Genomic DNA, 72,089 nt, shown 5'->3' on the forward strand with positions numbered 1-72,089 from the left:
CATTTTACTCATTCACTAATTATTTAGCTATATAGAATTTCTTGAAGCTTTTTACTTTCTCTGAATTTTTGTCTGTCCCCTTGTTTTTCATCACTTGGTTATGTAAAACTACCATGTGCCTTACACTGCTCTGTTCTTTATATACAGATCATTTCTTGATCTGAGATGCCTCAAAATTGAATGAAATATGAGTGTGAATGTGCAAAGCATTTTGGTGCTTTGATCCACTTCTCTGGATAGATTATCATTTGCCATCAAAACCATATGAGAATTTGTTTTTAGTTTTATAATACTGAAGATATCAGCTAGTGAGACTGGATCGAGCAAGTGTCCCTGGTGATAACTTTGTGTCTGATCAATGGAGTAGGGGGCTGTTGCAGTGATGGTTATTGAATGCTTCACATATTTGTTTATGGCTAGAGATGACACTATCTACATTAATATTATAGAGTAAGATTTGCATTTTTTCTTAAGTGTCATTGTTAACTCGCCACATGGCTACATTCATTGCTAAAGTAGAATATGAATAGCCAGTTGCAGTTTCTTGGCTTCACAGTGTTTACTCTGCATAATGACAATAACAACAAAGCTGTTCATAGCACACAGGGACACTAGCAGCACATTTGTGATAAGTCGACTCTTGGTCTGTGGTCCACATTTTCGATTTTACAACATTGTAATGTATTCACTCTCCAAATTGGTACTAATCCAAATCAGTCCTGGTATCCGTTTCTGAACTTAGCTGTAAAACAGGTAAAGAATATCAAAAGTACAGAAATGTGTTAGACATCTATTAGTGTGTGTGTGTGTGTGTGTGTGTGTGTGTGTGTTGGATCATAATAGGTTTACACCTTTTTGATACGTTTAGTGCAATAACAAATCAGTAACACATGAAGGAAAAGTTACTGTAAAATTTACACATCTCACAACAGAAGTAGGTAAATTTTCAGCATTAACATACCAGTACAATCCCAAGGCTGCTGAAATGCCCAAACACGGCTTTAAATACAAACATTTGGTTCCTGCAAGTAAATCTACATTCAGTGTGTCATGTCAGTTGTCTGTAGGGATGGCACTGTATTTAACTATATGAAGTATTTTAAGCCAATAGCTTTTCCTTTATTTTACATTTTTGTCTTAGACAGGATGCAATAAAATTAGCTTGAGTACCGAAATTTCACACATCTACTCTGAAATATATACTACAGTGGTGCACTCATGAGTACATGATGTTTGAGATGTTGAGATTGTGAACCCATACCTGGTACTGCAGAATAGCAACTCTTTCCATGTGGACGACAATACATAGAAGACAAATACCTCCTGGTGGTTTTGTAAAGGTGCAGCATCCCTACATCTTAATCTTTCACATATATCATTTTAACTACATTTTCAATCCATGTAATTCCCTTGAGGTTAGTTGGAGAATGATTAACTTTTCTCTCAATTTATAGTACCCATTCCATCCAAGATTTGTGTGACATTCATCATAGCCAGTCTACTGCCACTACATCCATTGCAGGTCAACATTTGATGCTCAACACTTCACACGACATGCAAATATTAAATTGGTAGAAAGAACTGTCCTACAACTTAAACATTAACTGGGCTCACTCATGTGAGTGTGGGATTCTCAAAGGCAATTCACTTTCAATGGTGCTACATAACATATGTGACTGATGCAAAACTATTTTTTTAACCACTTGTCAGCAACAAGGTACAGTACTACCTACCCTGCCTTATAAATGTTAAGAGGACTGTTCCATGACAAACCATGCGATTACCAGTTCTGTTAAAAAATACATTTACTTCAAAGCTTCATTCTTGTTTTGAGAAGTGCTGGAACTGAACAAATGTTACCTCACCTAAATTTTCATCTTCTAGTTACCCTTGAAAACTATTTTATTTAAAGCGTTGGAAAGGCATATAGTAACAACTATGAAGAACTATGTTTCTTGAGCCAATACATTTCAATAGCTGTTATTCAACTATTTAATTGTTAAGGTCCCCAGGCTGACGTTTTTATTGCTGTCTCCTATTACTCGAAAACCCTAAATGTTGCTTTCCTATGGAAAATAGACATGCGAATACAGATTCAAGAGATAAATAGAAGTCTCATGGCAGTTACAAGAAGTATGTTTTAACAATATTTTCTAATAGAATGATGGAAATGGAGTACCAGAATGACAAAATTATAACAGAGACTTACATTCCTTGACTCTTACGAGATTGCACATAATTCAGTATATGTTGGCTGTGCTGCAATTTGAGATAGATTGCCTAGGCCATTAAAATATAGCCTTCATATTAACAACTTCCTTTGTAGTTTACTGCAAAAGAATCCCCCAAAATTACATTTTTAAAATCTAGTTAGTAAAATATTTAAGGCGTGTACCTTCTATATCATTTTGTTTCCCATTAATTCCTCTCCATAACAATTTTTCTGGAAATAGGTGTGCTGAATTATTGTGTTATGAGACCAATGTAATACACTATTACAAAAATTATGTTTATGTATGAAATAGAGTAAAATTGTTGTATAATGGTTCAAGATCTTTATCATCAAGGTGATAAAATAAAGCCAGACTCGTGGAACTGCCCTAGATTCAAAAGTGATGCCCAGGCATTGTGTGCACATAGTACCCACCTAGGAAACAAGACAAAAAATGTGCAGGAACACTTGCTAAACATCTTCATTTAGCTGAACAGCAATTGTCAATCTGAATATTGTTTTGGATACAACTATACTACACTTGGCATGGTAATGTTTGTGACATGCCATTGCCTTCCTCCAACATCTGAACAGACAAGAGGCCTTACAGTTTACAATGGACTGGGGACTGAACCTGAGACCTTTGGAATTTTAATCTGGCCAAAATACTTTTCTACTTCGCAGTATCAATCCTCAAGAGTCAACTGTCAACCAAAAAACAAATTTACAGCAAATATAAAGCTTCACTTCGGTCGTCAAGTGCCGAAAGTTTGTCATTTGGCAGGTGTGGTATCTAGAGTTTGGTTGGGTACAAGTTGCAGTCTGATCAGTTACACTCCTTATATGGTCCAAACAAGTTGCACACTACTTTTCAGAAAATGTTTAACTGACTGTCAAACCAGGAAAACAAATGCAAATAAGCATTTAACATTGATTTGTAAAATATACTGATTATAAGCATAAAATGAGGTCACTGAGTGGTGGTAAATGACAGGAATTAAAAAAGCTGAGTTTCTTTTTTTAACACTTTAATTGTTCCAATATTATAAATAAGCATACAAAGGGTATTGGAACAACTGCCATGGACTTAGGGACCCATCCTGGCATTCGCCTGACACTATCTGGGGAAACCATGGAAGACCCAGATCAGGATGGCAGAGGAGGGTGGGATGTTACAATATACAATTAAAATTTATAATATACTCAAATGCACAGTTCCCAATTACAATTTAACTACAAACACAAAGACAAGTCACAATTACACTGACACTATAATCACCAAATGCACAGTTCAAAATTACAGTTTATAATCACTACTCCTCCGTTGCTCTTCACAGACGCGACATCTGATGCCCCCAGCTTCAACCTGTAAAAACAATGAGCCAACACCCTATCATTTGCATGACAAGATGTTGAGCTCATAAGGACTTTAGTAAGGAAACAGGACAAAGCATGCAATTTGAAGAAATGATTAACACAATATGGCATATGTGGTTCGTAAAATCATTTATAATAAACTCAAACAACTACTGCATCAACTAATTTTGGTGTGAGTAAATTTAAATCCATAACAGTGTAATTAGTCATGTAAGTTAGTTTATGGGTGACATGTCCTAGGTACTTAATAATAAACATATGGAAAGATGACCAAACTGTGAGTCCCAGGCACTCTTCCTAACATTGTAGCTAATGATCACAGAGAAAATGTTGGGCAGGCAAACGAGAGACTGTATCCGATTGGCAGGACACTGAAGATTTAACAGCACCACAAAAGAGGTTGCTTACAGTACACTTGTCCATCCTCTGCTACAGAACTGCTTCACAGTATGGGATTCTTATGACTGAAGACCCCAAAAAGGTTTAAAGGCAGCTCATTTTGTATTACAAAATAGAGAGGTGTGTCATATGCAAGTTTGCGTGGCAACAATTAAAGGTACTTTGTGGTATGAGGATGTCATGAAATGACAGCATTCTCCTGTAAATGTGAAAATATGTGCAACAACACAGAAATGAAAACAATAAATCTGAACACACACAAATTGACTGAAGTTAATTTTTCCCCACTTGCTTCGAGTGGAACTAGCTGCCAGGCACTTGTTTGGGATTTGCATATTAGTCATGGAGCTGTAAATCAGTCTCATGGATTATCTGGATGGGAAGATAATGAACTTTAAATTACCTCGCATTTGCACCTAATTCTGCTGTACTATATTTAGAAATCTCTGATCAGTAACCACTGAATCCCACAGAACAATCTCTGAAAATAAAAGCTAATTTACATCGAAAACTTAATGATGGTCAAATAGGTGAAAGTTCAATTAACTCTGAAGATATTTCAATAAATTGATTAGAAAAATATCAAATTTATACACAAAATAGAACAGAATGAATGCAAAGTTAATTTTACAAGGGTTAAAACAACTGTGCTTCACTATGAATGACCTATAAATTAATGCCTAGCAGTTAATTGTAATATAACAAAACTATGAAGAAACTGCGTGACTAAAATTTCTTAGGGCCAATAACATGCAAAGCATTAAAACAAATGACAATATAATAAATGAGTAAATGAATTTTTTTTGAGTTAAACAGGACAAATGAAAACAGCCTAAGAAATTTATCTCCAGATATGTGGGAACAAATGAACAAGCAATATCTTAGCAGTTAATTATAAATGAAAGTAGCTCTCCCCCCACCCCCTGTAAGGTTTCAGATTTAGGATTCCAAACGCAGAAGCATTGATCAGTGTGAGCTGTTCTGAAGGGAAGACATGATGAGAAAATACTGGAGGAAAAATAGAGCAATGAAAGAATGACTTGCCACACAGTCCCGAACTGACCGAAGTATCTATTTGGGAACAGACATTTAAAAAAAATCAGATTTTGGTTTATTTGTAGAATACAAGGGAAATGCAATCAGTCTACAAAGAAGATTGCTTATAAATCACTTTTGCCACCATCCCTAGACTATTGCATAAGTGTGAGAGACTCATAACCAAACAAAGAGGTATATTGAATATACAGACTGAACAAATGGTCACATGGTGGATTCATGAAAGTGTCACAGATGCTTTAAATGAACTGGTAGACTAACAGTCACAGTGTCCCAAGAAAGCCTACTCACAAAGATTTAAGAAACAGCTTTAAATGACTGTACTAGTCTTCTACACATAACTCCTGTAGGGATCGAGACTAGATTAGACCAAATACAGCTCACACAGAGGCACTTCTACATGAACATAATGGGAAAATCTAATAAATGGCACACACCCTCTGCCATGCATTTTATCAGCAATAGAGCAAGTGGTAAATACCTATCAAATTCCAACACTTATCACTAACAAACCACTATTTAAAGTTTAGGTATCTAGCAGAGAGTTCAAGATATAATTAGCAATATTTGTGATACATAAATTATAAAAATTGAAAGGGCACAATATAAAGAAAAGATTTAAAAATGAAATTATGTAAGAGAACTCATCCGAGCCTCAAAATACTTCCTGAGGAGCATATTATGCTCCAACGTTGCATTCAGCAAAGAACGATTAACTTCCATCCATTCACATTTCAGTTCCAAGCTTTCCCGTTTCAACTGGAGCCTCTCTTTCTCCCTCTCGTCTCTCTTTTTCTGTCTTTCCCGCTCCATCTCAAGCCTCTCCTGTAAATAATTGCTCCTCTCTTCTTGGAAATCTCTTACTGTGCGACTCTTCAGTTTAAGCTTCTTGTGAGGAGGGGTGGATGTACTTGCAGAGTCCTTAAACATTAACATGCACCAAAATTGCTAAAATGCTCATGCACCAAAATTGCTAAAATGCTCATGCATAAGTATGGCATAGAGAAGTATTACATCATAGTAATGTTAGCACTTACCCAGCAATGAAAATAATTTAGTACAGGAAAGAAGACACTAAAAAATACAGAGTAACATCAGATTTGCTTGGATAGAGAGAATGAACACAGTCAAATAGCAATGCTTTTAGGCACAAATTTTGTTACTGAAAAAAATTTTCGTATAACTAATAAACCAGTTTAATGTAAATACCTCCAGAAGGAATAGGGGTAGATTAGAGATGTCTGCAATACTTAAAGAGGGTAACACGCATATTAAGGAATGAAAACTACAGTGCCTCTAACCAATTAAATTATTGCCATTAATAATGTACAAATCAAACTGTGGTCATATTTGCTTGGAAGATTACTAACATATAAAGAAATTTGAATGAAATTAACAACGAATGCATTGAAAACGAAAAACGTTCACACAAACATCCAGTATACTCCCACAATATTCACTGAGAGACCTGACAAACTGCATAACTTCGGACCGCGATGTTGCAAATATGAATCAAACCATTTTATATTTACAGATATTTGTAAAACAAAATTGATACCTCCAGTTACCTTGGAGGATGAATTGAAAAATTAATTACGCACATAAACCATAAATTGAAGGATACAAAAAATAGGAAGGTCATATACAACAAAAATCTATGAAACTGCAATGCTCACACCCACGTGGACTCTTAGCATTTAGTAATTAACAGCTAGTACAGTACGAATAAAACTATCAGATATCATTTGCTTGGAAAATACTCCATGCAAAGCACTTCAAGATACTTTAGTAGCTTTGTTATGAAAGTCATAAAATGCAGTCTCAGCAAGCAGTAGGCATATTTCGCTCAAAGAATTAAACTTTCCAGAGTCAGAGTGAGAATTAGGAAAAACTAACCCTCGTCGAGTATCCCGATGGACCTGGAGCAGCCTGGTCGCTTGGTTGGTTGGTGGTCGCTGCCTCCGCCACAACGTCTAAAGAAAATAAAGCACTGCGTTAATGTACATCAAAAATCGTTATAAACCAAGTCTCTTGAAGAAATTCACGTGATGACTGTACGAAGTATCGAATGTAACTTACTTGCACCATCAAGCAAAATCTCCGGGTAAATGTTGGTCTTTTTTTCGAAGATTTCATCCATTTCCTTCATATACACGAAATCTTTCCGACCTAGATCGTAGTCTGAAAATAACAAATATATAATAGAGTTTCTATATTCTCACCCATAATTAACATACACTTTTTACAACTAATTAACAAATAATCTTACTTTGCATCACCTCGTCCCCAGAAAAAACATGCTGCACATGGTCGACGGTAACAACTGAAATCGGCTACGAGCTACGTCTCACGTGAGTCCAACCAGAAATGAACAGGCGTCTAAAGCTAGCGAAATGAGGGATGCTCAACTACCGGACCTACCGATAGATGGCTGTAGCGCGTGCCGGCAAGAGATCGTTGAGTGTCCGACATAGTGATGGGCTAAACTGCGATTTTCCGATATCAGTGATTTCTGTGAATGCTACTTTTCAGTATCTGTTATTCTTAACTGTGATTTGTCGCAGTTAAGAGTCGCAGTTAAGGAACCTAAGTCGCGTATCCCTCCGCCACTGCTACTTCCGCGATTTCTGCGACTTTTGCGACTTCAGCTACTTCTGCGACGTACCACCGTATGAAAAAGTTACATCTGTCCACACAGAAAATTGCATCTCAACAAACCTGTCATTGGTAAGTATGTTTTACGTTTATTCTTCCGTTGGCTTTAATTTTGTATTAAAGAAACAACTGTGAAAATATTAATAGTGTAATTAATATGTAAGTAGCCGCACAGTACCGTAATAGTTCGTGTTTAGAAAATGAATTCTAACATATTGTTATGTTCATAGGTACCTGAAGTACATTTCAGTCACTCAGTGAAGAGATAATTCAAAATATCATTGTCAACAGATCTGAAGAAATTGCCAGTCTTTAGACCGTTTTCGCCAGACGACAGGTTAGTTTCTAAGCGTTTTGATGGACTTAATTACTTCAGTGAGATCGTTCTTGCGAATGTGATATAGCAAATATTAGCAATCATCTCTGTCAGTTATATAGCTAGTAATTAGTGACAGCAAAAATTGTTTAATAATCCTTGTGTTTTTGCAGACGCAGTTCTGACTGATTACTGGTTGCTGTACATACCTATCCACATCAAGGCTGTTGAGAGAGACTCGTGAAGATTCAAGACAGCTCTTAGAGGATTTGCAGTTTAAAAGTGAAATAATTATGAAATAAGTGTGTGACTGTTTTATTGAAGTTGTTGTGCGATTTTAAAGGAATAGTAAATGTTAAATACATTGAGTGAATAATAAAAATCTCATTTTCCACATGTTAAGCCGTCCTATACCCGTAATTTTCCGCCACTTATTTATTGGTAAACACTTGTTGGAGAGTGACATGCCGCCCCCCCCCCCCCCCCCACCTTTCTCCACAATCTTGGTGTGACACTGACCTGTAACATATCCCGAAGTCTACAATATGCATTTTGAGGCTGTTGTTATGAAAGTGGGGAAGTACAGATCTTCCAGTTAAATCAGGAATAGCTTAAGTACATTACTTGAAAGCGACACAGTAAAAGCTTACTTATGTAGGTGGTAGTAGTGTCGGCAAAAAGTTCTTGTGTGTGAAGTTGCCATGTAGAACACCAGGTGTAAAACTTTTCTCCCGAGTCTTGAACTGTGTCGGAACAAAAGTGAGGCATTCATATGACTGTTTTCATTTCTCTACACTTATACAGATGTCTGAGTTCTGCTGTGTTAACATTGCAAAGTCCTGTAGGCATGTGGAGTATTAACCAAAACTGTCATATTGGAAGCAGAATCAAATACATTTGTTACGTTACTTGATATTTTCAGGAGAAAAAGGCAATGTTGCTTCTTATTAATATAATACATTCAGAGTCACAGCAGTATTTTACCAACCATAACTGATGCTGAATGTGCATGTCGTCATATAATATGAAGGGCTTATTTCAATAGTGGTACAAGTCCATTACCTACACTTTTCTGTCTATAATGCTTCTGAAATTAGTGATCCAAACAAACATAAATAAAGGTTCATCTCTAGCAAGAAGCCATATGCTTGAATATTTCTGGTATCTCAACTGCAGATTTTTCAGCGCTCATTTAACTTTACGACTCTATATCTCAAAATTAACAAAAATGGACTTCTACCACTACTGAAATAAGCCCTTCATATGCACACACAGCACATCGATCTCGTGAGGCACAAGTCTCTCATTACGAAGTACGTACGTCGGTCAACAGATGACACTAGGAAAAGTATGTTAACTGCGCTTTTTAGTTGCTACTTGCGACTCTTAGTTGCGATTTGTCACAGAAATCGCAGTTTGACTCGGTAGCGAATAGCGTAGTATGAACTTTGCTCAACAGATGGCAGTGCTAACTGCGCTTTTTAGTTGCTACTTGCGACTCTTAGTTGCGACTTGTCACGGAAATCGGAGTTAGACTCCATAGCGTACCGCAGAGATGGGCGTAGTACGAACTTTGACCCACAGATGGCACTGTTAACCGCGCTTTCTGGTTGCTACTTGCGACTCTTAGTTGCGACTTGTCACGGAAATCGCAGTTAGACTCCATAGCGTACCGCAGAGATGGACGTAGTACGAACTTTGGCCAACAGATGCCGCTGTTATCCGCGCTTTTTAGTTGCTACTTGCGACTCAGTTGCGAGTTGTCACGGAAATCGCAGAAAGCAGTGCTAAATTCGACCAATAGATGGCTCACGTCTTTGAATGTGAAATACTATTTGCGACTGCTAACTGTGACTGAAATCGCAGTTAGATTCTGTAAAGTTGCTACTGTGATATCTGTGACTTCTCAGTCACTGTGATTTCTAACAGATACGCGATTTTCTACCCACCACAGCATTCAAGCGCTGCTCATTTTACGTTACGTGTTCAGCATGAAAATATCGAGAGTAACAAACAATTCCGTAGTTGCATCAAGTATTTATTTCTATACTGCTAATAAAATAGCAATAACCACCCACGTCTTTGGTTTGTCTGTGAAGAATATATTTCATACCCACAAAATTTCTTGGTAAGGTATTTTTTATAGGTTAAATATTGCAACTTCATTGGTTGTTATTGACCAGTTTATTTTCCCGTCTATTTAATTTTTGGAAGGGTCGGATATGTAATTCGTCCCTTGAGAGTAAATAGAAATTCTGTGTCCATGCACTGTTTTCCTTTATAATACATTCATTTTAGCGAGAGAGTATCTTCGTCTGTTTAGCACCCATGCGACTGGCTACGTATGTTTCCCACCTTCAACACTACCTCATTATAGCCGTGGTTACGTCTACTAGTGCGGACTGGTGCTTTTTTTTTTTTTTTTTTTTCAGCACCTCATACAAGGCGGGCTGGCAGCAGCTTAATACGCCTCTCTTCAGCCGTATGGGGTACAATAATATGAGATAGGTGACACAGAAAATACAAAAAATGGCGGGCAAAGAAAGTAGTTACAAAAAAACAAGAAGCCGTTCACGTTGGACGAAAAAACACTAACACTTGTTGACACGGCGCACAAAACACGGAGAGCTGCGACGGCACATGTGAACAGTGGAGTTGTAACTGCACGAAACATAAAACGAAGCACACACACTAGACACTGACGGCCCGGCGCGCGAATGTTCACCATGCGCGTGCGAGTCCGGGGACCTGCCAAGAGAGGAGGAGGAGTAAGGGGAGTGGGAGAGGGAGAGGAGAGAGCGGAGATGCCACGGGCAGGGGAGTAAGGGGGGAGGGGAAGCCCGGTGGGGAAGAGTGGTGGAGGGAGGGGTCGGGGGAAAAGGAAAGAGAAGGGGAGGGAAGGGAAGAGAAGGGAGGGAGGGAGGGTGCCTAAAGGAAAGGACACCGGAAGTGGGTGGTGGGGCAGGGTCAAAGTTGATAGGAGGGGTAGATGGAGGGGAGGAGGACATCATCAGGGAGGGGGAGCTGGCGGAAGCCACCTTGGGAGAGAGTAAGGAGTGTGGAGAGATGGAGATCGGGCGGGACGTGGGAATACAGGCGCGGCAGCGGGCGGGGAAGGGAGAGGATTGGGGAGACGAGCGGGTGAGGAGGATCGAGTTTACGGGAGGTGTACAGGATCCGTATCCTTTCAAGGAAAAGGAGGAGGTGGGGGAAGGGGATGAGATCCTGCAGGATCCGCGTGGGGGAGGGGAGACGGATGCGATAGGCGAGGCGGAGAGCATGGCGTTCAAGGATTTGGAGGGATTTATAAAAGGTAGGGGGGGCGGAGATCCAGGCTGGATGGGCATAACAAAGGATAGGGCGGATGAGGAATTTATAGGTGTGGAGGATTGTGTAAGGGTCCAGACCCCACGTACGGCCGGAAATGAGCTTGAGGAGACGGAGTCGAGAACGTGCCTTGGGTTGGATGGTATGGAGATGGGGAGTCCAGGAGAGGCGACGGTCGAGGGTGACGCCAAGGTACTTAAGGGTGGGAGTGAGGGCGATGGGACGGCCATAGACGGTGAGATAGAAATCAAGGAGGCGGAAGGAAGGGGTGGTTTTGCCTACAATGATCGCCTGGGTTTTCGAAGGATTGACCTTCAGCAACCACTGGTTACACCAAGCGGTGAATCGGTCAAGATGGGATTGGAGAAGGCGCGGACTGGTGCCTGACGCATTTCTATATATTCCCGTCTCTCCCAGTAATCCCAACAAGCAACTCCTCAAGCTAAAAGTCAAATCTGGTAGTATTTCCAAACTTCGACTTTCGAAGACGTCTGAAACTTAGTTTTAAGCCTATATCAAGTTTACAGTAAAGCACCCACCTTGCTTTTATTTTCGTGTTTATTTTACTTCTCTGCCCAACCTGTAACTTTTATCTATTTGTTCGTTGCATGATAGTTTAGTTTTTTGTATGAAATTCCTATCACACTTTCGCCTTCCCTCGCTCCAGTATTGAAATGACAGTACGCTTTTCTTTCGTCGCCGGCGGTCAGCTTTGGAAATCCAGTCAAGTAAAACAGGTGGGCATTAGGTGTAATGGCGGGCATCATGTATCCAGCCAGCTGCACGTAGTATGGATAGGTGACGCTAGAGAGCAGCAGCTGCCTACTGTGGAGAGAAGCCGGACTCGTGTAGTACAGACTGCCACCGACAGATGGAAGGCGGGAGCTCTAGAGCAGACTGGCCCCCACACTGCGCAGCGCGCGTCACAGACGAGTCTGGAGAGAAGCGATGGACCGTGTGTGTGGTTTCCCTTCCCTAGTGCGAGTGTTTCGCGGAAGCCTGTTCAGGCCCGTCCACACGAAACGATCTGTCTGCGCACATCACATCTGATACTCTTCAGTGTTCTCGAGAGTTTTAAATGAATTCATTTAAATATATAAAAACCACCGATGTTTGTGGAACCCTTCCGACGACTTTCTCCTTCACCTCACTCATCTCCTTTCCGAACAGCTTAATTCCCGTCGCTCCGCAATCTTCCTCTCCCTGGACGTCGAACGTGCATATGACCGCATATGGCATTCCGGTCTCCTCTTCAAGCTCCAAACCTTCGCCCTTCCCATCAACTACGTCCGTCTGATCGGCTCCTTTCTCTCCCGCCGTCCTTCCTATGTCACCATCCATAACACCGATTCCTACACCTTTTTCCCCTCCGCCGGTGTGCCCCAAGGCTCCGTCCCCTCCCCCCTTCTGTACCTGTTGTACACGGCGGACATGCCGCCGCCGTCACCCCCCGTCCACCTTCTTCAGTTTGCCGATGACACCGCCTTCCTTGCCCTTGCCCCCACCCTACAGCGCTCCCAACGCCTTCTCCAATCCCATCTTGACCGGTTCACCGCTTGGTGCAACCAGTGGTTGCTCAAGGTCAATCCTTCCAAAACCCAGGCGATCATTGTAGGCAAAACCACCCCTTCCTTCCTCCTCCTTGATTTCTATCTCACCGTCTATGGCCGTCCCATCGCCCTCACTCCCACCCTTAAGTACCTTGGCGTCACCCTCGACCGTCGCCTCTCCTGGACTCCCCATCTCCAGACAATCCAAGCCAAGGCACGTTCCCGACTCCGTCTCCTCAAACTCCTTTCTGGCCGTACATGGGGTCTGAACCCCTCCACCATCCTCCACACCTATAAATCCCTCATCCGCCCCATCCTTTGTTATGCCCATCCAGCATGGATCTCCGCTCCCCCTACCTTTTATAAATCCCTCCAAATCCTTGAACGCCATGCTCTCCGCCTCGCCTATCGCATCCGTCTCCCCTCCCCCACGTGGATCCTCTACGATCTCATCCCCTTCCCCCACCTCCTCCTTTTCCTTGAGAGGATACGGATCCTGTACACCTCCCGCAAACTCGATCCTCCTCACCCGCTCGTCTCCCCGATCCTCTCCCACCCCCGCCCGCTGCTGCGCCTGTATTCGCACGTCCCACCCGGTCTCCATCTCTCCACCCTTACCCTCTCCCAAGGTGGCTTCCGCCAGCTCCCCCTCCCTGATGATGCCCTCCTCCCTTCCATCTACCCCTCCTACCAACTTTGATCCTCCCGCCCTCCTCCTGTACTTATTCCTCCGGGCACCCTCCCTCCCTCCTCTCCCTTTTCCCTCCCTCCTCCTTTTCCCCCCCTCCTCCCCCGGGCCTCCCCTCCCCTGTTCCTCTCCTCCTGCCCCCGACTCCTCAGCCATTGGCATCCTTTTTCTCCCCTCACCCCCACCTCCCCCTCCTACCCCTCTTGGCAGGTCCCCGGACTCGCACACGTTACGTGGACATTCGCGCGCCGGAGGTCGCCGCCATCAGTGTTTTGTGTGTTAAGTGTTTAGTGTTTAGTGTTCACCGTCCCCTCCATCGTTCACCAGTGCCATCATCATCTTCAGTGGTTGTGCGTCGTCTCATCAGCTAGCAGTGTGGATTATCGACGAGTGTGAACGGCTCCGTGATTGTCTCTATGTGTCTCCTGTTTTATTGCCAACCGCTCTGTGACTTCTGTGTCTTCTCACTGTCTTTGCTGCTTGTGTCTTCTATGGCTGAAGAGCAGCGTAGTGTGCTGCTGACAGCCTGCTGTTGTACAGGTTTTAAAATAACAATAAAGTAAAAAAAAAAAAAAAAGTGGAACCCAGGTCGATAGCCACCCTCTCACCTACTACCACCCTGACGATGTCACCCATGCCGCCTCCTTTCTCCAGCAGACCTTGTCTGAGGCCGTGGAGGCCCACGTTCCTACTGTCGCCATCCACCCCCACAGTCCTACCTTACCCCCACAGGCCGTTCTCCTCCTCCGTGAATCCCATCGTCTCTACCGTGCCTTCCTCCGCGCGCGTGACCCGGACACACTACGACGCCAGCGGCAACTCCAGCGACACGTTCGTAATTTGCTCGCGGCTAAGAAACGCCGGGACTGGCGACAGACATGCACCTGTTTAAATGCCACCCTACCAATCAACTCGTCCAAGTTCTGGTCGGCCTTCCGTCGCCTTACCGGAACTAAACCCTCCCCCTACTATCCTCTTCTCCACGATGATCACCCCTTCCCTGACACCCTTAGTACGGCCAATCACTTTGCCTCCTACCTCTCCGATGTCTTCTCCATCCCCGACGATCCCCAGTTCGATTACTCCCTCTTCCCGGATATCCGCGATCGAACTGACCCCTCTGTCCCTCCCCTCGCTCCTGGTTTCCAGTACTTGGACAACATTACACACACGGAACTCAATGGCCCTATCACTACACAGGATCTCATTGATACACTCCGCACAAAACGCAACACCGCTCCTGGTCACGATCGTGCCACCTACCGTCACCTTCGTGAAGCTCTTTCCTCTCCACCCTGGCCAGGCTCTACAATGTAGTCCTGTTCACCGGTTACTACCCCGACCTGTGGAAAACCTCCCGTATCCTCATGTTCCTTAAACCTGGCAAACCGCTGTCTCCTCCTACCGTCCCATCAGCCTTACCTCGGTCTTCAGCAAGATCCTGGAATCTATCCTCACCCGCCGCATCCACCAGCATCTCCGCCAGCACCGCCTCCTTCCCGTCACCCAGTGTGGCTTTCGGCCATTCTTCTCTTCCGACGATCTTCTCCTTCACCTCACTCATCTCCTTTCCGAACAGCTTAATTCCCGTCGCTCCGCAATCTTCCTCTCCCTTGACCTCGAACGCGCTTATGACCGCGTCTGGCATTCCGGTCTCCTCTTCAAGCTCCAAACCTTTGCCCTTCCCATTAACTATGTCCGTCTGATCGGTTCCTTTCTCTCCCGCCGTCCTTCCTATGTCACCATCCATCACACAGATTCCTACACCTTTTTCCCCTTCGCCGGTGTGCCCCAAGGCTCCGTCCTCTCCCCCCTTCTGTACCTTTTGTACACGGCGGACATGCCACCGCCGTCGCCCCCCGTCCACCTCCTCCAGTTTGCCGATGACACCGCCTTCCTCGCCCTTGCCCCCACCCTGCAACGCTCCCAACGCCTTCTCCAATCCCATCTTGACCGGTTCACCGCTTGGTGCAACCAGTGGTTGCTCAAGGTCAATCCCTCCAAAACCCAGGCGATCATTGTAGGCAAAACCACCCCTTCCTTCCGCTTCCTTGATTTCTATCTCACCGTCTATGGCCGTCCTATCGCCCTCACTCCCACCCTTAAGTACCTTGGCGTCACCCTCGACCGTCGCCTCTCCTGGACTCCCCATCTCCAGACGATCCAAGCCAAGGCACGTTCCCGACTCCGTCTCCTCAAGCTCCTTTCCGGCCGCACGTGGGGTCTGGACCCCTCCACAATCCTCCACACCTATAAATCCCTCATCCGCCCTATCCTTTGTTACGCCCATCCAGCCTGGATCTCCGCCCCCCCTACCTTTTATAAATCCCTCCAAATCCTTGAACGCCATGCCCTCCGCCTTGCCTATCGCATCCGTCTCCCCTCCCCCACGCGGATCCTGTATGATCTCATCCCCTTCCCCCACCTCCTCCTTTTCCTTGAAAGGATACGGATCCTGTACACCTCCCGTAAACTTGATCCTCCTCACCCGCTCGTGTCCTCGATCCTCTCCCACCCCCGCCCGCTGCCACGCCTGTATTCCCACGTCCCACCCGGTCTCCATCTCTCCACCCTCCTTACCCTCTCCCAAGGTGGCTTCCGCCAGCTCCCCCTCCCTGATGATGTCCTCGTCCCCTCCATCTACCCCTCTTATCAACTTTGATCCTCCGCCCCACCTCCTGTGTCCTCTCCTTTAGGCACCCTCCCTCCCTCCCTTCCCTTCCCTCCTCTTTCCTTTCCCCCCTCCCTCCTCCCCTCTCCGCCGGGCTTCCCCTCCCCCTTCCTCCCTCCCCCTCTCTCCTTTGCCCATGGCATCTCTGCTCCCCCCTCTCCCATTCCCCTTCCCATTCCTCCTCCTCCACCTCCTCTCTTGGCAGGTCCCCGGACTCGTACACGCTCAGTGAACATTCGCGCGCCGGAGACCATCGCCGTCAGTGTTTCGTGTGTGTGCCTTCGTTTGTGTGTAGTGTTGTTCGCCGTCACGCCCCCACCGTTCACGTGCCGTCGCCATCATCCATGTTCTGTGCATCGTGTCGCCCAGTGTTAGTGATGTTTCTCGTCCAGCGTGAACGGCTCCATGTTTTTTCGATTTTTAGTGTCTACATTTTTTTGCCCACCGTTTTACTGTCTACTCTATGCCACCTTTATGTACTACTTGTTGTAACACTCAAGGCTGAAGAGCGGCGTATTGTGCTGCTGCCAGCCCGCCTTTGTATAAGGTGTTAAAATCACAATAAAGAAAAAAAAAAAAAGTTTGTGGAAGAATAAAAGTAAAGAATATAGTGATCGAGACAAAAAGACAGCAGCATACAATGCTCTAATTGAAAAATTGCGGGCAGTTGACGCCTCGGCAAACAGAGAAACAGTAATAAAAAAAAAATTCGTTGCAAACTGTTTACCGAAAAGAGTTATCCAAAGTTCAGAAATCTAGAAGATCTGGTGTAGGAGTAGATCAAGTATACCAGCCAACGTTATGGTATTTTGATCTGCTTGGCTTTCTTAGTGAACAAGAAACGCCAAGACCAAGAAGGAGTACAATTGAAGATGAAATTGGAGTGTCAATGTGCGAGGAAATGGAACACGAGGTAATGTAAAACAATATATTTCACATACGTTTATCAAAAGTTTATTCAAAAGAATATATTTGTGTGCAAACATAATAGAAAATTAACTGCTGTTATAAAAAGAACTCATCCTTCAGGACAGCGTAAATAGCTTCACATGTGTTGGGTATTATTTCACTCAACGCTTGTTTCGATATTGCAGTTGAAAATTCCAAATTCTTGTAGCTCCTTCCTGTTGCTAGGAACCTTAATGTTACCGCCAGCCGTTCATGAGGAGATATTGCCCTTCTCATACAAGTATTTTTGCTCATAATATGAGGGGTTACAAGCTTTAAGATATAATTATAAGTTTCGACATCCATCCGCAAATAATTTCGCCAGTGGTTAGGTTCGCCCTGCAACTCTCGCAGTAAATTTACGTGAGAAAACTGCTTTCGCTTTAGCATCCACTGTCTACACCATTTTGACCGCTTTCTCTGTTTCCTGCGGTTGGTCCGAATGTTTTTTGCAACACAAGTTGCGAACACAGACCACGACAGAACTTCCTCCATTTCTATATTTCAAAATAACTGAATTAAATTTTTGACGTTTACGGGGAGCGTAGTCGCTGATATTTCTTTTCTACACCGACAGATGGTGGGCGAGTAGTAGATCGGGATTTGTTTCGTGTGAACACACCACATTTGCAGTGATCTTTTGCATGTACAGACATCTGCGCCGATGTCTGCGCAGACAGATCGTTGCGTGTGGACCGGGCTTTAGGCAGAGAACAGAGCCAACCACATTGACTTTCGAAAACATCGATCATGCGAAACAGAAGTCGCTCTTTTCTCACATGACATACTGAAAGCTTTGCTACAAATGAGTCAGGTAGATGCATCATTACTTTGTTTCCTAAAAGCATTTTACTCAGTACCACACTGATGCTTATTGTCAAAAGCGCGATCATCGTTATCAAGTTAAATTTGTGACTGGATTGAGGACTTTTTGGCAGGGGCATGCTGCATGTTATCTTGGATTGATGGTCATCGTCAGATGTAGAAGTAACTTCAGGTCTGCCACAGGGGAGTGTGTTGGGGCCTTGCTGTTCATGTTGTATATTAATGACTTTGCAGACAACATTCATAGTAACTTCAGGCTTTTTGTGGACGATGCACTTATCGACAATTAAGTACCGTCTGAAAGAAGTTACATAGATATTCAGGCAGATCTTGATAAGATTTCAACGCAGTTCAAAGACTGGCAACTTGATGCAAATGTAAACTTCTGCAGTTCACAAAACGAGAAAGTTAGTTTCCTATGACTACAATATCAGTGAGTCACTGTTGGAATCGGCCAAGTCATACAAACACGTGGGTGTAACACTTTGTAGCGACATGAAATGGAATGATCACATAGGCTCAGTCGAGGGTAAAGCAGGTGGTAGACTTCAGTTTATTGGTAGAATACTGGTGAAACCTGGTAGTCAAGGGAAGCTAGGATTTGGTTACGATTGTGGATGGGGCGGTAATCAGTTACTATTGGTTGCCTTTTACAGTTACGCATTATTTATTTTAAACCAATAATTCCAGAATCAACAATAAATAAAAATACCACATGTTATAAATGAAGGAATAAACAACTGTGTAGATAATAGTGTTTTCAGCGAGTTAAAATTTAGCAAATCACCATAAAACACAAATACAGCAGATAATGTTTTAAAAGCAAGCCACTGTGATGTAGGCAGAAGGCCTTGCACGCCAGGAACGGCAATAAATTAAGAATTGCTTAAAACTCGCTGCAACCTACAGATTAATTATTCAAATATTAAAGGCAAGTCACCAGAAACACAGCAGAAGGCATCAGACGCTGGGAATGGCAGTAAATAAGGATAGCAGTTCACAAAACGAGAAAGTTAGTTTCCTATGAGTACAATATCAGTGAGTCACTGTTGGAATCGGTCAAGTCATACAAACACGTGGGTGTAACACTTTGTAGCGACATGAAATGGAATGATCACATAGCAGACGGTACTTACTGCGTAAATACAAATACCAAATTAGTAGGCAAGTGACCACAATCACAGCTGAAGGCCTTACACGCCAAGAATGGCAATAATATATATATAAGAAAAAATTGGAAATAGCAAAGGTTAATTGAGTTGAATAGGAAAGGTTAATTGAAGAAAGAAGCAACTGGTCACCAAACGGATGATATAAGATGATGGTAAACTTTGTAACACAACCCTTAACATCTACTGAACACTACACTGCTAGAATTATTCCAGTAGGCGAGCAGAACTATTAACTAGACATATATAACCTTTAATGTACTCATTACAAGGTATTGTAATAAATAATAGAATAATAAAATGCAAGGACCTGGACATAAGTTCCTTAAAGAGTACTGAGGCAGATTATACCTGCAGAAAGCGCGGACTGAAGGAGCGTTACTCTGAACTGCTGGCCATAAGACCTCCTTTTAGAACACAGATGTCTTACAAGAACCAAGGGGCCACAGACAGTGCTCCAGAAATGACCTCTGAGAAGGTCCGGCAATAAACACTTTTGTGAGCGATGAAATAGGCAGCCGAGAGTTGCATTTACTTCACAAGGTGGTAACTCAAACTAGTGGCCATGTAACGAATGACTGATGATAATCTTGCTGAAGCTACCTGACGTTCGATAAACCAAATGCAACGGTGGAATAATACGCCAAAGCCGGAACCAGCGGTCTGCACCCCCAGAATACTGTGATTAGAGCACCCAGAACGAGAAAGGACTCACTACCACCAGAGTAGAAGAATTACCAACCGGCCTACAATCAAGAAAGCTGTCAAAACTACACGCCTTACCAGACAGCAGCGGCAAAGCGAGGAAACGTACACTGCCGTTACGTACACTAACCCCCAGGGCAGGTTACTGGGACGTTAGTGCCCTCCAGGCAAGAAAAATTACCGCTGGTTTATTTATTTATTTTATCCATCTTTCAGCACCTACATGCAATCGATGTCGTCAGAAGAGATACAGCTATTTGTACAATATGTTTTACATACCAAAATATTACATAGTAAAAATATAGCAATGTTGTAAACTATTAGCTTACAACAGCCTCTACACCTAGATCCATACATAACAGTAAGCCTTAATTTATCAGCATTAACATGCAATCAATGTAGTCAGAAGTATTATAGCTATTTGTACATTATGTTTCATATAGCAAAAATATTACATGGAAAAAAAGATAGTGTTGTGCCCTATTAGCTTATAGCTAGCTACGTCTACATCCATAACTATACATAACAGTAAGCCTTAGTTTATCAATAAATTAGATCATCTTTACAACTATTCAAAAATTCTTCTACACTGTAGAAAGTATTTTTCTTCATCCACACTTTGGTTTTAGTTTTGAAAATATCCATTGAAACCAATTGAGCCTGTACAGGTAAAGTGTTGAATAATTTTATGCCTATGTATTCATAACTAGATTGGGTTTTCTTAAGCCTGGTTGTGGGTATATTTGTTTGTCGAGTATTGTGTTGATGAACTGATTTCCTTATAGTGTAGTGGTTTAAGTTTTCTTTTATGTTTAATAGGCAACAATATATGTAAAGAGATGGGACTGTGAGAATTTTTAAGTCTCTAAAATAAGGTCTACATGAGGTCTTGTTGTCAGTGATTCCGTACAAACATAACAAGTTGATGGCAGTAAACAATAATAAGTACTCGAGGAAGGCTAATCAGCTCCGCCTTCCCCAAGCACTCCACTCGCTGCTCTTCGCCTCGGCGACACTACGAGCAGCAACACGAACCCGAGTCACTGGAGAATAGCGAGACATCACACTGGTGGAGGTCTCTCTACTCGGATTTAAATGCACTCACCTTAAAGCTTCCTGTATCCGCTCTACGACGAGGTCGTGCACCCACGTGGCCGCAGCCGTTCCATCCGGCACTCCAGGTGTGCCTCCAGCGGTCCTGGCGTGTCCTGTGTCCTGGCTCTGAGTGGACCGGACTCCTCTTGAGCCCCCAGCGGAAGGAGGATGCTAAGTTCACCCAGGGGGGCGCAGAAAGCTATGCACAGAAAGCAACGTGTTTTCTCAGCTGTGCGCATGACGTAACGGTGGTAGCAGCTGTGCCAAACAGTACACAGTTCGAATTGTGTGTGATTGTTTCTCTTGTGTTGTTTTGTGTTTGAAGCAGTATTTTGATTGAGTTCTTTCTTCTGAGGTACTCGGTCAGCAGCGGAAACATTCGGAATTCGGGAGTGTTAACGGTTTTTGCTGTAATTGATATTTGATTCGGAACTGAAATAGTTAGCGATAGTGGACAGCGGGATCAACATTGTGTTCGCCAGCTCTATAGTTTATGGTTCGTCCTGTGAAATTCTTATTGGAGAATCTACAAGTGAGTGAGAAAATTAATTTTTACAATGCCAGGCTCTGCTTTTACGGGCTGTTTTTCGTACAACCGGAGCACAAAGGGAACTGACGTAATGTGATACAATTTCCCGCGTAATGAAACATTACAAAAACTATGGTTGCCGAAATGTTGTAGGAAAGACAGTGTAAATGTTGCGCATGCACGAATATGCTCTCGACATTTCGCGGAAATAGATTACTTAAGGGATTTACAGCCTGAATTGCTTAATTTGCCCCACAAAAGAATGTTCAAGCCAGATGCAGTTCCTTCGCGCAATTTGCCGTGCAGTAGTGCGACTGTCAATGTGTCACCCGCAACACAAGACAGAACCAAACGGTATAAGAAACGAGAACTGCATAAGAGATCTCTGGAAACTCTGGAAAAGCTGTCACCAAATAAGAAACATCATAATAAGAGCACATGTACAGATGACAGTTTTTTTTCAGACACAGATAAAGTTACTTTGATGAATACTATAGCGGCTTTAGAAAGAAGGAATGCTGTTCTTACAAACAAGTGTGTACAACTTCGAGCTCTTAAGTAAATTCATTTCAGTGCAATTAAATGAATAGTTTCTGATTTATTTGAGCCGAGGTTTCGAATTTCAAGTGTGTGTCAGTGTGGTTCTGATCTGATATTTTACCGATGTGTAGGGCATAATCTGCGAAAGAATATAACTCATCAGTTTTAACTGTAATATTTTAGCAGCAGAAAAGCAGTTTAGACATCTCAGTTGTGGTACAAACAAAATCTTCCGCCGAAAACTTGACGTAAACACGCATGCCGTGTCGTCTGCTTGCGAGGGCTTGCTTCCACGCTGACGTCACTAGGCCAGCCAATGGCAGAGCAGAGCGCTTACTGCCCAACCTTATTATTTAGTAACCTTGAGTTCACCCAACCTGGATATGATGTGACGTCATTATGACGTATATACGCTTTAGTCGATTAACACACCTATCGACTTTTACGAACGTTCGAGATTCTAAACTGTCGTCAGCTAGTGGTTTGTTTTGAACGTGCGATTCTGATAACAGCTCAGTGTGGCAGCGTATATGTATTTCGCCAAAATAAAAGAGCTGGACATTAATAGAAATATTCCTGATCGTGGCGTTGAAAACACCACGGACAACACGTTTCGTAAAAAAGTGAAGTCTTCTTATGTCCCGACCAGATTAGATTGTGTGATTGTTGTATTGAACGCCTACGCCGAAAATAATATTTATTTATTATCAATATTTTAGTATGGTTTCATACAATTGGTCTTGTCAGTACATATTAGATTGTAGCAGCATACTCTTGCTGACTTTTTTTTTCTTAATTTATATAGCTGAAAGAGAACGCGTGCAAGTTTGTTAGCTAAGTAATTTATATGTCCGTTCCAAGATAGTCTTTTATCAACCATAATTCCAAGTAATTTTACACTCGGACCGCAGAGACAGGTACCTTAGTGTCCAGTGATGACTGGTGTGTAGAATGATTGAATTTCGAACTTAAAAAGAAAAATATGGGGCATTGTTGAAGAAAAATCGTCGACCGGTGACGAAATACGAGGGGAAGTGGATTTCTCAATGTAATCTTAACCAAAGGTTAGTGTCTTGACGCATCTAAAGATTTTGGCTGCTGAGTGCTTCTTCTCACCGAGTACGAATAACCGACGCACTTCAGCTGGGTCAGAAGTACATTAATTTTTGCTTGAGATTCACAATAACCACGCAATTGCCCGTCGTCATCGATGCTGAACTCTTTCAGCTTTTCTCTTATTAGTCTCACGAATGCTGAACACATAATTAGAGACGAGCAAACGAAAAACAACACACAGGACACAAACACAGTACAATACACGATTTAAACGCAAGGAACGCAAAACACATCCAAACGAATGCCGCAGAGCACAGCGCTACCCTGTCACAACCTCTCGAAAGTTCACAAAAGTCGAATAGTCGATATACGGTTTCTATCGTTTTCGATGTAGCGTGTATACGTCATAATGACGTCACATCGTATCCAAGTCCGGTGAACTTAGCATCCTCCCCAACCGAACTGGCCCACTCACATGACCCAGAAAAACGACGACGTTGCTCTGAAGACATGGCCACCGTTACTACATATCGATAACCGCCGCTGCTGCCACTAGCAGACAGGCAACGCTTGCGAAACCAAGTGGCGTCAGTAAACACGAGAAGAAGACAAACAACCACAACCGTACCAACTAAATGATACCGTCTGACCTCGAACAGAGGGCGTAAACTTACAAACGGCACCAACGCAAGCCGCAGCACGGCTCAACTGGGGAAGTGCAATCAGTGTACAAAGGAGTTTGCTCACAAATCACTCCAGCGACCAGTTCCAGAATATTGTTCAAGCGTGTGGACCGTACCAGGTAAGACTAATGGAGGATACTGAATGTATACAGAGAAGGACAGTACGAATGGTCACAGATACTGAATGGTCAGAGATACTGACGGAACTGAACTGGAAGACTCTTGAAGATAGATGTAAACTATCCCGAGAATATCTGCTAACAAAGTTTCAAGAGCCGGCTTTAAATGTGAATCTAGGAATATATTACAACATCATATGTATCCCCCTCACATATGGTTCCTAAGGATAAGACTAGAATGATTACTGCATACACAGAGGCATACAATCATTCTTCCCACGCTCCATGTGTGGATGGAACGTGAAGAAAGTCTAATAACTGGTGCAATAGAAAGTACCCTCTGCCATGCACCTGATCGTGATTTGCAGAGTAAAGATCTAGATGTACATCATACACATATCTTAGCACCAAGCAACCCACAATTTCTTGTTATTCAGTTATTTTAATTTTTGACTGTAAAAAGCTGTTTGTAGATATTTTAGCTGAAGAATGGCAGCCCATCTCCCAGTAGCTATGTGTAAATAAAATAAAATAAAACAGATGTTCGGTCATGCGGGGTAAGAAACGAGGAGTTCAAGTTAGTAATTTAAGCTCCCGTTACACCGAAACGAACACAAGGGAATGTGCAACAACGAACGAGAATTCTGTCTGATACGTTCGTTTGTCGAATGTTGTTCGGTCGCGTGCGGGTCGCATTGTAACGTTGCAAGTTAACTACGGGATAACATTTATTGCAGTAAGATACGCAGACGAGGGCCCGGCCATGGCAGGATTGTGTCTTAGCTGTGACTCAGGGCGCAGCTGTCGCTACCAGCCATGAGGACGATCCCCAGTACCAGCTAGTAGAAGCGTAAACTCATACCCCTTACAAATCTAAACAAACTATAGTAATTATCATCCGATTTTGGTCAAACTTGGTACACCATTGTTTGTTATTAGGTAGAAGAGCCTCTTAAAATTTCAGGTTTTTATCTGTTATAGTTCTGGAGACTGAGAAAATTACTTAAATATCCCAAAACAGAGACTTGTGTTTCAAAACTCCGTTAGGAACAATAACCAAATGTCTTTTATTATCATCTGAATTCATAACCAAAGTTCTCACAAGGAAACCTCCCCATCCCACTCCCCTCAGATTTATTTATAAGTTGGCACAGTGGATAGGCCTTGAAAAACTGAACACAGATCAATCGAGAAAACGGGAAGAAGTGGTGTGGAACTATGAAACAAAATAAGTAAAATATACAAACTGAGTAGTCCATGCGAAGATAGGCAACATCAAGGGTAATGGGAGTTAAGGAGCGCCGTGGTCCCGTGGTTAGCGAGAGCAGCGATAGAACGGGAGGTCCTAGGTTCAAGTCTTCCCCCGAGTGAAAAGTTTAATTTTTTATTTTCAGTTTATGTGACAAACTCTTATGTTTTCATCACTTTTTTGGGAGTGATTATCACAGCCACAAGGAAACCTAAATCGGGCAAGGTAGAAGAATCTTTTCACCCATTCGCCAAGTGTACAAGTTAGGTGGGTCGACAACATATTCCTGTCATGTGACGCACATGCCGTCCCCAGTGTCGTATAGAATATATCAGATGTGTTTTCCTGTGGAGGAATCGGTTGACCTATGACCTTGCGATCAAATGTTTTCGGTTCCCATTGGAGAGGCACGTCCTTTCGTCTACTAATCGCACGGTCGCGGTCGCAAAAGACAGACACTAAACTTATTACAGTGAACAGAGACGTCAATGAACGAATGGACAGATCATAACTTTGCGAAAATAAAGAAAGTAAAAATTTGAGTCGAGGGAAGAATTGGACCAAGGACCTCTCGTTCCGCAGCTACTCACGCTAACCACGCTCCTGAGCTCACACACTCCTTCAGCTGCCTATGTTGTGCGTGGACTACTCAGTTTGTATATTTTGCTTATTTTTTTCATAGTTCCACACAACTTCTTCCTGTTTTCTCGATTGATCTGTGTTCAGTTTTTCTAGGCCTATCCACTGTGCCAACTTGTAACTAAATCTGAGCGGGGTGCGATGGGGAGGTTCCCTTGTCAGTGTATAAAATCACTTAACTGGGATTTTCATTTCAAAACTTTAATTACTATACATTACGTAATAGAAAAAACAAATCAAAATTTATATTTGCCTATTATTTTGTTGTGTGGATACATGGAAATGAATGAGAGAGCGTTTGTGGGGTGTACGTTAAAATTTAAAATTACTTTTCGTAAAACCTGATAAATTTGAAGTGTTGGAAAATAGGATTGTAACCACGAAGCTGATGACATACGTTACTGTGTGCTTGCTATTGTAGTAGAGCTGTCAGAATAACAGTCTGAATTGGAATAAGTTTCAAAATTCATTTTATTGAACATTATATTAGAAATTGGCAGTGGAATGAAGTCAGTGATTTTCTGATTAGTGACTGGCTTAGGCAAGTTTTGCTGAGAGAATGATCTGGAAGGATCATTCTGATTGGTTAATCAGACCCATCAGCAAATCAGAATTAAACTGCTCCTGCGCACAGAAAGTTAGTTATACAGGGAATGGGGTGGCATCGAGAGAGTCGCTCGCTAGCTTTCATACGCGTCACACCAAGTAAGAAGTCACTGCGCGAATTGTATGTAAAATGAAGAATTATTGAGTTCATTGAGGTTCGGAAGTGTGGTAACCAAAGCAGTTGAAGTTACGAACATTTTGAGGACAGTGTGATGTTTCTGAGTTCATTTATTGAAAAGTTATGCTCATGTGAGATTTCGGTCTTACAAGGGGAGGCAGCCAATTTTGAAATTCAGATTCGACTCATACTGCGCATAATGAAAGCTCATGGCCAGAGGTGTAATGTGGCAAAGCACCAAGATGCACTTCTCAGCCGTTGTCGAGAAAATCGACAGTTAAAAGAAACCGTTGCGGTGAAATACTCTCTACGATTAGTAATTTTCTACAGCGTGGTGGTGCAGCGGTAAGCACTCGGGTTCGTAATCCGTAGATCGCCGGATCGAATCTCGCGCCATGCAATATTTTTTTATTATTAGTTTTTTGCAATTCATATATATATATATATATATATATATATATATATATATATAAACTATTAATGAATTGCTTATGCATGTTGGTGACGGCGGATCGCTCTCCAATTGTACCGCCTCCATTTTTCCGTTTGTTTAACAGGGTGTACCAAAGCTCTCCCGTCCGCACTGATTTTCGACGATGTTATAAGTTGCGCTAGGGACCGCATCTACCTTCTTTCGAAGTTAGCACGTAACTACGCTTTTATGCGGCCGCTCGTTTCGGCCCATTCAACATCTGTGCTTCAAGTGTAACGAGCAAGTAACAGAGCTTATATTTCATACCTGCCACAGCAAATTTGTGTTCGTGGGGTTTCTATTCTAATTCGAACGTTTGACTTACGCTATACGTATTCGTTTCTACGTCTTCCGTTAACTATACGTGGTTAACATTATGAAGACAATTAATAACATTTGTGAAATACAACTTTGTTTGCGGAAAATATAATGATGTTCAAAGTCGCCAGTTTTTCCACGTCAAACAACTTTCAACAACTTATTATATGCATAATTGTTGTAACTGATTGCCGGGAATTATATATATATATATATATATATATATATATATATATATATATATATATGCAAAAAACTAATAATAAAAAAATATTGCACGGCCCGAGATTCGATCCTGCGATCTACGGATTACCAACCTGAGCGCTGTATAAAATTATTAATCTTAGAGAGTATTTCACCGCAATGGTTTCTTTTAACTGTCGATTTTCTCGACAACGGCTGAGAAGTGCATCTTGGTGTTTTGCCACATTACACCTCTGGCCATGAGCTTTTATTATGCGCAGTATGAATCGAATCTGAATTTCACAATTGGCGGCCTCCCCTTGTTAGTGAAAATTCCACGTGGCAGATTCCGGAATTCTTTATGGAATACTTAGGCGAGCACTTCTATCATTGAAGATCACTGAAAAGACCGAATGATCAGCTCGCTAATAGTAGTGGGTCAGTGACTGTTAGATAGCAAGATTAATCGGGTCGGAAGTGTGAAGATTCTGGCTACTTTTCCATGTGAAATCTGTGGTATTGACTGTGAACTTGGACTGAAATAGCAGTTATCTCAGTAAATACGGACTTGATAGCCATTTCATGAGATTTTTAAGGAATAAAAGGTCATTTTATCGAATTTTCGAACACTTAATGAGGTCAAAAAGCACTACCCTATCGACCGAAAATTGTTATGATGAACTTACAGGAAGTGATTTTGCGTCGTGAGCTACGCGGCCTCTGTGGGGTTTCATCAACGCTGCTTTACACTGCCAAGCGTGTACCTACTGCTGCAGAGTGAAGGGACGTCGGGAGAAAAAGAAAAATCAGAGGTAGGTGGACATTTAATAGAGAGAACAGAGAGGAGAGAAAGACAGACCGACCCTGCCCCGCCGCAGCATTCGCAAGTATTCACTTGTGATCTGCTGGCTGTCGGGTTTTAGAACCGAGCCCTCTTCGCTTCGGCCCTAAGCTTCGTTCATCATAAGAATAAACCTGATGTAAACAAACACGAATGACATGACTGCCCAGCAGCTGTATCTCTGGTACATTGGTGTCCGCTGTAGGAAGTAGATCCAACTTAACATATAAGATATTTTATTACTATGTCACTGTAAATCAGTGGTTTTCAAACTTTTTCTGCTTCAGGCGCATTTCAAAGACCGCAAATAATTGTGAGCGCAGTGTATGTATATTTCTGTGGAATATTTTACAACAGTCAATACAGGAAATAAATACTGTGATAAAGTAACAATTAAGTCATTTTGTTTTGAATTTCGCGTTCAGACTACAGAAAATACAAGTTATACTAATAAAAACCACACATTATCACAATGTCAACAAATAATTTTTGTATGAAGAATGTGAGAGATTGGTGAAGCACAATTGTCACCCAAATGTGACGGCCGAGTATCGTGTTGCTTCCTACCCTCCCAAGACGAAAGGCAAAAGAAACTTAAGTGAAACGTATTGAAATGAAATAATGCAATAAAAGTAACCATTAATTCAAATTATAGAGAAATGTAGTAATGCAATACAAATGAAACATACCATACGTCTACTCTTTCTAGTGTTTACGACAAACGTGAGCCTGATGTGTCCTCGCGATTTCTTCAATGTTTGGAGATGTATTTGAAAGACAGACTCTCACTTCCTGGTTAACACATTGAAGAGTTCCTCTCTTTATATGTTTAATTATGGTGAGTGCAGAAAATCCTAATTCACATAAATATAATGTAGAAAATTGATGTTAAATGTTCAAAGCCTTTTGAGATATCGGCACATACGCTATTCTTTTATAGAAATCTAAAAGGCTTCAAGAGACAATTCCTTATGCTTAATCATGAGTCCAAGGTCAGTAGATATAAATGCCGGTTCTTCTCCTTCTGTAATAACCTGACGCTTCCACGAATGGGTTTCGAATCCAGTCGTACTGTTCAGTGTTGAACAATAGAAAATATGAACTCAGTTTCTCTTCTAAACTTATTAAATGATCTACAGTATTAATATTGGAAGTATTTCATTTTTGCACATACCCCTTACCAACGGGAACGTTTCCAAGTTATCTTGAATAGCTTTTCTTTTCCATATTTGCCGTTTTCTGTGGAACTGCTTTAATTTTGTCAGTGGGTGTGAGGATATTTTCTTCTTTCCCTTGCATGCTAGTGTTCAAAATATTGATCTGTTGAAATATATCAGCCAAATACTGCAATCTGTCAAAATTCACTCTGAAGAAGGATACAAAAATGTAAATGTTTCATTTCTTCCAAAAACATGAGAAGTGCTTGTTGCAGCTCATGCACACGGTTAAGTACTTTCCCCCTGGCCAACCACCTGACTTTTGTGTGTAAAAGCAAATGGTTCAAATGGCTCTGAGCACAATGGGACTTAACTGCTGAGGTCATCAGTCCCCTAGAACTTAGAACTACTTAAACTTAGCTAACCTATGGACATCACACACATCCATGCCCGAGGCAGGATTCGAACCTGCGACCGTAGCAGTAGCGCGGTTCCAGACTGTAGCGCCTAGAACTGCTCGGCCATTTTGGCCGGCTTTGTAAAAGCATCTGTCTGTTCTAACTCCATATCGATACAAAGTTTATCCAATAAACGGATTTTGAGTGGTCTTATTTTAGTAAAATTTGGCATCTGAACAACTTGCCAAAGAGTTCTCTCAATTTTCTCGTAATATTTTTGCTATTAACTCCTACCTATGAATAAAGCAGTGACTAACGATTACATCTTCATTTTGTTTTTTACAGAAGAAATAAGGCCTTTAACGCAGCCTACAATTGAAGGCATGCCATCCGTGCAAATGCCTACACACGACTTCCATGTTAACTACCACTTTTTAAGATAATCATTTAAAATGTTGAAAACGTCCACACCTTTAGTAGACACACTTAACTCTTTGCAAAAAAGAAACTGATTTACTGTTTGATATTGATTAATGAAACAGACAAATGCTAAGAGTTGCGATTGGTTGGTAATGTCTGTTGATTCATCAGCTTGCAATGCAAAGTTTGAGTGCTTCAGTTTATTACTGCATCCATTTTTCTCAATATCAGTAGACATTTCTATAATACGCCTGTCAACTGTATCATTCGACAAAGGAATCTTTCTTGTTTACATAGCTGTTTCATTTCCTTGTAATGTCATGAACAATTTTTTGCAAGCAGGCTAAATATGTTACTTGCCTATAGTATGACATTTCATACTCTTTGCTATAAGTTCATAGAATTGGTAGGAAACGAACAGAGCTTTATCAGAGACAGACATTACTCTTTTAAAAGAATTCGCTGAACTTAGTTGCTGTTCAGATAAGCTCTTGAAAAAGCTTACAGGTTTATCTTGCAAATGTGAATGCATTCTTATAAAATGTTTGCTCAGTTTACTATAAAGCTGAGATTTATTTGCCATTCTATACATGTAGACTAAGCATAGTGGTAAAGGACAATCTTACTCCACGTCCAAGTGAAACCATAGCTAAAGTAGCTTTTATTATACTTACTAGTAAGCAGCTGTTCTGCTTTTTTATTTACACTTAGCGTTTGTTCACTTCCAGAATCGGATTCTTCAATGGCACGCTTGTTTTTCAAAAATCTGTCCATTTTATTCGTTTGTATTTTCCATATAAGATTAACTTCTAGTGCTTTGAAGATAAGCAGTACGCTGTACACAAAACACAAGACCCCCCCTCCCCCCCCCCCCCCCCCATACGCTAATAACACCTCACTGACATATCATGTTAAAGCTCTTCGCAATGTCAAGCGCACAACAATGGAAACGCATTTTCCTTCTGGGCCCGAATTATTGTCTCTCCATGAGTTACCGGTGATGCCAACGATAATTCTAAAGTTCCGTTAACTTTGGTGGAAGCTTCTGTCACGAATCCGTTGGATCGCTAAACTGCAGTGGAAATGACGCTCAGAAGTAGCAAGGCTTTATGGACTATGACGATCATGTTCACGTGCGCTATTCATCTGCAGCAAATAACGTGAAATGAAATTCATTTAGTCACGGGCAGCTCGATTTCAAACAATAAGCAACTCGCATAGATAATTTCCTTTCCCAGTTTCTCTTTTCAATAGTATTTTATTGACAACAGGAAGGTGTGCATTTTCAATAAAATATTATCAAAAAGTGACTAGTTACAGATGTTATTTATAATTTTTTGATACACTGTCATGGTACCTAAATAGGTCATAATGAACAATAATAATAATAATAATAATATGCAATTCACTTCCTGTGTGCTGTTGCTGCGTCACTCAGAGTTACGTGGAATTGGTTCACAATCATTGGGACCGACACGAAACCTTCAGAGCTCTACGGAAAAGCTGTGATCACATGCATAGTGCACAAGGCTCAATTTCACCACGGCTGCCACCATGAAAGAGAAGCATCCATAGGCAAATCAACTGCAAAACAAAAAGCACGACACGATCACATAATATCCAGAAGAGTTTCCATCGGAAAAATCCGTCAGCTGTCAAACATTTTTTCGCCGTTTTCTCCTGATTCCGAATGTTTGGATCTGACCAGAAATCCATTGACGCTTAACAATACTGTGAATTAACTCAATGTTTATTTAAAAACCTTAAGAGCGACACAAGTGTCATACAGTTTGGTTACGGAAAGAAGTCGCGGGACAAGGCGTGCAAAAATAATTTGCACGGCACGTACAGAACGTAGGGTAGTGATAGGGAGGTGGTTAGGAAAGTTTCACGACCAGTGGTAGTCATCCAGGTACGCCTGTGCGCCTGGTACCGACCAGCGACTAAGATAGTTATATTTTACGTACAAAACTAGAAGCTGTTCACTGAAAGCGCAACATTTCTATCAAAAAATGTGAAATTAAGTTCAGGCTGTTGTAATACAGTTCTAGTGCAAGGAGTTTAAGAAAATGGCATTTGAGGCATTTTTAGTTATGAATGACCATGAAGTTTTACGAAACTTCCTGGGAGATTAAAACTGTGTGACCAACCGAGACTCGATCTCAATACCTTTGCCTTTCATGGGCAAGTGCTCTACCATCTGAGCTACCAAAGCACGACTCACGCCCGTTCCTCACAGCTTTACTTCTGCCAGTACCTCGTCTCCTACCTTCCAAACCTTACAGTCCGACGGGCACACAGTTTTAATCTGCCAGGAAGTTTCATATCAGTGCACACTCCGCTGCAGAGTGAAAATCTCATTTTGGAAACATCCCCCAGGCTGTGTCTAAGTCATGTCTCCGCAGTATCATTTCTTTCAGGAGTGCTAGTTCTGCTAGGTTCGCAGGAGAGCTTCTGTAAAGTTTGGAAGGTAGGAGACGAGATACTGGCAGAAGTAAAGCTGTGAGGACGGGGCGTGAGTCGTGCTTCGGTAGCTCAGATGGTAGAGCACTTGCCCGCGAAAGGCAAAGGTCCCGAGTTCGAGTCTCGGTTGGGCACACAGTTTAAAATCTGTCAGGAAGTTTCATATCAGTGCACACTCCACTGTAGAGTGAAAATCTCATTCTGGAAACACACCCCAGGCTGTGGCTAAGCCATGTCTCTGCAGTATCCTTTCTTTCAGGAGTGCTAGTTCTGCAAGGTTTGCAGGAGAGCTTCTGTAAAATTTGGAAGGTAGGAGACGAGATACTGGCAGAAGTAAAGCTGTGAGGACCGGGCGTGAGTCGTGCTTCGGTAGCTCAGATGGTAGAGCACTTGCCCGCGAAAGGCAAATGGATCGAGTTTGAGTCTTGGTCGGTCACACAGTTTTAATCTGCCAGGAAGTTTCACATAAGCGTACACTCCGCTGCAGAATCTCATTCATGAGGTATTACGTTGTAAGAAACTTGCAGTCCATGGTTGCCGTCTTGGACTGCAAGTTTCTTACAACATATCAAATACGTTACTGTGCTGGCCACAACAGCCTTTACTATGGATAAAGTGTTACATTTATAAATACAGTTACATTCGTTATTAAATCAATTAATCACTCCCTCCACTGCATTGTTATGACTGTAGTAATGTGACAATTACCTGACCATTCCGTATCTCCAGACCGCACGGTTCTGCCATCCAAATAATTATTTTTCTCGCCCCACTGCAAATTACACATTTCCCTAGAATTCCTTACACCTCTCGATGGTGTAAGGGATGACCTCAATGGGATAGCAATGGCTTTATCATCGTTCATTATTTTGAAATACTTTTTCCCAGTTCCCAAACAGCCACTACTACTAGGACAGCTACACTTAGCAGCAATGGAAGAGAAAAGACAGTCGGTGTGAAATGTTCCAAATACTGTCGTCACAACAAGGAGTGAACCTCAGTGTGAGCAGTAACTGGGTTGGCCACCGGTGAGGACCGATCGGAGGACTCTGACGTGCTGGACATCCGTCGGATCCCCACGGCCGGCCCACAACAGTGGCTCAAATACACTGCAGCCTCAAGCTGTGCAACCGAAGCCATCACAGCCTGAAGCTTAGAGTGAAGTGTGTCACCACCTCGGCTAAAATCCACACACAACTATCACAGTCCCTGTCCAAACTAAAGACCATGGAAAACTAAACTATGCAGATAAACGGACTATCAGCAATGCTGCGCAACTCCACTGTAGACCCTGACGAAAACTCAGGAACTATGTCTAATAAATTAGATTAACACACAGAGATTCAAAAGCCTAACGACTGAAGCACTCAGGTGAAACTAAATAATTTGCCCCTGATTAGGAACGTGTAATACGTCACAAAATCCGTTTAATTTCTGACACAAAAGCAAACGAGAACTGTGGCTATTAGATATTAAATAAACACGCAGAAACTCAAGAAACTAAACTACTAAATCACATTGATGATATTATAAAATTCGCTCCTGGTTAGTAACCCGTAAAAGTCACAAAATCAGTTACTTCCATGTTCCTGGTTGTGTCTCGGCCAGCTGCTGCTGCCTGACTAGCTTTAAAAAAAAAAAGAGACTATCGACTTAAGCTACGGGCTAACTATACTATGAACCCCACGAAAGAAAGCTGGAGCTGAGTGAAGATGTACTAAGTTTTTATTTTCTTTGCAATATATTCTTTCACACATTTCATTATTCATGTTATCTTACTTCATCATGAACAGACTGGACGAATTACTGTTCATGACTGTCCCCTGTCTCGTTATGTAGTGGACAACATTTAGGTAACTGATCACCCCAGAACAAAAACTTGCTGTGATTCCCATAACAAGTTTAAGTATTGACAGTTGCAGTACGTAAATGGAGTTTACCATAATGATAGTACATCGTCACGGGTACAGTAGGTATTTATTTGTAACTGAAAATGTGTGGCAGTTGATGCTCACTACTTGCAATATAAAGACCATATGTGTTAACCCCTTTGTTATTGAGACAATCAGTGAAGCTGTATCACAATACTCGGCTCCATCTCTAACCTGCCATTAACTTTATAAGCAAGATAGACATAAAGCCAAAACCCACCCACCACAGTTGTACAAGTTTACATGCCTACCAACACCACAGATGAATAGACTGAAACAGTTTACGATGAGATAAAAGAAATGATTCAAAGAAATGATTCAGATAGTTAAGGGGGACAAATATTGTAAATGTGATATGACCAGTGGCGATAGAAGGGGTCTTTGGGGAAGAGGGGGAGAGGTGGTGCATTCTGCATCTGGTTCCAGCTCCGTGGGAGTGAAAGAACATGCCAGATTCTGTTGTGGCACAGGTACTGAAAACTGAGCTTGTCCTGCTCATCTGACTTGCTTTCTTCTACATGCCATAAACATGAAATATTCCCTTGCAAAAAAGAGAGAAAGGTGGGTTCAAGTCGCAGTCCGGTGGAAATTTTCATATCACTAATAGATATTACATCTATACGTAATACAGCTGATGGCTAACAGTTTGGAGCAAGCAAATAAATTTTGAATAATTGAATATATTATAACAAAACATTCAGCATTCCATGCAGAGCCAATCATGAAATATTTTAATTTCATACTTTTCACAGCTTCACTTTTGAAGAAATGTAAGCAACCCAGTCAAAAAATATTATACTTGGATGTATGATCATTAGTGGTTGGACCAATAAACTCTTCTCAAAAGTGCATGCATCCCCACCTCCTCCTTCCAGACACACACAACGCAACATTATGCAATGATTCTGTAATTACTGTCTCTGGGTGCGGATGAGAGCAGGGACTGTGAACAATACACATATAAAATGGGACAATATAACATGTGTAAGAAACACAACTCCTTCTGCAATAAGCATATTTATTTTACTACACTTGTTTTTAACATGACACACTAAAAACTCACATTCATTTCAACATTAACTCCAACACATGAGATACAAGTGTCATCCACTTCAATAAACATTTTATGACAGTGGGTTTTCACTGTGGAATGTAAGCCATTTCATTTTCTTAAATTTTATCTATGATACTACTATTGATGGTCCCATAACATTAATATATTACCAAACACATTAATTTGGCACAGATGGTAAAATAAAAGTAATAATCTTGGGTACTGGCCATGGCCTATCCCCAGTAACCATCCCAGAAAACATAGGGAGATGGCAGAGAACATTTGGTTGTGCAATCCTGTAGCTGTTCTTGTGTGGTACTGGATTTGTGATGTGGTTCTGAAAATAAATCAGAGGTATATTGAATGAATTATTGAATATCAATATAATAGAGGGAAACATTCCACGTGGGAAAAATATATCTAAAAACAAAGATGATGTGACTTACCAAACGAAATTGCTGGCAGGTCGATAGACACACAAACATACACACAAAATTCAAGCTTTTGCAACAAACGGTTGCTTCATCAGGAAAGAGGGAAGGATAGGGAAAGACAAAAGGATGTGGGTTTTAAGGGACAGGGTAAGGAGTCATTCCAATCCCGGGAGCGGAAAGACTTACCTTAGGGGGAAAAAAGGACAGGTATACACTCCGCGCGCGCGCGCGCGCACACACACACACACACACACACACACACACACACACACACACACACACACACACAGGGTGAACCTCATTACCAACAAACACTGTCTGCCTGTGTCCATTCATGCGAATGGACAGTTTGTTGCTGGTCATTCCCACATAGAAAGCTTCACAGTGTAGGCAGGTCAGTTGGTAAATCACGTGGAGGAGCCAGAGGGTAGGGAAGGTGGTTTGGGGATTTCATGAGGATGAACTAAGAGGTTACGAAGGTTAGGTGGACAGCGGAAAGACACTCTTGGTTGAGTGGGGAGAATTTCATGAAGGATGGATCTCATTTCAGGGCAGGATTTGAGGAAGTCGTATCCCTGCTGGAGAGCCACGTTCAGAGTCCGATCCAGTCCCGGAAAGTATCCTATAAAGTCCACCATTTCCAGTTCACAAACAGTTCCTTTCAGCTATTAAACAGCGATTCAGCTAGTTCTAATAACTTTCACTTTTTTTCCATTTCCGTTTTTCCCACATCACTGATCTTTTTTAGCCGCTTCCCACAGGTTTTAACGTCATTCTTTCTTCGTCAGACAATTGTTAGCCTCATTTTCACAATCAGCCACCACAAAACCACTCCTTTTAATATATTTACACGCAGTTTTTTCGAAATTTTCCCGAATTGCTCCACCTTTTAACGTGTTTTGGCGGCAACACAACCACCTAACCTTTGTGCACATCGTTGTCTCACCAACCCAAGTTCACCACAGGATCAACATAGCCCAGCTATAACCAACACTTTTTCGCCTTTTTTCACACCAGATCTCCAGTTGCTTTCTAGTTCACCTTTATCTCTCCCCATATATTTTTATTTTCATTTCAGCCTCATGTTACACTTTCCACCTTCTAATACCATGTCACCCTCATAACACCCCCACAACGACCCCATTAAGTTTTATTTACATTCCCTCCGCAAACATGCCTTCGCCCTAGCCAGATTACACTACCATATTTTATTTTCTCAGGCTTGTCTGACATTTGGCATTACCCCCAAAGGCCTCACACTTAAAGTTCCCATCTCTGGCTGTAACCCTTCTTTCCATCAGTCCCTATACCAGCTCCAAACTGAACAATCCATTGCCCTCACCCACCTAATCCTTCACCTACACATTAACTCAGCCAATGAACACACCCGTCAACTCCTATCCTTAATAAAAGTCCTCAATCTTTCCTCTCCCACATCCACACCGGCTGTTCAGAGCATCCTCCTACTGGCCAACCGCAAATTAGAACAGCATGCCACTGTCCACCTCAAAAAACTATCCAATATCCTGGTTTCCCACCTCCGGAAAGGCAACTCACTCACCCTTCACAACCTTTCCAGCAAACCTCAACCTCCTCTCATTGCACACAGACCCAGTCTCTCCCATCTACTCAGTCTCCCACTTCCAGCTCCACTCCCCCCAAAACCTTAAAATTCCAATCAACACAATCTGGAATCACAACACCCTAATTCAATAGTTAACCTTTCCTCCAAACCTCTCTCCCAATCCGAAACCTCCGTCCTATGCAAAGGCCTCACCTTCAGCCCCACTCCCAGATTCAACCAAACAGCCCTTGTCAAAGATTTACTGTCCTACACCCGTACTCTCTGCTGGAAATATCACTTTGCCACAAAGAAAAATGATCCTAATCCTACTCCTAATGATCCAACTCCCCAAGACACTATCCAAATTGAACCCTGCCTGGAACAGTTCCGTCCTCCGTCACAGCGGGACCCCCCACCTCTTCCTCAAAATCACCCTCTCCAAACTTTCCAGGAATTTCTGACTTCCAGCCTTGCCTATCAATCCTTCTTAAAAAACCTTAATCCTACTCCCAACATCACCACTGCTGAAGCCCAGGCTATCTGTGATCTGAAGGCTGACCGATCCATCGTCATTCTTCCGGCGGACAAGGGTTCCACGACCGTGGTACTTTATCGTCGGGAGTATGTGGCTGAGGGACTGCGTCAGCTTTCAGACAACACTACATACAAAGTTTGCCAAGGTAATCCCATTCCTGATGTCCAGGCGGAGCTTCAAGGAATCCTCAGAACCCTAGGCCTCCTACAAAACCTTTCACCTGACTCCATCAACCTCCATCAACCTTCAACCCATTACATGCAGTCTCCCATACTTCATCAAAGACACAAACCACGTTCTCGAATGCCTGGAATCCTTACTCAGTCTGTTACCCCCGGAAACCATCCTTGTAACCATTGATGCCACTTCCTTATACACAAATATTCCGCACGTCCAGGGCCTCGCTGCAATGGCGCACTTCCTTTCGTGCCGATCACCTGCCACCCTACCTTAAACCTCTTTCCTCATTACCGTAGCCAGTTACATTGTGACTCACAACTTCTTCACTTTCGAAGGCCAGACATACCAACAATTAAAGGGAACAGCCATGGGTACCAGTATTGCCCCCTTGTATGCCAACCAATTCATGGGTCACTTAGAGGAAGCCTTCTTGGTTACCCAGGCCTGCCAACCCAAAGTTTGGTACAGATTTATTGATGACATTTTCATGATCTGGACTCACAGTGAAGAAGAACTCCAGAATTTCCTCTCCAACCTCAACTCCTTTGGTTCAATCAGATTCACATGGCCCTACTCCAAATCCCATGCCACTTTCCTTGACGTTGACCTCCACCTGTCCAATGGCCAGCTTCACACGTGCGCCCACATCAAACCCACCAACAAGCAACAGTACCTCTATTATAACAGCTGCCACCCATTCCACATCAAACGGTCCCTTCCCTACAGCCTAGGTCTTCGTGGCAAATGAATCTGCTCCAGTCCGGAATCCCTGAACCATTACACCAACAACCTGAAAACAGCTTTCGCATCCCACAACTACCCTCCCGACCTGGTACAGAAGCAAATAACCAGAGCCACTTCCTCATCTCCTCAAACCCAGAACCTCCCACAGAAGAACCCCAAAAGTGCCCCACTTGTGACAGGATACTTTCCAGGACTGGATCAGATTCTGAAGGTGGCTCTCCAGCAGGGATACGACTTCCTCAAATCCTGCCCTGAAATGAGATCCATCCTTCATGAAATCCTCCCCACTCCACCAAGAGTGTCTTTCCGCCGTCCACCTAACCTTCGTAATCTCTTAGTTCATCCCCATGAAATCACCTAACGACCTTCCCTACCCTCTGGCTCCTACCCCTGTAACTGCCCCCGGTGTAAAACCTGTCCCACGCACCCTCCCACCACCACCTACTCCAGTCCTGTAACCCGGAAGGTACACACGATCAAAGGCAGAGCCACGTGTGAAAGCACCCACACGATCTACCAACTGACCTGCCTACACTGTGAAGCTTTCTATGTGGGAATGACCAGCAACAAACTGTCAATTCACATGAATGGACACAGGCAGACAGTGTTTGTTGGTAATGAGGATCACCCTGTGGCTAAACATGCCTTGGTGCAAGGCCAGCACATCTTGGCACAGTGTTACACCGTCCGGGTTATCTGGATACTTCCCACCAACACCAACCTATCCGAACTCCGGAGATGGGAACTTGCCCTTCAGTATATCCTCTCTTCTCGTTATCCGCCAGGCCTCAATCTCCGCTAATTACAATTTGCCGCCGCTCATACCTCACCTGTCTTTCAACAACATCTTTGCCTCTGTACTTCCGCCTCGACTGACATCTCTGCCCAAACTCTTTGCCTTTACAAATGTCTGCTTGTGTCTGTGTTCTGTACGGATGGATATGTGTGTGTGTGCGCGATTGTATACCTGTCCTTTTTTCCCCCTGAGGTAAGTCTTTCCGCTCCCGGGATTGGAAAGACTCCTTACCCTCTCCCTTGAAACCCACATCCTTTCATCTTTCCCTCTCCTTCCCTCTTTCCTGATGAAGCAACCATTTGTTGCGAAAGCTTGAATTTTGTGTGTATGTTTGTGTTTGATTGTGTGTCTATCGACCTGCCAGCACTTTCGTTTGGTAAGTCACATCATCTTTGTTTTTAGATATATGAATTATTGAATATTTTTGATAGAACCTGGCAGTAATGGAAATAACAAATATAGGTAGAATATCATCACTACATATCAAATTAGAAATGAATCAAGTATATACTGATTAGTAACAAGACTTTTGTATGTAGAGTACACCACTCTTTTGCCAGTGAGGTACAAATCAAAATCAAATGAAGTACCTAGGAGTAAAATATCCTACATTTGAACAAATATTAAGTTGTCGAGTAGTGAAGCACATAATCAGCTACTCTGATCGCGTATTGCATCATACTGTAAGTGGGCAGCTGGAGATAGTGATGCTAGTGTTTAATGACAGTTGTCATATAGGCACATGTTCAAGGCATTAAGCATTCTGATAGCACATTCACGTTATATACATTCACTAATGTGGCTTGACATAAATAAACTACCACAATTTCAAAAGAAGACAGATTTCTTCTACTCATTCATCATATTGTGTGCATCCCACAAAGAGAAACTATTGCACTACGGCTTGATACTAGTTATGTTTATGCCAGTTAAATGTGTTTGGTATGACACAACTTGTGGAGAAGGCACCCTTTCCCTCCTAAGCACAAATGAGGGGTGGAACCACTGCCTTGTGGTGAAGAGGGAGTAAACCCTGAAATAAAATCCTCAAATGTGTCAGGCTTAGCAGGGCAGCAGATACGAAAAAGTTGTTTTCAAATAAAGGAATGAACCTTGGATTAGCAATACCTAATGTACACAGCACTTCTTGTACCCCTGGAACAAATGGTAGAGCTTCACAACCTGAAGAAAAACCGAGGAATGCAAGAAGATACACTATACAAGAATAAGAAACTAAAACCCAACAAAAAAATAAGTTGAGAATGGGAACATTAAATGTAATAACCTTGACAGGAAAGACTGAAGAGATTGTAGATATGATGGAGAGGAGAAAGACTCATATCCTTGGATTGAGCAAGACCAAGTGGAAGGAAAAAAACTCTAAACTGCTGAGAGGTGGGTACAAATTACAATGGCAGGTTCACAATAAAGCAGCAGAAACTGACCCAGTTACAGACGTGAGCTTTGTAAGTGAAAGGATAATTAGAGGAAGAGTGAATTTTGGAAAGAATAGTTTTACTACACTTCAAGTGTACACACCTCAACATGGGTGCAATGAGGAAGAAAAAACGAAATTCTTTGAAGAACTGGAAGACCAAGTAACAGGAGATAACATTACAATAGTTGGGGATCTGAATGCTCAGATCGGCACAGATAGAAATGGATATGAGGAGGTGATGGGCCTTTTGGATATGGAAGACGAATTGTTGAGGGTGAATAAATTCTAAACCTGTGCTTAAGGAATCATCTTTTAAGGAAGAATACATTCTTCGAGAAACGAGATAGTTATAAGATTACTAGATACGGCTGGGATGGCAAATCTAAGACAGTTATAGACTATATATTAACAGACAAATTAATTGGACGAAAAGTAAGGGACACTAAAGTCATATCAAGGGAGCACTTGGATAGTGACCACAGGTTACCGCAGTTTATATAAATTATAAGGTGAAAAGTTTGAATGCTGTACAAAGAATGCCAAACATTGAGGAGTTGAAACTGAAAGAAGAAAATTTTCCAAAATCTAGTAGCATAAAAATTGCCAAACCTGAAAGGGGTTGTGTAGAAGAAGAGTGGAACCTATTTAAAACATCAATAGTTAACAGTGCTGTGTAGATATGCACCAAAAAAGGTAAAGTGAACGACAAAGAAACCAGTAGCTGGAACAATAGAGTAAAAGACACAACAAAAAAAAGGTAATATGTCAAAGAAGAACTGATTTGAAAAAAGAAATCAGAACCAGGGGCTGTTGCCAAAAGATGAACACAAAGTGACAACACTGGAAAAGGAATACTGAAAAAGGAACTCCAAACAATGAAAATTGTGAAAGAATAAATGGAGAAGAGTTGGGAACCATTCATGCAGACACTAGAGCAGGATAGCAAAGGGAAGTAAAAACTGCTATATGGGTTCTTGAAAAGTGAAAGATCTTACAGAGAAGACATAAAAGTGACAAACAGGGGATGGGGATATTATGAGGGACGTGGAAGATATCAGAGAAGGGATGAAGAATTATTTTGAAAGTTTACTGAATGGGGAAGGTGCAGAAGAAAGTGACACCACAGTCATTGAATTAGAGGATGAGCAGGATCCAATCTCTTGGTTAGAAACTGAGAATTCCCTGTAACAGATGAAAAGTGAGGAGGAGGCTGGAGTAGATGAGCTGACAGTGGATATGATTAAAGCACCAGGAATCCATGGAATACAATGATTACACCAGGTGCTAGGGGTGATAAGGAAGGAAAACAAAGTGCCAGATGAATGGAAAAGAGGAATTATAATGCCATTGTTCAAGAAAGGTAGTAGAAAGAAAAGCAACAACTATCGAGGAACCACACTGGCTTAAGATAATGGAAAAGGTCATAGAAAAAAGATTGAGGGAAATTCTAGAATACCAATTAGAGAAACAACAATCCAGGTTGAGAAGTAATTGGGAAACAATAGGTCTCATCTTCTCCCTCCATCAGTTATTGGAGAACGCTGGGAAAAAGAAACGCACTCGACAGTAGTATTCATGGATTTGGAAAAAAGCATATGACAGTGTACCAAGGGATAAATTATAGGAATGCATGACAAAACAATGTTCCTGATTCATTAATTTAAAAAAGTCCAGATACTGTGTAATGGTTGTGAGAGCAGTGTACAAGTAGGAGGTGGAAGATCTCAAAATGGTTAAAGACAAAGAGAGATGGTCAGCAAGGCAGTTCGCTCTCCCGTTTTCTCTTCATTACACTTACGGACACAATCATGAAAGAAATCAAGGACGAAGAAAATGAAGATCTCAATGCTTTTGTTTTTGCTGATGATATCGCCATTTGGGGTGAGATAAAAATGAAGGTTCAGAGGAGACTAAATTACTGAACACAAAATTTACAAAATTCAAATTACCTTTGAGTAGGAACAAGCCAGCAGCAATGAAGATGAGCAGGACACCCACACCTTGCAACATCGTACTGGAGGGGGAGAAGGCTGAATGTGCGAAAATATTCAATTATCTGGGTAACATCATATCACACAATGGGAGTTCCAAACTAGAAGTCTTAAACAGAATCACAAAAGGATCTAGATTTTTTTCCACCAAGTACAAAATCTAATCTGGGATAAGGAAGTTTTCTCTGAGAGCCAAACAGACCATTTATGAAACGTATCTACTGCCAATCTTGATGTATAGTGTAGAGGCCTGTGTCATAAATAAGAGAAAAAAAGAGTCAAAGACAACATGTGAAATTAAGTTCCTTAGGCCAGCTCTACAAAAAACTGGGAGAAAGAGTGTCAGGTATTATTATGTAGGGAGAGACCTGCAGGTAATTCTGTCTTGTGAAGCGAATTCACCCCCCCCCCCCCCCCCCCCGAGTAAATCCACGCCCGAATTTGGAGATGTAGGTACCAGGAAGAAGACCAATTGGACGGCCTAGAAAGAGATGGACAGAGCAGGTCAAGGAAGATCTCAAGAGGAAAAGACAAATATGGGATGTAGTGGAGAGGGAAAAGTTATACCAGGACAGAAACCAATGGAGGCATATCAGTCACCAAGTTCCTACCTGGCTCACTGGAAGGAAATGATGATGACGATGAAATATGTTTTAGTGAATTAGCAAGAAAGCTGCTGCTACTTCATTTATATTAGGTAGCTGAAGGCTGTCTTATCAGAAACTTAATATTTACTTCCTTAATTAACTATTTTTCAAAGAAAATAGTACCCTAAATATGTAATTGCACAGGAAAAATTTAGAACACACTACTTGCTATCCATCTAAACAAGGAATCAAATCCTTGCACTAAGATAATCAGTGCAAGGAGTCACTGATGATGTTTGTTTTAAATTTTCTTTTGAATTAGCTTAGATAACTAACTATTTGCTGTATGTTTGATGGTATCTTCTCAAATGTCTTCACACTAGTGTACATAACTTTGTTAAATCCTATGTAAGGATTCCAAGTTCACACAAAAGTTATATTTCTGTCTTGTATCGACAGTGGAGATCACAGTTCAGATTCAACTGATTTTTCACAACCACACTACACCTTGACTAAAGTAACTCTGTGATTGTGGCAGTGGCTAGCAGTGAGCCAACTGCAGTTCTTTCTTGACACACATTAATTTTAATCAAAATTGAGAAGCAAACGTAATAATCACTAAATCTGCCAAAGGCTCACAAAAGCATTCAACAGTAGCCACTAATGTAATATGACAGGTGCCAAAATATTTTAAAACTTTAATATCTATCCATTATACATGTGGGACACTGCGACTGATGAATAAAGGTTTCCAGAAATTACTGCTATCAGCTACATTTTGTATTTTTTTTTTCAATCTTTATTTACCATGAGCAGTTTTGAATCACTATCATCACATGGTACATATTTATTGCATGTTTGCCGGATTGTTGGAGTTGTGCAGCAGTGAACTCTACATACTTATCACCACATTCAATGCGTACATGTTTCGTCCTCTTGGTACAGCTACACGAGTCACTACAGTACTGCAAATATGCAATAAATATGTACCATCTGATGATAAATTGTTTGTCAGTTGAAAACCAGTCATGGTAAATAGAAACTGAAGAATAAAACCAAAGGCAGCTGGCAGCTGTAAACCTCTACAAAAATTTTAATCTGAATTGAAATTGATTGTTCTGGCAACTTTTGCTCTGAAGATGGATATTTAACAAAAACCTTGTGACGTAAAAGACTACAATGATTGCTTGTGCTATTTAGTAGTAGACAAACATTTCATAACAATAACATGAGCAGTGACAAACCAATATGTTCATTATTATTACTTTCCAACCAATGAGCTAGCTGGCAATCTGTAAATAGCCAGTATGTAGCCATACACACAAAAAAGGCACAGAGTGTAAAACCAATGTTAAATCTACACTATTTTGTTAAATCAAAACACACACAAACTATATCCAAAGAACAAAATCAGTCTATATAAAGTGATCTATTGCTCTATTATAGAAGGTGGATTGGCATGAAGTTATGACTCCACCCACCTGTTTTGACCAGTAATGCCATGAACGTGGTGTACACTATTTCAAGGATATACAATATGGTGACCATGACATCACTCATTACACCTGCAAACAAACATAAATAACATGTGAAGTTTTTTTTAACTCCAGCAACAGAATGAAATTAAGAGGACAAACAAGATAATGAAGAGAGCAAACTAAATAAATGACAGTAAGAATACTGACATCACTGCAAAACAAATATTCACCCAAAAATCAAGCGCATGAAATTTTCAAAATTTAACACAAGAAATTGCTGAAACAAACTATTTGTGTCACAAATTTCAAGTGACCTATATATCTCAATACCAGTAACCCATACACAACTCAGAAACTCCATAATTTTCACTTGACCTACACAGGTCCAACAAAGCCCTCGATACCACGAACCGACATACAACTCTAAAACATGGTGCTGCAAATTTCACTTAACACAAATAGCTCAAGCAAAGCTCCAGATACTACACTTTCACTTACTCTACCTAAAGCAAAGTCCACAGTACAACAAATCAAACCATGCCCACATGACTAATATCAGAAATGTATTCTAACCATGGTACATCAATCCCCATGATAGCTACCAATAAGAATACAACACAGTTACGAAACACTAACATGGAAATCCCAAAAATTCATCACCAATTTCAATATACAACGTCACCCATTGCAACAAGCAATGAACTACTCAAATATCTGTATGTTCTTCACAACTGAAGAAAAAAGAAAAATAAGATTAAATCTCTGACCACAAGAAACACACAGCACTAATATTTCCTAACATAAAAATTAATCCATCAGCTACAATATGCACATTAAAGTAACTCACCAGAAAGCCAGCACAGATTATGGAAATACGGAAGCGTCCGATCCCACCCGTCTGCTTTGACCCATGACGTCACAAATATGGCGGAAACAAAAACAAACACACACACTTTCCACAAGAAGCTTAATGACACTAACGGGACAAGCGCGGGCAATGGGATGTTTTGGGTGGGGGGCAAGAAAAAACTATTTCAGTATCTTGTTTTGCAAATGCAAATTTCCCACAGTATCTCCAGTTTTGCTGCATGTCTCTTCCTGTTTTTCGCGACTTTTGTCGTTATTTACTTTAGTGACTAAAAATAAAGTTCAACAACTGCATCACCTACCAACTCAACAAACATTACAACAGTACTAAGTTGCATACAACACAGCTGTGTACCCTTTCATATGCGCACACCTACGAAACTAAATCTGCAGTTTATAACGTTTATCAGTACAACACTTCACTTAAATAAATCCCATACTTTATATTCTACAGAAAAATTTGATAATCTAACCAGTAACCACAATCATTTTAACCGATCAACTTATTTGCCTTAAAGAATGTTAAAGTATATTACGTCTCCTGTTTTTCTCTCCAACTATTGTGCATCTCGCTTTTCGTCTCTTAAAACTCAAAATGGAAATACAGAAGCGTCCGATCTTACCCGTCGGCTTTGACCCATGACGTCACAAATACCGCGGAAACGACTATAAACAATTCCAATATGGCGGATATAAAAACATTGCATACGTTTTGTAAACATTGAAATACACAAGTTTCACAAAAAGCCTAATGACTGTAACGGGACAAGCGTGGGAAATTAGGGGTTTTTGGGTGCGGAGAAACTAAATATACAGAAATGTAGGCACCGACCGCCATTCAAAACCACGCAAAACAACGAAATAAATCAACATCACAAAACTGACCAAATACCAAAAAACACAGGGTCAACAGAAGCGTCAGATCTTACCCGTCGGCTTTGACCCGTGACGTAAGCGTGTTGTGGTGTGTGACGTCATTACGGCGCGGAGTTTGATTTGCGATTGTGGCGTGTTTGTAGATGTCTTGTTTTTGTTTGTCGTGCTCTCTGGTGGTGTCTAGTTTGTGGAGCTGGAACTTTTTTGAGGTAAGTTCCGTTTTTTTTTTGGTTATTTATGTATGTTTTGTGTATTGGGTATAGGTTGGAAACATCCGATCTCACGCGTCGGCTTTGACCCGTGACGTAAGGGACCTACACATTGATCTGTAGCGTAGCCCTGAATACGAGGTTAGGTTGGGAGTTTTTTTTTGGAATGCGGCCGCGGCAGCGGCCGCCTATGATTCGAAAATATTGATTTGACACTAATGAACATGTATACGTAATATGAAGCAATTTGATGAACATATTGATCTGTAGCGTAGCCCACTTGAGGTTAGGTTGGGAGTTTGTTTTTGGAATGCGGCCGCGGCAGCGGCCGCCTATGATTCGAAAATATTGATTTGACACTAATGAAGCCTGTGGGGGGATGGGGGGGGCACTGCAGACTCCCCCCACCGCATAACGACACATGATGATCAAATTTTGAAAAAAAATGAAAAATTTTTTCCGTACCTGCTAAACTGCATAAGTGCCTCTCACCCATAATTAACATACACTTTTTATAACTAATTAACAAATAATCTTACTTTGCATCACCTCGTCCCCAGAAAAACATTACTATTGCTGCTGCACATGGTCGACGGTAACAACTGAAATCAGCTACGAGCTACGTCTCACGTGAGTCCAACCAGAAATGGACAGGCGTCTAAATGAGGGATGCTCAACTACCGGACCTACCGATAGATGGCTGTAGCGCGTGCCGGCAAGAGATCGTTGAGGGTCCGACAGGTCCGGGCTAAACTGCGATTTTCCGATATCAGTGATTTCTGTGAATGCTACTTTTCAGTATCTGTTATTCTTAACTGTGATTTGTCGCAGTTAAGAGTCACAGTTAAGGAACCTAAGTCGCGTATCCCTCCATCACTGCTACTTCCGCAATTTCTGCGACTTCTGCTACTTCTGCTACTTCTGCGATTTCTGTGACTTCTGCTACTTCTGCGATTTCTGTGACTCCTGCGATTTCTGCGACGTACCACCGTATGAAAAAGTTACATCTGTCCACACAGAAAATTGCATCTCAACAAACCTGTCATTGGTAAGTATGTTTTACGTTTATTCTTCCGTTGGCTTTAATTTTGTATTAAAGAAACAACTGTGAAAATATTAATAGTGTAATTAATATGTAAGTAGCCGCACAGTACCGTAATAGTTCGTGTTTAGAAAATAAATTCTACATATTGTTATGTTCATAGTTACCTGAACTACATTTCAGTCACTCAGTAAAGAGATAATTCAAAATATCATTGTCAATAGATCTGAAGAAATTGCCAGTCTTTACACCGTTTTCGTCAGACGAGAGGTTAGTTTCTAAGCGTTTTGATGGACTTAATTACTTCAGTGAGATCGTTCTTGCGAATGTGATATAGCAAATATTAGCAAATGTGATATAGCAAATATTAGCAATCTACTCTGTCAGTTATATTGCTAGTAATTAGTGACAGCAAAAGTTGTTTAATAATCCTTGTGTTTTTGCAGACGCAGTTCTGACTGATTACTGGTTGCTGTACATATCTATCCACATCAAGGCTGTTGAGAGAGACTCGTGAAGATTCAAGACAGCTCTTAGAGGATTTGCAGTTTAAAAGTGAAATAATTATGAAATAAGTGTGCGACTGATTAAAGTGTTTTATTGAAGTTGTTGTGCGATTTTAAAGGAATAATAAATGTTAAATACATTGAGTGAATAATAAAAATCTCATTTACCACATGCTAAGCCGTCCTATACCCGTAATTTTCCGCCACTTATTTATTGGTAAACACTTGTTGGATACAGACGTGCCGCCCCCCCCCCCCTTTCACCACAATCTTGGTGTGACACTGACCTGTAACATATCCCGAAGTCTACAATATGCATTTTGAGGCTGTTGTTATGAAAGTGGGGAAGTTCAGATCTTCCAGTTAAATCAGGAATAGCTGAAGTGCATTACTTGAAAGCGACACAGGAAAAGCTTACTTATGTAGGTGGTAGTAGTGTCGGCAAAAAGTTCTTGTGTGTGAAGTTGCCATGTAGAACACCAGGTGTAAAACTTTTCTCCCGAGTCTTGAACTGTGTCGGAACAAAAGTGAGGCATTCATATGATTGTTTTCATTTCTCTACACTTATACAGCTGTCTGAGTTCTGCTGTGTTAACATTGCAAAGTCCTGTAGGCATGTGGAGTATTAACCAAAACTGTCATATTGGAAGCAGAATCAAACACATTTGTTACGTTACTTGATATTTTCAGGAGAAAAAGGCAATGTTGCTTCTTATTAATATAATACATTCAGAGTCACAGCAGTATTTGACCAACCATAACTGATGCTGAATGTGCATGTCGTCATATAATATGAAGGGCTTATTTCAATAGTGGTACAAGTCCATTACCTACACTTTTCTGTCTACAATGCTTCTGAAATTAGTGATCCAAACAAACATAAATAAAGGTTCATCTCTAGCAAGAAGCCATATGCTTGAATATCTCTGGTATCTCAACTGCAGATTTTTCAGCGCTCATTTAACTTTACGACTCTATATCTCAAAATTAACAAAAATTGACTTGTACCACCACTGAAATAAGCCCTTCATATGCACACACAGCACATCGATCTCGTGAGGCACAAGGCTCTCATAACGAAGTACGTACGTCGGTCAACAGATGACACTAGGAAAAGTATGTTAACTGCGCTTTTTAGTTGCTACTTGCGACTCTTAGTTGCGATTTGTCACAGAAATCGCAGTTTGACTCGGTAGCGAATAGCGCAGTATGAACTTTGCTCAACAGATGGCAGTGCTAACTGCGCTTTTTAGTTGCTACTTGCGACTCTTAGTTGCGACTTGTCACGGAAATCGCAGTTAGACTCCATAGCGTACCGCAGAGATGGACGTAGTACGAACTTTGGCCAACAGATGCCACTGTTAACCGCGCTTTTTAGTTGCTACTTGCGACTCTCAGTTGCGACTTGTCACGGAAATCGCAGTTAGACTCCATAGCGTACCGCAGAGATGGTCGTAGTACGAACTTCGGCCAACAGATGCCACTGTTAACCGCGCTTTTTAGTTGCTACTTGCGACTTTTAAGCTGGGTTTACACTAGCAAGTCGCTTGCAGAAGTTATTGCTGCAAATTATTGCTAGCCACTTGCAACTGTGTTTACACAGCAGTGCAAGAATTAAGCAAGATTCTTCCGCAAGTTCTTTGGCAAGAAACTTGCGTCAACAACTTGCTGATACTGTTTACATATGGTTTCAGTGCCACTACGAGTCTCAGCCGAAGTGTAAAATGACATGCAGGCGGGTGAGATATGCTGCAGCTCTTGTAATTGTAATGCAAAATGTGAAAAAGAAAAGTATTTGGGTTAGAGAGTAGGTAATGAGAAGATCGCAAAGTGGTGCCTAAAATAATCTTTTGCAAGAACGAGAAAAATGTCCTCAAATGATCTGGAGTATTTGTTGATGTTAATAGCGCCCGTCATATCAAAACGAGACACAAACATCCATACTGTTATTTCAGCAAAGGAACGTTTGTTAGTCACTCTACGATTTATAGCTACCGGTGAGCTACGAATAAAATAGGCATTTCATTTATTTATGTGAAACATACAACCAAAAAAGTTTGAATTTTGAAATCTTTTCTTTGTAGGAGATTCATACAAGTCCCTAATGTACTTGTTTCATATTGCCGTCAGCACGATTTCTCTGATCGTACCCGAAGTATATAGAGCCATTTTTAACGTCTTGAAAAGGGAAAATTATTTGAAGGTATGTGAAAACACAACAATGAAATTAAATTTTTATTGAAATAAACTTCATTTTACAGAATGATATGCTTATAAAAATGTTTTTTTTTTTCTAAGGCTCATAAAATTGAAAGTGACAAGCTAATTAAATAGAACATGTAATAATTACACATCGTCTTTTTCTAGACTCTTAAAACAACAAGCGAGTGGATGCAGGTGGCAAAGGGATTGTGTCTTCAAGTTATGCTACTTTCTACGTACTTCTTTTACAGACGTGTCGAATATTGACGAGATTTCATTTAATGCGGTCATCTTCTTCACTCTATCCTTAAAGTCTCGGTTATGCACGTTCCATATTTCGGAGTAGCTCTCCACAGCTTCAATAAAATGTTCTGTATCCTGCTTCATCCATTCCCGTTTCTCCTCAATTTCTGAAATTTGTTTGCATATAATACGCAAGATGGTTGCATAAAATTAAGTCACCTCATTAAGTAAAATGTTAAATATGAGCGTTATGCAGACGACATACTTACTATAACTTGCGCTTCCTACTTGCAGGAAATAGAAATAAATCCTAAAAGCTGCAAGTTACTTGCAGATACTTCTTGCGTGGTGTTCACACTGGAAGCAGAAAAAGTGCAGCAAGTCGCTTCCGCAATAAATTGCCACGGTCGCAAGTCGACTTGGCGATATGTTTACACTCGCAAATCGCGCGGCAAGTTCCTCCGCGCAAGTAAATTGCTGCAATAACTTGCTAGTGTAAACCGAGCATTAGTTGCGACTTGTCACTGAAATCGCAGAAAGCAGTGCTAAATTCGACCAATAGATGGCTCACGTCTTTGAATGTGAAATACTATTTGCGACTGCTAACTGTGACTGAAATCACAGTTAGATTCTGTAAAGTTGCTACTGTGATATCTGTGACTTCTCAGTCACTGTGAATTCTAACAGATACGCGATTTCCTGCCCACCACTCAGTCCGACTGTCCCCCATATCTGAATTTGGCAAAAAACAAAGTATCAAAACACGGATGAAAATGTTTTTCGTTCTGCGCCCTCATAAGTATTTTATGTTGGGTGTTCTAGATATCTACACATCAACATAATGAAGTGTTTCTAATCTAGCGAGAAAAAACGGTGACAGTTCTGCTATGAAATTCCTAAATTCGAGTGTGTTTTGAAAGTTTGACAAGCTGATCTATAAATTGTTTACTATTTTATGAGTGCTTTACTAAGCACTATTTAAGATTCAATGGAGGTCAACAAATTACCTTACTTGCCGAAGCTGGTATAATTCGGAAAATCAAGTGTGGACAACGTGAAGACGTCTCTTGAAAAAAAGTTGACATCGTTTGCTTAGGGGTATCTTTACTGACAACAGAAATTACAACTGAACTATTAAAGTATTACTTACGTATAAACGGAAAAAATCGTTATTTTTTCTTTATCTGAAGTGATGCATTACCGATCTGCGTATATGCTGACACTGTAATTGCAACATGCACTTACGAATTTGGCTCTCTGTTTGATCAGTAATTTAAATGCCATGATTTTATTAACGCCTGTACATGACACGGTGTATTTAAACTGAGTGATATGGTAGAAGCACCAGTTTTTAACAGTGCTTCAGTCTTTGATACGAGACAAGAAATACATTTAAATGAGACAAACGCAAAGCCCAACGTTAAGGCTCCTCGTAAATGCATGACTTGTATCATTTGGAAGTTAAGTTTAGTAATAATATTATATTGGACTGATCCATGATGATCTAGGAAGTCAAGGAACTTGTTGATAATAACCTCGATTACAGCTGTTAATTTTAAGGTTGGGGTATCTTAAAACTGTAATTTTCCAGTCTGACACCCAAACAATTTTAAAATTGAATTCAAAATATGTCAGTGAGCAAAATTAATTACACTTTGAATTACAACCATAGAATTCTATTTCTGTGAATCTTGGTTCCAGTCTTTGACATGGTGTCAATCACTGGAATGACTAGTTGTCAGTATACGGCCCAAACCAAAAACAAACCTGAAAGTGAAAGCTACAGAAGCTGGCCAGACAGGCACCCCAATGGCTGCTACAATCTGTGTGAGACAAGGGTGACATTATGTTGCAAATTTAGTGTAAAAAGTTCCATATTGTCTGAATTTGTCCTATACTGACAGGACATTCTAGTCCAGTCGATTTTCGTACCTGCAAAAGTACACTAGCCACTACCAGTGGCACAAAGGTAGTGCCACATTACAAACTATCTGGTAACAACAGAAGTATTGGTGGACAATGTACAGTAAATAATATGTAATAACCTGAGAAATTCAAAATTGGTTTGAAGAAATAGAACAGTATTTAGATAGAGAGTAACATTTTGAAAATAACAAATGATGCAAGTAGAGTTTTCAGTTTTTATGAAGCTCACTTACGTTTTTTTTTCCCCCTCTCCCTTTTCGATTATCAAGGGAAAAATGTTATAACATAAAAGTGCAAGAAAGTTGTGTACAATGTTGGAAATGATGAAAAAGAAAATCTCACTATGCTTCCTCCTCCATGTGAAGAGTATTCCTGTAATAATAGCTAATATCATACCAAGAACATGAGGGTGTCACAGTGGAGATTTGTTTTCTGGTACAGACATCTGATACAACTATTCCACAGCAAAACGTACTTTCAATAGGTGTGGTACCAGTGCACTCCCATAGGATAACAGTATGTCCTCCAGGAATCACAATGGGTACACCACATACAGCATAAACTGTACAGCAACTACAATGCTTTGTGAGCAAGTAATAACAGTCAGTATCTTTCATTTTAACATAACTCTTGACTCCCATAATTATCTGCTTATACGTGTGCTTGTACTACAGGTTATTGGTAAAGCAAATACTAATTGAATAGGTCTTCACCCTTTTAATACTTAGCAGAAATTCTGAAAAAAGTAAATTGTTTTATTACTGTATCACCTCTATGGTGAATTAAGAGGTACTGACTGGTTTCTTTGAACATTTAATAGAAGCCTTCTTTTTTACCTGCTATTGATAAAGAGCCATTCCAAGTTCTGTACAGAACAATCTCTCTCATTTTTCATTAGGTTTGTTATTCTGTACACTAGTATTTCTTCTTCTAAATGGTAAATAATGCATTCAGACAGTGCTGGTATTAAAGGTAATTCATGAAATAAACTATATTTAAACCAGAAAATTAAAGGTTCCACATGGCACATGAAAAGTACCTTGCTACACACATGTATGTACAGATTCCAAAATGTCTGTGAATTTGAGTTACAAACTTTTTTAAATAGAAATATGAAGATCACAATACTTTGGGTCTGCAATAACGTAAAATACTTTAGTTCCCTATGGGAAACTTTGTTCTTTACGTGACTCGTGCAACTGCTATCACTCTTAATGGAAACTAAATGGCTTATGTTAAAGTTAACTAGCAAAAAGTGTAACCATTGTTACATAATTTCTGTGAAGTAAGATTCCTTAATGTTATTTCCTTCCTTTGTCATCATAACTTGATAATTTCAGTTCCGTATGGGACATATGAACTAACAAAATGAAATGCTTTTATTACTATGACCAAACAAAATCTTTTTAACATGTAGTACACAGTTCAAATCAGCAAAAAGTGTAACCGTATAATTAAGGTAAATGTTGATGAAAATTAGGCATGTAACATGAATACTGAAATTTCCTAGATTTCCAGGTGTACCTGTAATCGGTGTATTACGTACTTTGTAGTGCTAGAAAGATAATTCTATATGATTATTTGCATTCCCCCCCCCCCCCTCAACACAGAAAATATAATTGAAAGACATCCTAGCAAAATAAAGACAGGTTTTGCCTGACTCAGGCCCCCTTATTCTAGAATGGTTATAAAGTAATAAGAATGCTTATGACCAACTGGAACATTGTGTTCATTATAGGAAGTATTAAAACAAGAATTAACAGAGTAACAATTTTATTGCTCTTATGTTGCAGAGTATCCACAAACATTACTGTTTGAAACAAAGGGCCACAGCATACTCCATTAGATCACACCCATCCTGTGATTAAACTGTTTTCTTTAAGTGAAAAATTCAAGTTAACGTAATTATTGAGGGAAATATTTTCTCACACTGAAAGCCATCTGTCAAATAAGTCTCAGAACATTTTTTTTTCTCATTAATTTCACACAAATCACCCATTTTTAATGCAAGTGCATATTTTGTAACACCAAACATCTTAAAATAAGCTTATATAATAAACAATTATAATTTTTTTTACAATATCTACACAGGACGTAAAGACTTAATTTTATTTCAATGTGATTCATATTTTGAAGTTCATCATTACACAACAACAACTCTATGGACAAAATAGTTTTAAAAAATCTGTCAAAATGTCACACCCATCTGCATAGAATGTCCCGTTACATAATTTTTCCAATTTGAGCACTATACATGATTAAACAATACGAGTTTATTTAACTTCTGCCTTATACTTGATTTGTTGTTTAAAATTTTCTCAGCAGGCTTTTTTTCCACATGTTTTTGAGCGTATTCAGGAGTATAGGGATGCAATCTTACAAACAAGTTGAGTCTGATGTAAGTCCTCAATCTTAATTTCATAATGGTAATCATGACCAAGAGCAGGAAATGGGTAATCTACAAATTTATTTTTAACACAATGCAAAATCTTGGCCTGTATATATTTCTGTCGCATATCCCCAGCAATCACAAACATCTGAAACAATTTCCGAGTATTCTACAACAGAGTACACACAGTCACTTGTTTTAACCAGTTTTCCCCGGTTAACAAAATTTACAAATGCATTTTTATTGGCCATATTGGGAAAAGCATAGAGAGAATCACATTCTAATGCAGATTTAACTACTGGTGGCTTCAGTATGTGAAGACAGTCTTTGCATGTGATCTGCCTTGAAAGGCGCAATGACACATACCCTGCAATATAATAGAGTATGTTTTACTTGCGAAATGAGAACTTAATCTTATCATCAAGAAGTGCACACCACTCCTCTACTTCATTTTCTGCAGCACTTTCATCACTTTCTACTACATGCTTTCTTGCATGAAAATCATAAACAGGTGGCAAACAACACACATTAAAATTTGAGCAATTCCCATTCATTCATTGCAGTGACACTGTTACCCAAGGGCAACTTTCTCATGGCACATTTGAACTGGTATGCATTTGGATTGTTGTTCCAACCACATCTGGACCGAATGCAGGGGAAAAAAAGCTCTATGTGGTCTTGTGACAGTTTATATGTTAGCAAATACTTCAAAGGAGATTCAACACGAAGCATAGTGTACGTAAAGCAAAGCAAGTGTACGTAAAGTGCTTATATTTACCTTGCAGCCATCACATGTAACACACCAAACCCTAATGCCAGAACTATGCAGCCTCTCTAAAGCAGATTTTATCAGTGTGGCCTGATTATTTGCCTGTACATCGTTGATAAAGAAATATGAAATCGGGTATGCATGCATAGCATAGCGAAGTCAGAGCTATGTGCCTTAGTGATTGCATATTGAAAATTATCCCAAAAGCAAAAGTATTTCTTGCATGGAGCAGCAATGGAACACCAATGATTTTTAAGCTTTTGATATAATTTTCAGTGTGTCTGAAAATACCAACGTGTTGACTGGGTGTTGTGTGATGTCCTTAGGTTAGTTAGGTTTAAGTAGTTCTAGGGGACTGATGACCATAGATGTTAAGTCCCATAGTGCTCAGAGCTATTTGAACCATTTTTTTTATTTTATTTTAAATACCAAGCCAATAATATTTGTTGTCAAGTCTCAGGGGGCTCTTATACCCTTTACCTAATGGATTTCTGGAGTTCAGAATATCAAAAATCCTATCAATATTATACAAAAATTCTACTGTTGCTTCACTTCCTTTAATATTTGGATCACCAGCCCTCCTGAAAAACACTATACTATCTGCCACACTAGAACTCAAAGTCTGTGGAGCTAATGAAACATTCATTTGTCTATTTACATAACTTATATGTTGTCCTGATAGTTTGTTGGCAAATGTCATACCTTCTTCTTGTTGTACCTTGTTCAATTGCTCAATGACATGCCATCTAATAATGCCAGTTGGAGATTCAATAGCAGATACTTCTGCTAGAGCATTTCTGGCAAACTTAATCACATGACATGTCCAAGATACAATAAACATTGTAGCTTTTAAAATCACCCTTGGAAAAATTTAAAGTACAGCCAAGTGTACGTAAAGTGCTTATATTTACCTTGCAGCCATCACATGTAACACACCAAACCCTAATGCCAGAGCTATGCAGCCTCTCTAAAGCCGATTTTATCAGTGTGGCCTGATTATTTGCCTGTACATCGTTGATAAAGAAATATGCAATCGGGTATATAAATTTGCCTTTAATAGAGACAAGCATGAAAACCAGAGCCTCAGATGCCTCTATTACTTCTTTTGACTGAGGCACTTCCCCACCAAACTCTAAAAAACCTGTGTATTGCTTAGTTCCTTGGTCCCAAACTACTTGCTTCCTAATTGCCACACTGTCTACAATTAGACATGAATCGCTGAACTGGTCCCTTACAATTGGGTTCGAATCAACGTACTGAAAAACATCTTTTAAGAAGCCAGTTTCACAGTTGACACTTGCCATCCATTTGGAAATAAAAGTACACAGTCATCGCAAACATTTTCACATTTGTTGTGTATCTATTACCCTTTGACGAGAGAGAGTTGTCCACTAAATTGCACACTAATTCCACTTGTGTTCCTTTCTGATGATTGAGGAAGTTATGTAACTTCTCAGGAAGATGCCCCTTCTCCTTCAATGAACTTATGATGTTATCCATGGAAAACACTTTCTTCTCTCTTCTTCGAAGTTTTTCTCGGACACACTTCAGTTTACGTTTTAATTCGTGCACAATGTCTGAGAAAAAATTGCAAGTTTCGGTCGCCTTGCCTTCCATTTCTACTGTATACCACAATCAATTACTTGAGAACCAACTGCACTCTGAAATAAAGAAATAATTTCGTTATATATGATTGAAATAACTCAAGGCTTGATGAAAAAATATTATAAGAAAACTTTGGGGGTGTGAAAACATCCTTATACTAACGTTTTCGACACAATTCGCAGCTTCTGCATTGGATAAATGGGACATGCTTTCCACGGAAGAATTCTCATTGACAACATTCTCCACGCAATCACTAGCTTCTGCAGAGGGCAAATCAAGCACGGATTCCAGGACAGAACGCTAAAAACAAAAATATGGAACTGTATTACAACACTGCTTAGACCTACGTAGCCCATTTGTGTCCGTACGAAATAAATTCACAAAAGTCAAAAGCACACACATAGCAAGGAAATTAATAAGCTACCTCAAATGGAGAAGCATCGTTGTCACTCAAAATCCTAACATGTCGTCGTGGCTGTTTATTTGGCGGCATCAAATGTGTCTGAAAGCCAAAAACTGATGGCACTGCTTCGGGTTTGAGACGTTTCTTCCACGTTCCGGGGCTCACTATGTAATCATCTTGTCGGAAAAGGTTTCCGCAAAGAAAACTTCAAGACATAGGTTTAAAATCTTTCCGCGTCACGGAAGTAATCCACTTCTTCAGCAGCTCTGGGTGCTTTAGAGGAAACCTGTTCAAAAACATCGAATTAGCAAACGCACTAAGTCTGTATTGTTGTCGTACTGTATCGGTAGTCCTATTACCTGTGAAATGGTACGTCACTTTCCTTACTCCATAGCTTGGTACAATTGAAAGCAGAACAAGAAATCACCATTTCGATAATCCGTAATTCCTTATACACCGTACAGACCGAGAGAAACTTCTTGGCAAATTCAAATATGGCGGGCAATACAGACGATAGTGATCAGCTGGTAGAGCCATCTATCGGTAGGTCCGGTAGTTGAGCATCCCTCATTTCGCTAGCTTTAGACGCCTGTCCAGAAATGGGCCGTCAGAAAGTGTACGAGCAGCTGTCAATATTTTCCATACAGTCGTCCTCAGCAAACTGCTGAATGGTTTTAAAGCTTTGTACAATAACAACATATATTTGCTGCCATGATAAACTCTGTTGCCATTATTATGAATTACCTTATGTATCTATTGCATATCCAAAATATGTGTGTGTTATTAGTTTCGGAAATTTGTTGTTTTGAATAACATTGCACAGAAGGTATGTTTGTAGTACATACTTATGTTTCTCTAAAGACATTGAAAATGCCTTGTAAGAAACATGTTCAAAAATTGTAGACTTTGACGATTTTAATTTCAGTTATTAAAGCCCAGGTAAAATCATGATGAAGGCAAATAACATATGTTTGTAGTAGGTCTAAGGCTGAGCGCTGGCAGTCACGCCCCGACTCCTGTCCGTGTGGAGGTGGAATCACGTGATCGGCCTGTGGCCGTTGTGGAGGGGAGACTGCAAATTCCGTCTGAAACTTGAGTCTTGCCAGGCGACTGTTTCGACAAACCTTATCGTAAGTCTCCAACGCGACTCGTTTTCGGCCAATCACGAACTGTAGATCGCCATATTTTCTGAGGCGTCCTCTCGCACTGACATCTGTTGGCAGCACCGAGCAACACTGCAGCTGAGTGATGGGCTAAACTGCGATTTTCCGATATCAGTGATTTCTGTGAATGCTACTTTTCAGTATCTGTTATTCTTAGCTGTGATTTGTCGCAGTTAAGAGTCGCAGTTAAGGAACCTACTTCCGCGATTTCTGCGACTTCTGTGACTCCTGCGATTTCTGCGACGTACCACCGTATGAAAAAGTTACATCTGTCCACACAGAAAATTGCATCTCAACAAACCTGTCATTGGTAAGTATGTTTTACGTTTATTCTTCCGTTGGCTTTAATTTTGTATTAAAGAAACAACTGTGAAAATATTAATAGTGTAATTAATATGTAAGTAGCCGCACAGTACCGTAATAGTTCGTGTTTAGAAAATGAATTCTAACATATTGTTATGTTCATAGGTACCTGAACTACATTTCAGTCACTCAGTGAAGAGATAATTCAAAATATCATTGTCAACAGATCTGAAGAAATTGCCAGTCTTTACACCGTTTTCGTCAGACGAGAGGTTAGTTTCTAAGCGTTTTGATGGACTTAATTACTTCAGTGAGATCGTTCTTGCGAATGTGATAGAGCAAATATTAGCAAATGTGATATAGCAAATATTAGCAATCTACTCTGTCAATTATATTGCTAGTAATTAGTGACAGCAAAAATTGTTTAATAATCCTTGTGTTTTTGCAGACGCAGTTCTGACTGATTACTGGTTGCTGTACATATCTATCCACATCAAGGCTGTTGAGAGAGACTCGTGAAGATTCAAGACAGCTCTTAGAGGATTTGCAGTTTAAAAGTGAAATAATTATGAAATAAGTGTGCGACTGATTAAAGTGTTTTATTGAAGTTGTTGTGCGATTTTAAAGGAATAATAAATGTTAAATACATTGAGTGAATAATAAAAATCTCATTTTCCACATGTTAATCCGTCCTATACCCGTAATTTTCCGCCACTTATTTATTGGTAAACACTTGTTGGATACAGACGTGCCCCCCCCCCCCCCCATTCTCCACAACCTTGGTGTGACACTGACCTGTAACATATCCCGAAGTCTACAATATGCATTTTGAGGCTGTTGTTATGAAAGTGGGGAAGTACAGATCTTCCAGTTAAATCAGGAATAGCTTAAGTGCATTACTTGAAAGTGACACAGGAAAAGCTTACTTATGTAGGTGGTAGTAGTGTCGGCAAAAAGTTCTTGTGTGTGAAGTTGCCATGTAGAACACCAGGTGTTAAACTTTTCTCCCGAGTCTTGAACTGTGTCGGAACAAAAGTGAGGCATTCATATGACTGTTTTCATTTCTCTACACTTGTACAGATGTCTGAGTTCTGCTGTGTTAACATTGCAAAGTCCTGTAGGCATGTGGAGTATTAACCAAAACTGTCATATTGGAAGCAGAATCAAACACATTTGTTACGTTACTTGATATTTTCAGGAGAAAAAGGCAATGTTGCTTCTTATTAATATAATACATTCAGAGTCACAGCAGTATTTGACCAACCATAACTGATGCTGAATGTGCATGTCGTCATATAATATGAAGGGCTTATTTCAATAGTGGTACAAGTCCATTACCTACACTTTTCTGTCTACAATGCTTCTGAAATTAGTGATCCAAACAAACATAAATAAAGGTTCATCTCTAGCAAGAAGCCATATGCTTGAATATCTCTGGTATCTCAACTACAGATTTTTCAGCGCTCATTTAACTTTACGACTCTATATCTCAAAATTAACAAAAATGGACTTTTACCACTACTGAAATAAGCCCTTCATATGCACACACAGCACATCGATCTCGTGAGGCACAAGGCTCTCATTACGAAGTACGTACGTCGGTCAACAGATGACACTAGGAAAAGTATGTTAACTGCGCTTTTTAGTTGCTACTTGCGACTCTTAGTTGCGATTTGTCACAGAAATCGCAGTTTGACTCGGTAGCGAATAGCGTAGTATGAACTTTGCTCAACAGATGGCAGTGCTAACTGCGCTTTTTAGTTGCTACTTGCGACTCTTAGTTGCGACTTGTCACGGAAATCGGAGTTAGACTCCATAGCGTACCGCACATTCGAGGGTTGGATACCCTCTCTTCTTCATCGAAGAGTTTCACTGCCTGGGCTACTCTCAGGGTGCGCCTTCGACGTGGAAGATCCCTGCCGTGTCGTCTGTTTGCCGCCGCCGCCGCCGCCGCCGCTTGGTCGCCGCCTTCCGGTCCTTGCAGCCGCCGCCGCCGTCGCCGCCTGCCGGGGCTCGCCGCCCCCGCCTGGTCGCCACCTGCCGGGGCTCGCCGCCCCCGCCTGGTCGCCGCCTGCCGGTGCTCGCCGCCGCCGCCGCCGCCGCCGCCGTCGCCGCCTGCCGGTGCTCGCCACCTGCCGGTGCTCGCCGCCGCCGCCGCCTAAGCCGCCGGTGCCCGCCGCCTGCCGGTGCTCGCCGCCGCCGCCGCCGCCATCCGGTGCCACCTGGTCGCCACCATCGCCGCCGTCCTGACCCTGGTCTACGGCCGTCTTCGTCTACATCCGTCTTCGTCTTTGTCTGTCCCCGGTTTCTGTCCCCTCCTCTTCGTTCTGTTCGTTCCTGTTTCTCTCTCCCGTCATGTCCGCCCCCACCACCACTGTCACTACTACCACCACCGCCATTGTCTATACCTCACCTTCCGCCGCCTCCACCACTATAACTTGGTGTGCCCAGTCCCACCTCCCTCCTTCCATTCCACCTCTCCTCACTCTCCCTTCACCCTCTATCTTTGTCGCCCCCTCTCCCACTTCTTCCTCCCGCTCCTCTCGTTCTGATCCCTTCACCCCACTCCCCCAGCCTGTCACTGCAGCCCACGCCCAGCTCTCCCCGTCACCTTCGCCATCACCGCCGCCACTGCCACCGTCATCGTCATCGTCGCCTTCACCGTCACCGTCACCATCTCCGGCGCCGACTCCGGCCCCGGGACCTGCCCCTCCCCGCCACATTCCCGTTGTTCCCATCCCCCACGCCTCCTCCACCGCCGTCAAGCGCCCCGGTGGCACCCCTGCTTCCTCTGCTTCCAAAAAGGCTGCGCCTCGTCCTCCTTCCCCCACCCATGATGCCATGGAAGTCTCCCCGCCTGTCCCTGCCCCCTCATCCTCCTCCTCTCCCCCTTCCTCCTACCGCTACCTCCTCTCCCGTCCTGATCCCTCTCTCCTTGAAGCCCGGAACCTCACCCTCTTCCTTCGCCAGCATTGTCCTGGTGCCCCCATCTCCCTCCTTACTCCTCGCCGAGATTCTGTTCTCATCTCCTCCCCCAGCCCAACCCTCCATACTGACATCCTCTCCCGTCTCCCCATCACCCGTTTTGGTCCCAACGCCTCCCTTACCCCTGCTCCTTCTCCATCTCCTACCCGCCAACCCCAACCCCCGCGTCGCCCGCCGACCCTCACCGCCGTGATCACGCGGCTCAGTCCGTCGATCGCGGAGGAGGAGGTGTTGGCGGAGCTCCAGGCCCATCCCACGCTGGAGGTGCGGGCGGTCCGCCGCATTTTCAACTCGGCCGGCCCCACCCGCCTTATGCGGGTTTTCTCTGAGGACGCCCCCTCCATTGACCGTCTCCTGAAGGAGGGTGCCCTCCTCTTCCACCAGCGGTACAAGGTCGACCCTTCCCGTTCCCCTCCTCAATCCCTGCGCTGCCAGAGGTGTCTGCGCTATAATGCGCACCCCACAGCTGAGTGCCGCGAGGCCCCCACCTGCCCGCATTGTCGGCAGGCGCACTTCCTCCGGCAGTGCCCTAACCTCCAATCCCCTCCCTCCTGTAATACCTGCAATCTCCCTCATCCCACCTACTCCCAAAAGTGTAAAGCCCGACCCCCTCCAACCACTCCTGAACTCACCGTACCTGTCCGTCCTCTGGACGCCCCCACCCCTCCTGGCAATTCCCTTCGTCCCCCACCCACCGCTGAGGACATCATCAGGTTCCTCACCATCGTCCTCCAGAATGTTCATCCCTTTCAGCGCCCTCACACCCTCCAGCAGATCTCCCTTGCTGCCCGTTCCATCTTCCAACTCAAGATGTACGCCACCTACTCCAACAACCAGGCCCATTTCACCTTCTCCTGTCTTGACACCCTCGTTTAAATCCCAGTCATGGCGCGACAGCAACGTATCCTTTTCAACAACATATGCTCCCTTCCCGCCAACAAAAACCTGTTCCTGCACACCCTTGCCACCCACCGCGTGGATGCCTTCCTCCTCAATGAAACCTTCCTGCAACCCCACCACACAGTCCACACTTCGCCCTACCTCCTCCACCGCTCCGATAATCCCCTCCCGATTGCGCGTGGCGGAGTTGCCATTGGTCACCACCGCCAGATCCCCGTTCGGCTCCAACCTCTCCTTCCCGACCCCACCGAACACCTGATCCTTAGTCTCTTCTTCCCCGGCCTTACCGTTACCTGCGCCACCATCTATGTCCGCCCCAACGCTCCTATTCCCTTCGACTTCCTCTCCCACGTCGTTCGTACCTTTTCCTCCTACGTGATCGCCGCCGACCTCAACATCCATAGTCGTTCTGCTGCCGAGTTACGGCGATGGCATCGGTTCCTCTCCACCCTTCAAGGTGACCTCGTCCCCATCCCCCGGCATACCCGTCCTGAATCCAACTCCACTCCTGATGTTATCCTCTCCTCCCCCAACCTCCTTGGCCGCATCACGGTGGATGTCCTGGAGCCTATTGGTAGCGACCATCTCCCTGTCCTCCTCACCGTTTCAGACGGTCGTCGCCCTCGCCCCGACCCTCGTACTGACCCTCCCCCTAAGTATGTCCACGACTATTCCCGAGCCGACTGGAATGCCTACCGGGATACCCTTTCCACCCAGGTCGATAGCCACCCTCTCACCTACCACCACCCTGACGATGTCACCCATGCCGCCTCCTTTCTCCAGCGAACCTTGTCTGAGGCCGTGGAGGTCCACGTTCCTACTGTCGCCATCCACCCCCACCGTCCTACCTTACCCCCACAGGCCGTTCTCCTCCTCCGTGAATCCCGTCGTCTCTACCGTGCCTTCCTCCGCACGCGTGACCCGGACACACTACGACGCCACCGGCAACTCCAGCGACACGTTCGTAATTTGCTCGCGGCTAAGAAACGCCGGGACTGGCGACAGACATGCACCCATTTAAATGCAACCCTACCAATCAACTCGTCCAAGTTCTGGTCGGCCTTCCGTCGCCTTACCGGAACTAAACCCTCCCCCTATTATCCTCTTCTCCATGATGATCACCCTTTCCCTGACTCCCTCAGTAAGGCCAATCACTTTGCCTCCTACCTCTCCGATGTATTTTCCGTCCCCGATGATCCCCAGTTCGATTACTCCCTCTTCCCAGATATCCGCGATCGAACTGACACCTCTTCCCCTCCCCTCGCTCCTGGCTTCCAGTACTTGGACAACATTACACACACGGAACTCAATGCCCCTATCACTACACAGGATCTCATTGATACACTCCACACAAAACGCAAAACCGCTCCTGGTCACGATCGTGCCACCTACCGTCACCTTCGTGAAGCTCCTGTCTCTTTCCTCTCCACCCTGGCCAGGCTCTACAATGTAGTCCTGTCCACCGGTTACTACCCCGACCTGTGGAAAACCTCCCGTATCCTCATGTTCCTTAAACCTGGCAAACCGCCGTCCGCCGTCTCCTCCTACCGTCCCATCAGCCTTACCTCGGTCTTCAGCAAGGTCCTAGAATCTATCCTCACCCGCCGCATCCACCAGCATCTCCGCCAGCACCGCCTCCTTCCCGTCACCCAGTGTGGCTTTTGGCCATCCTTCTCTTCCGACGATCTTCTCCTTCACCTCACTCATCTCCTTTCCGAACAGCTGAATTCCCGTCGCTCCGCAATCTTCCTCTCACTTGACCTCGAACGCGCTTATGACCGCGTCTGGCATTCCGGTCTCCTCTTCAAGCTCCAAACCTTTGCCCTTCCCATTAACTACGTCCGTCTGATCGGTTCCTTTCTCTCCCGCCGTCCTTCCTATGTCACCATCCATAACACCGATTCCTACACCTTTTTCCCCTCCGCCGGTGTGCCCCAAGGCTCCGTCCTCTCCCCCCTTCTGTACCTTTTGTACACGGCGGACATGCCGCCGCCGTCGCCCCCCGTCCACCTCCTCCAGTTTGCCGATGACACCGCCTTCCTCGCCCTTGCCCCCACCCTGCAACGCTCCCAACGCCTTCTCCAATCCCATCTTGACCGGTTCACCGCTTGGTGCAACCAGTGGTTGCTCAAGGTCAATCCCTCCAAAACCCAGGCGATCATTGTAGGCAAAACCACCCCTTCCTTCCGCCTCCTTGATTTCTATCTCACCATCTATGGCCGTCCTATCGCCCTCACTCCCACCCTCAAGTACCTTGGCGTCACCCTCGACCGTCGCCTCTCCTGGACTCCCCATCTCCAGACAATCCAAGCCAAGGCACGTTCCCGACTCCGTCTCCTCAAGCTCCTTTCCGGCCGCACGTGGGGTCTGGACCCCTCCACAATCCTCCACACCTATAAATCCCTCATCCGCCCTATCCTTTGTTACGCCCATCCAGCCTGGATCTCCGCCCCCCCTACCTTCTATAAATCCCTCCAAATCCTTGAACGCCATGCTCTCCGCCTTGCCTATCGCATCCGTCTCCCCTCCCCCACGCGGATCCTGTATGATCTCATCCCCTTTGCCCACCTCCTCCTTTTCCTTGAAAGTATACGTATCCTGTACACCTCACGTAAACTTGATCCTCCTCACCCGCTCGTTTCCCCGCTCCTCTCCCACCCCCGCCCGCTGCCGCGCCTGTATTCGCATGTCCCACCCGGTCTCCATCTCTCCACCCTCCATACCCTCTCCCAAGGTGGCTTCCGCCAGCTCCCTCTCCCTGATGATGTCCTCGTCCCCTCCATCTACCCCTCCTATCAACTTTGACCCTGCTGCCCCACCCCCCACTTCCCGTGTCCTTTCCTTTCGGCACCCTCCCTCCCTTCTCTTCTCTTCCCTTCCCTTCTTTTTCCATCTCCCTGTCCCCTCCCTTCCCCCTCTTCCCACGGGCTTCCTCACCCCCTTCCTCCCTCCCCCCTATCTCCCCTGCCCGTGGCATCTCTGCTCTCCCCTCTCGCTCTCCCACTCCCCTTCCTCCTCCTCGTCTCTTGGCAGGTCCCCGGACTCGCACACGTATAGTGAACATTCGCGCGCCGGAGATCGTCGCCTCTTGTGCTTCGTGTGTGTGACGTCATATAGTGTTTTTGGTGTCCGCCGTCCCACTCCTACGTTCACTTGTGCCGTCGGACTCACCAGTGTTTTGTGCGCCGTGCCGACGTGGTTTCAGTATTGTTATCGTCACATGTGAACGACTCCGTGTTTTTTTTTTTTTTTTTTTTTTTTTTTTTTTTTGTCTCTGTGACCTCTCTCTTTTGCCCGTCACTTTGTTCATTGTCATTCACCATGTTTTATACTCTTGTAAAACGCTATGGCTGAAGAGCGGCGTAGTGTGCCGCTGCCAGCCTACCTGAATTGTACAAGTTTTAAAATAACAATAAAGTAAAAAAAAAAAAAAAAAAAAAAAAAAAAAAAACATAGCGTACCGCAGAGATGGGCGTAGTACGAACTTTGACCCACAGATGGCACTGTTAACCGCGCTTTCTAGTTGCTACTTGCGACTCTTAGTTGCGAGTAGTCACGGAAATCGCAGAAAGCAGTGCTAAATTCGACCAATAGATGGCTCACGTCTTTGAATGTGAAATACTATTTGCGACTGCTAACTGTGACTGAAATCACAGTTAGATTCTGTAAAGTTGCTACTGTGATATCTGTGACTTCTCAGTCACTGTGATTTCTAACAGATACGCGATTTCCTGCCCACCACAGCATTCAAGCGCTGCTCATTTTACGTTACGTGTTCAGCATGAAAATATCGAGAGTAACAAACAATTCCGTAGTTGCATCAAGTATTTATTTCTATACTGCTAATAAAATAGCAATAACCACCCACGTCTTTGGTTTGTCTGTGAAGAATATATTTCATACCCACAAAATTTCTTGGTAAGGTATTTTTTATAGGTTAAATATTGCAACTTCATTGGTTGTTATTGACCAGTTTATTTTCCCGTCTTTTCAATTTTTGGAAGGGTCGGATATGTAATTCGTCCCTTCAAAATAAACAGAAATTCGGTGACCATGCACTGTTTTCCTATGCAATACATCAATTTTAGCGAGAAAGTAGAGGTGGGCCAAACGGTTATTCTGGAGTAACCGTTATCACAGTTCCAGTTATTCTTTGATAACCGTTATCGTTAACCGTTATTAATAACTGCCAAGTTATTTTTCGCCAGCGAATACCGAATACTCCGACAGTTAAATAACGACATAATTGGAATCCATGAGTTTAGTTATCAGTACAACTGCGAGTAGTGTGAAATAGCAGGAATGTCGTATGAATCGTGTCATAACCTTAGCTTATTAACTCCGGGTACATTTTAGTTGATGTTCGAACGATTATTAGTGTTTCATATTATATGTTTGTAGGTTATCGGTCGCTATTAGAAATATCTTCGCAGCTGCGACAGAAAGTACGCGGAACTTCGCCAAAGCACTGTTTAAGTAAAATGTTAACAACGTGCGTTTTTAAGTATGAAGTAATATGTAAACTGAGTACTGTAGGTTAAATTCGAAGCTTAATTTCTTGTGCTGCTCACATAATAGAATAAAGTGTACAGCCTTGTAATACAACAAAAAATATACGTAATGTGACAGATTCGTTTACTCCTATGCTATAAAAGCTAGTCCTATTGGGGAAAGTGTGAGTACGCTAATCCAAGTTTTAGGTCAGATTTGCAAACTGCTCGATTTCTCCAGCAACAGCATGTTTATAACATATGAAGACGTGCAGATCGAAAAGGTTGACAGTGTTACATTTCTGGGACTACAACTCGATAATAAATTCAGTTTGGAAGGGCATACCACATTTTTTCATTCTGTTATTTCATAAGGGAGCATATTTTGTGGTAACTTATCAAACATAGCAAAAGTTTTTCGCATGTAAAAGCGTGTAATAAAAATCGTTTGTGGTATCAATTCAAGAACATCATGTAGGAACCTGTTCAACGAACTTTGTATTCTAACCACTGCTTCCTAGTATATTTATTCCTTAATGAAATTTGTTACAAGTATTTCCAACCAATAGCTTAATACATAATATCAGTACTAGAAATGGGAACAGCAATCTACATAAAGACCGAAAATTACTTACCTTGGTGCAAAAGGGGTCCAATATTCAGGAACATGCATTTTCAATAAACTGCCAGCAAGTCAGCAACCATTAAAAACTGGGTTTCAGATAAGGCACGGTTTACAGCGTGTTTGAAAGACTATTTGCTACAGAAGTGTCTGATTCCACCCGTCATCAATATGCCGGAAATGGCTATTTTAAGTGTGTCTATGACGTCACTACATACACATGGCAACAAAAACGAAGATACATATAAATAATACAATAACATTTCCCACCAAAAATACAATCAAACCAATGGGACAACTGCGGGAAGTTGGGGGTTTTAGGGTGAGGACGAGCTAGTAAAAAAAACACACCATGATCCCAAAACACAAAAAGAAAAAAAATACAGCATTCTGCTACACCAACAAAAATCTGCAGGAATCGGACACTTCACTTGAACAATATAGGTCAACTATAGGTGACCATACCAAAACACCAATACCCACAACTAAAAGTACGAAAATTGGAATCAGACATTTCCCTTGACCTACATAGGTCAACCTCAGATGACGATACTAAAACATCAACACACACAACTATGAAAATGGGAATCGGTCATTTCCGGTGACCTATATAGGTCCACCACAGCTACTGATGCCAAAAAACCAACACCTACAACTGCGAAAAATAAAACCACAATCTCAAAAGTCCACAAATCAATCATCCCTACATAAATTAAATCACATTCAATACTTCATAAATACACAAAACATCACAGCTAGAAAAAAAAAAATTAATTACCACCAGCAAATTCCGGCACTGCAACCTAGATCGACAGCCCCCCCCCTCCCCCCCCCCCCCCACACACACAAAAACCAACTCATAAACACCGTGCCGTAATGACATTCACACACCACAACACCTTTACGTCGAAGCAGACGGGTGGAATCAGCTGCTTCCATTGACCCCTCCTTCTACTCTGTAGATGAATATCGTAACAGAGACTGATAGACCAGCTTAGGTAAAAATTCTGCTATATTTCAGTTTTGACAGCACTTGGTTGCAACAGTCAAGATCGGGTATTCTGTGTACGATAAATTTATTAAAAGTACGCAACTGTGTTTTATTCTGTCAGTGCACCAATTCTGTAAATATTAGCAGTTACTGTGATGTATTCACATATTTTGACAATCTCCTGACAAATGATGAGGATAATAATTATTATATTCCACTGTATTATGTTATACTTTCCGACATGTTATTTGTCATTCGCGATGGCCAGCTGCTATTTCCGTAGCAGTACGAAAATATTTGTTCGCTCCAGTTACTATCCTCTCTGGAAATATCACCTGGAACTACGACCTTTAACTGGAGTCACCGAGTCAGGAACGTCTAGACACACAGTTATTCCGTTACCAGCTTCCAGGTTATCTGTGGTGGTAGCCCGATAACTACCAGAGAACTAGAACTACGAGCCAATAACGATAACTGCCAGAGGAGAATACCGGTCTCTGACAGTTATTTCCACAGTCGCTCGAATTCCGTAGTAACTTTCCTTGTACTACCCGTCCAATCTAAATTAACACGTAAGGCGGTGGCTTAAGGGAACTACCGTACTTGTTAATGCCTGTACTGCAGCTCCTATCAGCCACGGCTCGGACATTAACTTTATTTAATTGTTTATGCTAAAAGTAACGAAGGCCCACGAAATAGTACACAGTTCTTATCAACAGATGGCGCGCAGTCTCACAGTTATTCCCATGGTCTATAGAACGCCTTCCAAATGCGCAGTACGATCTTCGGTCAACAGATGGCGCGAGGCACTGTTGACACTAAACAGTTATTGAAATAACTGCCAGAATCAGAGGAACGGTTATCGCAGTAACCGTTACTTCTCAGTAACCGGTTATTTCTATCAGTTACGCTAATTTTTGCCACCTCTACGAGAAAGTATCTTCGTCTGTTTAGCACCCATGCGACTGGCTACGTATGTTTCCCACCTCCAACACTACCTCATTATAGCCGTAGTTACGTCTGCTAGTGCGGATTGGTGCCTGACGCATTTATATATATTCCCGTCTCTCCCAGTAATCCCAACAAGCAACTCCTCAAGCTAAAAGTCAAATCTGGTAGTATTTCCAAACTTCGACTTTCGAAGAAGTCTGAAACTTAGTTTTAAGCCTATATCGGGTTTACAGTAAAGCACCCACCTTGCTTTTATTTTCGTGTTTATTTTACTTCTCTGCCCAACCTGTAACTTTTATCTATTTGTTCGTTGCATGATAGTTTAGTTTTTTGTATGAAATTCCTATCATACTTTCGCCTTCCCTCGCTCCAGTATTGAAATGACAGTACGCTTTTCTTTCGTCGCCGGCGCTCAGCTTTGGAAATCCAGTCAAGTAAAACAGGAGGGCATTAGGTGTAACAGCGGGCATCATGTATCCAGCCAGCTGCACGTAGTATGGATAGGTGACGCTAGAGAGCAGCAGCTGCCTACTGTGGAGAGTAGCCGGACTCGTGTAGTACAGACTGCCACCGACAGATGGAAGGCGGGAGCTCTAGAGCAGACTGGCCCCCACACTGCGCAGCGCGCGTCACAGACGAGTCTGGAGAGAAGCGATGGACCGTGTGTGTGGTTTCCCTTCCCTAGTGCGAGTGTTTCGCGGAAGCCTGTTCAGGACCGTCCACACGAAACGATCTGTCTGCGCACATCACATCTGATACTCTTCAGTGTTCTCGAGAGTTTTAAGTGAATTCATTTAAATATATAAAAACCACCGATGTTTGTGGATTCCCCCGGGCTTCCTCTCCCCCTTCCTCCCTCCCCCCTATCTCCCCTGCCCGTGGCATCTCTGCTCCCCCCTCTCGCTCTCCCACTCCCCTTCCTCCTCCTCCTCTCTTGGCAGGTCCCCGGACTCGCACACGTATAGTGAACATTCGCGCGCCGGAGATCGTCGCCTTTTGTGCTTCGTGTGTGTGACGTCATATAGTGTTTTTGGTGTCCGCCATCCCACTCCTACGTTCACTTGTGCCGTCGGACTCACCAGTGTTTTGTGCGCCGTGCCGACGTGTTTTCCGTGTTGTTATCGTCACATG

General features: G+C 42.3%; 1 protein-coding gene across 4 annotated transcripts; it reads right to left on the reverse strand.

Annotated features, from left to right (window-relative positions):
- Positions 1-3,403: 3,403 nt before the first annotated feature.
- Positions 3,404-48,141, reverse strand: LOC126427405 (uncharacterized). 4 transcript variants are annotated; one of them, XM_050089778.1, is made up of 5 exons: positions 7,314-7,485; positions 7,124-7,225; positions 6,941-7,017; positions 6,082-6,118; positions 3,404-5,965 (listed from the first exon to the last, which is right to left on the reverse strand). In XM_050089778.1, the coding sequence occupies exons 1-5, from the start codon at positions 7,318-7,320 to the stop codon at positions 5,925-5,927; spliced, it is 264 nt and encodes an 87-aa protein (XP_049945735.1). In that variant the 5' UTR covers positions 7,321-7,485; the 3' UTR covers positions 3,404-5,924. The 4 variants fall into 4 exon arrangements, with proteins under 4 accessions (XP_049945735.1, XP_049945733.1, XP_049945734.1 ...); XM_050089776.1 differs by lacking the exons at positions 6,082-6,118; positions 7,314-7,485 and adding an exon at positions 48,008-48,141; XM_050089777.1 differs by lacking the exon at positions 6,082-6,118 and having other exon boundaries at positions 3,404-5,869.
- Between the last annotated feature and the right edge of the window lie 23,948 nt (positions 48,142-72,089).

The sequence above is a fragment of the Schistocerca serialis genome, chromosome 11, assembly GCF_023864345.2.
Source record: "Schistocerca serialis cubense isolate TAMUIC-IGC-003099 chromosome 11, iqSchSeri2.2, whole genome shotgun sequence".
NCBI lineage: Eukaryota > Metazoa > Arthropoda > Insecta > Orthoptera > Acrididae > Schistocerca > Schistocerca serialis.

Excerpts from the sequence above, each read along its gene's own strand:
- LOC126427405 (XM_050089776.1), bottom strand. Across the intron at positions 7,018-7,123 it reads GATTTTGCTTGATGGTGCAA|ACGTTGTGGCGGAGGCAGCG; the intron begins GTAAGTTACATT and ends TATTTTCTTTAG. Across the intron at positions 5,966-6,940 it reads CATCGGGATACTCGACGAGG|GACTCTGCAAGTACATCCAC; the intron begins GTTAGTTTTTCC and ends TTAATGTTTAAG.